Genomic DNA, 60,948 nt, shown 5'->3' on the forward strand with positions numbered 1-60,948 from the left:
CAGACAATTTAGAGCGTTGAGCGGATCTAGTGGCTTCATTTGGGATTTGGTTTCGAATACGTATTTTGATTGATTGGGACAGCTCATTGGATAGTTCTCGAAAAATTATGAATTTTGACTGGTCACACGAAAAGATCGGACATAGTTTGGGAATTTTGACTAGTCACACGAAAAGACCGGACATACTTTGAACTATTGTTTCATATTCGGCATATTTCTTTGTTATCGTATTAAGATGGCTCATATACTTTCTTTATGGTTAGTTGTGGAATGAAAGAAAAAAAGAAAATGTTAAATCGGGGGTCATAAGATAATTATTGAGGTTGAAATAGTGGGTCATAAATATGAGGAGACTTGTTCATTAAGTTTATAAGATTGAGGGACTTAAAATGAATTGAATAGCTTGGGCACTTTATAGACACATGGCACTATTATGTTTTTTAAAAGAAATCCAAACCCCCCTCACCCGTACACATTGGATCCATTAAACCCAATCCACCCATTTTCATTCTTTCAAACTCATTTGCCAAATAAAGATGTGGAGAAACCGAATGATATTTGAGGGTTATATTAGCTCGAATTTCTTCCGTCGATTTCTTCGCACTCGGTTGTCGGTTTAATGAAACTTCTTCCAGGTAATCTCATTCGATTTGTTTTACATATTTAGCGGTTCAGAATTTTCTATTACGTCTGAATATGGTGGTTATTTGATAGTTATATCGATAACTGTATAGTTGGGTCTAATTTCTTTTGAGTTCATAATTTGAAGTGGTTATTCTTTAGTTTCTTCGAATGATTTATGTCCAGGATCATGTTTAGGATATTACGGTCTATTATGGGGTGTCCATATATAGACGGGTTGCTGCCGAATTATTTTACGGATTAAAATTCATATTTAGATCAGTTTTATAACAAATTGGAATAGAGATGGTTACCCGAACTTTGTCATATTTCACATGAATGGACACTTTGAGTTATAGACTCATATTATTGGGTTTGTTATATGATTTGTCAGCTTATGGGTACTCGAAAATGTAAAATAGAGAGATTGCGAAGTTGGTTAGTAGGTTGATATGCATTTCAGGTGTATCAATTGTTCGGTGAAACGTCTCAGTGAACTGTATAGTGGCACTAGGACATTCCTAGTATAATTTCATTCATTTTATGCATTCTTCCTCTGCAAAAGGACTCTTACCAGTTATGTAACTGACGAATGACTGTTTTGCACTTTTATATTTTAGTAGAACTAATGCACTGCAATAGGGAGCTCGAGAAGAGGTGGAGCTTAGTCAGGAGCACAATTGGACGTGCAAGAAGAGGTAGGATCCTATGAATCTTACTTGGAGCACGGGTATTCCCCGTTTCGCCACCTTATATATATATATATATATATATATATATATATATATATATTTACTTATTATTTTCTTTTTATCGTTCTCTAGTTCAAATTATGGCATATGATATGATATGAATGTATGTGGTATGTTCTCTGTTATGGATGTTTATCTTTTCAAAACAAATTAGTTTTTTTGAAAAATAATCACATGGCTTGAGTTGTGTGATCATTTTGTGTGAATTGTGAACACGTGGTTGCGGAATCGCTTGATCTGTGTTACGTGTAGTGGTTGTTTTCCGACGGGCATTGGTTGGTCCCCTTGTTTATTTTATGTTATGAATTAGCCATGAATTATGTCCAAGGTTACACTCAGTGTGTGCGTAGCCGTTTGGTAACGACCATTCTAGTTTACCCAGAATGGGGTCCGTAGAGGATGGGAGTTGAGGTATTCCGACCCTTGGAGTGATTAGGTGATCGACCCAATGTCATGCTTGTTTATTTATTCTGCTAAGCACTGGTGTGTGTGGTTTGAATTCTGTTGTGATTGATACTTACAACGTTTTCACCGAACTAAAAGAGGGTGTTTAATTACCAGAGTTTTTTTAATAAGAAATATGCATGCCAAGATTTTGTTAAGAAAACTTGTTTAGTTTTCAATGTATCTTTCTTGTGATAGCCAAAGTTTTCCAGCTTATAAAAGGATACTGATCGGTCAAAAGCATATCTATATGTTGATTGTTGGTCAGGATGCTAATTTTCCATATAGATATGCAGTTTTTAATGTATCCTTCGTGTTTAGTATTTAATGTATCTATATGGAAAATTGGATACTGATCTGTCCAAAGCAGCCTATAAAAAGGCATCGCATCGCATCGCATCACCTTCAACAAGGTACGTTCCCCAAGGATCAATCAACACTCAATCTTTAAACTGCAATGGGCAATCTGACTGTCACTCAGACGCGATTCAGCATCGAGTATCATCCACTCAAACGCAATTCAACATCGAGTCTCTTATTCAGACTGATAACCAGATTTCCACTTTTTTACATCAACAATTGCCGCTAGAAGGAGGACAGACTCCAGCAAAATCTTTGACAATTCATCCTCTTGAATCTCGTTCTTCAATTTTGTTAACGAAATCAATCACTAAATCAAAGTTGCACACTTTCAACAAAAATAAAAAATCAAAGCTGCACAATCAAGGTTTCTTCTTAACCTTTTTTCTAAAAGGTGTTCGGTTGAGAGTAGCCCTCTTCTTGTCTAGATGGCTACTGTTGCAGGAAGTGAGTTTCCAAAACTAAGGTTGTTAAGAGAAGGGAGGATGAGAGGATTTTAGGGTTATCCTCTCCTTCTCTCTTAATGGTTGATGTGGCACATTCCTAAGAGTTTTGTTCAAATCAGTCTAAAGAAAAACACTCCTCTGTGGAAGTTCATCAAAGAACTATTCAATCGTGAAAGAGAATTTTTGGAGTTAGGGTTCTTTGGTTGTCTCTTCCCGTCAACAAATCTACTTGAAGCTTGGATTATGCGAGTGGATTTGTTGTCGAAGATTTTGTTGTTTAAATAAAAAATAGCAATAATAATAAATAAATAAATAAAAAGAGTTTCCGCTCCAGCGATAGAATAGAAGAGGGGAGGCCTTAGGTTTCTTCTCCGGTTTTCGTACTTGATAGCGGTTAAAGATGGAGAAATCTGTTTTCAAATCAAGTAATTGATGTCTCCGGTCTTGGTGCACATCACCTAGCTGTTGAGGTCGATTGAATGTTGTTATAATTTTTTGGTTTATAGTCCAAAAAACAACACATAATCCCACATTTAGTCCACCATAATATTAAGATAGGTTTTTAAGCCAAAACAAAAATTATTATGGAAATCTAGTCCAAATATTCCCATCTCCATAGAAAACAAAAATCTCTATGATTTCTATTTTATTATAGTACCTTTTTATAACCTTATATATAAGATAAAACCTTCTTTTAAAACAAATCCTAAAGATTCCTTTTCCTTTTCTGATATTTTCCCTCTCATATCTTCTATTATAACCGAAACCCTCTCTCACTTTCTCTCTCTAAAACGAAACTGAAACCCTCTCTTCAGAGAAGACCACTCACCATCATCTTCTTCCTTCAACATCTTCACCAAATACATGTCTTCATCTAATCATTTTTGTCTGAGTTCGAAGACTTTCTCCTTTTATTATCATATAGCAGTTTGTACAACATCATCGTTTTCATCATCTTTCAAACCCATCAGGTAAGTTTTCAGAATCTCTTTACATTTTTTACTTTTATTAATCTTATTACAATCATCTTCCAAACCGTTTTTAGAATCTTCTCACATTAAGCATACATTTTTTTTGATTAAAATCTCTAATTAATCTCCATTTTCGTCGTCATCTTCATGATCAGTTAATTTTCTTAGGAAATCTAGACACATGTCCGAATAGTTCTGATCTTGAGTCTATAGAACATGCTTTATTTCAATGTCCTTTTGCTAAAAGCGTGTGGTTCCACTTTAATATTTTATCCACCAATATCCCATCCATATCTCTGAATGGATACTTTCCTGGCAGGACCCATCACAAACCAGTTACACCTCAAATGATATTCACTTTGTTACTATAATGTGGAATATATGGAAGGCAAGATGTGATCACTGTTTCCAACACACGATAAACAGTACTAGCACAATTATTAAACTTATCATGGCTTTTCCAAAAATGAATAGTGTTCAGAAGAAACCTTTGACTACAACAATTGGAAAATGGCAACCCCCTAATCTACCTTTTGTAAAAATAAATGTGGATGTGTCTTTTACAGATATTAATACCAATATTGGAACCAGTATGATTATTCATAACTTTCAATCAAAATTCGTGGAAGCGAAAGAACATATAGCTCGAGCAAGAAATGGTGAAGAAAGTGAGGCTATAGCCACTCTAAAGGGCATCTCGTGGGCGGAGGATCATAATCACAAAGAAATCATCATCGAAAGTAACAATCTCAATCTGATACAGCATCTGAAAAACCCATGGCCTAAAATCCAATGGCAATTGATGGTTCATATGTGGGAAATTAAGGATATCAGGAACAAGCTAAATAGTGTCAAGTTCAACTATATAAATCGCAATCAGAACACTCAAGTGGACAAGCTGGCGAAATTGGCAAGGAGGAAAAATAGGTCAAAACTCTGGAAATATGTACCTCATTTTCCGTCTAATATGTATTGTAATGGTACCTTTGTGATTTAATGTTAGGAAACTTTCAACAACAAAAAATTCTTAACCCCTCTATCATCTTACCCCAAATCCTCATCTTTGTTAAGATATTTTTTTGGATGTATTAGGTACTAACAGATTCCAAATATTAGCATATGTGCTATACATAACGTGTTTTTTATACAACAAAACACACTTTATTCTATTAAGATATTCTTTAGTTGTTTTCGTTACTAATAGATTCTTAATATTATGTTATAAACTGTACATAACGTGTTTTGTATAAATGAAAACACACTTTGTTTTGTTAAAATATTTTACGATGTCAGAGTTACTAACCGTTTCTGAATATTAACAAATGTACTATACATATCGTGTTTTGTATACATCAAAACACATTTTGTTCCCTAATTTTCATTTTGTTTCATAAATAACCCTTTATTTTTCAGTATGATTTCTTATCTGACATACATTTGATTGTATGTTTGATACATAACACATTTTGTATTAACTATATTACATCTTTTGTCTCCATAAACCTTCTAATGCATATCATGAACACAACATATTTTGTACTCTCGAAAATATCTTATTTACTATAAACATTATACAAGCATTAAACATTTCGTATAATTTATGAAACAGTATTCATTTTACATTGTTCACAATGCATCATGTTCCCCACATAATTCATTTTTGTATTTGCAGTTAAGAAAGTAGTCATGGATTCCCAAACTGAAACATCAAGCGCAGTAAAAAAGACGACTATGAAATTCGATGGTTGGGATAAAATCTTCACTCACGTTGCTCAGCTGTTTCTTGGGGGTGCTAAAATATTTAGATTCTCCCTTCGTCAATATAGTATAAGCACAGGTCACAATTTCAAGTTTGTCAAAAACGATTAAAGCGTGTTGATGAGACATGAAAATGTCCCATCTGAATCTCTTTACTTGGTCTAGTTAGTCCATTACGAGTTGTTACTCTGATGAATTGTTTGTTTCTCTTACTCAGGGGTCTTCTAAGGAATTGAGCACGAAAAGCAGATAAAAATCAGAAAAAGACAACACAAGGTCATTTTTGTCATTTAAGTATTCTAGTAATTTAGGCCAATTACAATGCTCGGATGAAAAGAAGAGTTCGTGACGAACCCAGGGGCAAAGATAGAAGTCGAATCGAAACTCGGATGAGAGAGTTAGCTCAAGTCAAAGGTGGGCTCAAAGTTAGTTGACCAAGATCAGCACTAGGCTTCCTGATACACGTGGCGAACAATCCAACGACGATGGAGAATTTTCAATACAGTGGTGGTGAAACGCGGGGGCTATTCGGGATTTGCTCATGAGCCTGATTCCATGTGACGTGATGCAATATAAAAGGTAATCCGCGAAGATCAAAGCCGCACACGATGATTAGCTTCCATCCGACGGTCAGTTTATTGAGATGCACACTAACTCGGTGATCCATGTTACACTGGATCTTCTCAATTCTTAACAGAACCAATTGACGTGATAAATCCCAGAATTTTGGTAATTACAGATCTTTCCTTCTCTCATCTCTATCTATCAAAATCATCTTTCTCTTAATACAAAAAAAAAGATAACATAGAGAAGGAAGGAGAGAGATCAGAGGATATTTCGAATCAGAGAGGAAACGACAGAGAGAAAGAAACGTTAAAATTAACAAAGAAGCTAGAAAGAGAAAGTTGACAGAGCTATTAGGGCATCTCCAATGCAACACTCAAACTCTAAATCTTTGAGTGCCACACAAGATTTTTTAGAGCTTTTCTTTAAAATTCATCTCTAATGCAAAACTCAACATGAATCTCTGAAGTGATGTGTCAAGATTTACTTCAGAGATCCTTAAGAGGACACTCTAAGTTTAGATTGTCCACTTGAGTTTCTCTAAGTGCCACATAAGCAAATCAATTAGTTTTAAACTAAAATATAGGTCTTTAGAGTTTTTCTTGAGTGTTGCATTGGAGATGGTTTTGCAATAGAGTGTCTCTAAATGGCCAACTAGGAAAGAGGCCATTTAGAGATCCATTTTTCACACTTGACACATAGGATATTTAGAGTTTTTCTTGAGTCTTGTATTGGAGATGCTCTTATACAAGGAACCGTAGAGAGAGAAATGGTTAGGAAAGTTTCTTTAAAACATATTCAATTGAGTTGTTGATTGAGAAGGAGGAAGATAATTCTTTTCTTTCTTATCTCTTTGAACTCTTGAAATAGAAAGAATGAAGAGGAAATCATAGAGGGATTCTGTAATCGGAAGAAATATAGAAAGAAGAAGAGACTACAGTGGAGGAGGAGCAAACCGTTGGAGTATAAAACAGAGCTTCATCAACTGGTCAGGGCATCTCTCGAGGGGGCATCCTCTCTGGAACTCAAATAGAATAGAAATATTTGTGAGAGAGGGAGAGAGAAAGAAGGAGATAGAGGGAGAGTTCCGAATTGTATTATCATCTCCTCTTTTCAAAAACAGAGCATCATCTATCTTCACTTATTCTTCCTCTATGTTATTTTCTTTTTGTGAGAGAAAGTGAGAAACAAAGAGTGAGAAAAGTTGAAAGAGAAATAGAGAGAAAGAGTGTGTGTGATTTGTAAAGTGAGAAACAGAGAAAACAAAAGAGAGATTTGTAGAGAGAGGATTATCCATTTTTATCTAATATAATATCCTTCTTCAAAGTTTTGATTCTCTGGTTTGAAATAGAATAGAAAAGTAGAAAGAGAGAGAGTTGAGAAGAAGACTGTGTTTGGCTCAGAAAGTGTTGTTGGAAAATTATTTTCCACTGTTGCTGGAAAATAATTTTCTCCAGGGGAGCGTTTGGCTACCAGTGGAAATTTCAGTGAGAAAAGTCTAATTCTTCCTCCACTTTTCTCTCTCATTCGTCTTACTAGTTTAATCTTTAATCTAGGGTATTTTATGAAACTTATTTATGATCTTTTAGAAACATATTCTTATTTGATTAACTATTGATTATGCTTCAAAGTTTAATTTGTTTTAGTTTGTTATATTAATTTTATCTTCATTGTCTAAATTTTCAATTTGATACATCATACTTAGGTTAAATTCTTTGATGATGTATGCTTATGGAGTGATAACCAATGGTTTGGAGATTTGTTTTTCAAAATAAAATGATTACAAATTTATGATTATCAAACGAGTTTGAACGAAAACATCTTCTGGAATTCGAGTAGTTCATTATCTTGAATTCCGAGTTATAAAAAAAAGAGTGATTTAATTTGTCTAAGTATTTGTTCTTAAAAGTGATTTTATGTATGAATTCTAAAATCCTAGGTTTCTCCCCCATCGATTACTTGTATCCGTTATTCATTATAGTACTTTATTACTTTATGTTTCTATAACAAAATCAAATCTGAAAAGTGAGATAATTCTAGGTTAAGAATGAATTTACTTAGTCTCTGAGGATCGATCTCGATCTTACAGGGTTTATTACTTGACGCCCGTGTACTTGCAGGTGGAGACCTTTTAGGGTAACCTTTTAGACCCATCAAGTTTTTGACGCCATTGCAGGGGAAGAAGTTTAAATTTATTCTAATCTTAGAATGTTTTTATTTTTGGTAACTTTTGAATATTTTGACTTGCTTCTCTGTTTTTGGTGTGTAGAACACTAAGGAGCTGAAGAGGAGGCACCACAAGGAGGAGGGCCTCAAAAGAAGAAATTTACGATTTTTTTTTTGTATTTATTTTGGTGAGAGGGAGACTTTGAACTTTCTAGTACTTTTCCTATTTTAAGTTTTGACCCTAAACTCAAAGGGCTTAATTGTAATCGAAACCAAAGAAGCCTCAGGTTCGAACACTTGAGGGAAGAGTGGCCCGGGTCGTCTGAGGTAACTTTTCTTGATCACCCACGAATCCCCTGCTAGTGGGTACTTGTGTGTATTTTGTTTTCCACATTGATTTGACGAACTGTTTAGTTTAATCGTCTTTAGTAAGGGCACAAACCTCATTACAAGATAGGAGTCGTATTTCATCACCGATCTCTTGCCCATTTAGGAAACAATGTTACGAATCCCAAACCTCACATAAATTAAAATCTGGTTTAGACATTGGCCCTAGGGTATCGAGCTCATAGGATCTTTCAAAACAATTCTAGAACTCGATTTTTATTTAGGCATTCCTAAAGGGAACGTGTCGAGCATGCTTTTCAAAGGCCGCCTCGAGAGGAGGAAACGTTGCCAAAGGTTGGACGATTATTTACAGCTTTCATAGTTGGCTGTCTCTTGGAGAATTGCTTGACCGTTGTACTTTGACGAAGTAACCCTCATAAGAATCATATTTCAAGCTTTGTTACGAAGTAAGAGCTGTCTAGACTTTTAAGTAAAATTTGACTAACCTGTCTGTCGTCTAGGTATTGTTTAGGCTGCTTGGTTGAGTCGGCTTGATTGTGGTTGTATTCCTTCCATCTAGGATCTTCATAGTGCTTCCTCAGTTTTGAAAAAAAAAATTTAATTAAAAGAGAGATAGATAGATTTTAGTCCCAACATAATGACAGAAGAGACGAGAGTCATTCAAATCTACCATAGTGGTACTTAGCAAATGGTCAAAATAGTGTTCGTCAACCTAGCTATAACTTGCATGATGATGATCGTTGGGATTATTGTCAACCCCAAGAAGGTCATGAGTTATAGATATCCTGATAGATCATCTTACATTCATTATAATGGAGAGTCTTATGCTCCACACGTGTCTCAACCTCAATGGGATAATGGTGAAACTGTTGACTCATCATCTTTATTGCACGAAACTATTAGTATGCTAAGGAGGAGTAATGGAGAGTCTTATGCTCCAAACGTGTCCTTACCTCAATGGGATGACGGTGAAACTGGTGACTCTCCATCTTTAGCACCATCTTCATTAACCCAAACTATTAGTATGTTAGTAAAGAGTAATTTAGAGTTTGATTTGGTAAGTGAACGTATTAAAGAAAATGAAAAAACTCTAAATAAAATACTCAGTAGGAGAACTAGTATTATAGAAGAGGATTACCAGGGTAATATAGAGTACAGTACATAATACCTTGTGTATAATGATGACGAGGAAACAATTTTAGAGGAGTATAGTTATCTCGAAAACATCATTATTGATCCTAAAATCTCAGAAATGTTGGAGCCCAACATTGAGATATCCTCTCATAGTACCAAAGTTAAAATCCCTTCAGACCAAAATGAAGAGTTTCCTAGAGTTGAAGATGATGAGAAGTCTAAACTCCCAACTGAGGAAGATGAATCATGGTTGACCAATTTGTTAAATGAGAGCAGTGACTCGCCTGACTTAGGCGAAGATCTAGAATTTTTAGAGGACCCCGATTACATCGTGATAAAAGAGATTACAGAAGGTTTATCTAAACCGACTTCTAGGGAGTGTGGGTCTAATAACAGGGTTTCTACATTGAAGGAACATGAAGTACTTGTTTTAGATGCCCCTAGTTTAATTCCGGTTTACTTTGATACTCCTCTAGATTACTTTGCATTTTCTCCCTCAAAACCATGTGTAGATTTTGAAGCACTCTCTCCTTCTGTCTATCATCCATATAATGACCCCTTCTATCTAGCATATACTCACTTTGGTGCAGTACCAAACTTTACGACCTTATTGTCGTCTAAGTTTGGGGATTTCCCTTCTTTCTTGATAGCCTCACATGCACTATCAGTAATTTACACAAATGTGAGACTATCGTTCACTGAAAATTTTGTGTTTTGGGTAGACTCACAGATGTTTCGATTATTGGTTTACAGTTAGTCACACATCTGTAATCTAGTAGGTATAATTCTTTCTATTTTTCAAGTGATCTAATTGGTCTGGCTGAAGACGTTAATCTTAGCGCTTTCTGGGAGGCAACCACGCATAGGACTTCTGAATATGGTAATATCTTTCCCTCACCTTGTTATTTTTGCATAGTCTTCTAAACATTGAGGAAAATGTTCGGTTTAAGTTTGGGGTTAAGGGATTGAAATTTTTGCTAAGTCCTTATTCAAAAATTCAAAAGGGTTAAAATTTTTCGAAATTTTTCAGATTGAAAATGTGAGTTTAGTTGTTTTTGCTTGTTAATCGTTATAGAGTCTAGCTGGTCTTACTGTCCATTTGCTTAAAGTTTTTCCATGACTTTCGAGTCTTGAGGTTGTCTATGCACTAGCCATATGAGTGTTATTGATGATGCATAAAATGTCCAGACGTTGACTAACGTTTGAAGAGTCAAATATCAAGCCAGAAATCTCTTGGAACAGATCGGCTTGAGGCAGCAGGATAGCTAAAACCCCTGATGGTCCACCACACATTCCCACAACTGGGAGGTCGGCCAGAAGAAACCAGCTCTGCATAAAACGCCCTCGGCATGGACAGATCAGCCCTGGGATCTCTAAAGGAATAAAGGGGGTCTCCACAGGTTCGGACCATATCTTACGCCCAGAACTGGGGAGATATCAACGCTGCGCAACCTAATGACTTAATCCGGACTTTCCAGAAAGATCTTAGTCGACTACACATCTTGAAGTGTTTAAGCCCGATTGGACTCCACGTATCTAAAGGAGGAAACTTCTCCTTTAGAGTCTATCACTCCGGCAAGATATCAACGAAGTATCATTGAACTTAGGTACTTTCACTTATCAGAGATCCGGGATAGACTCGAAGAGAAACCCTAGATACGCAAAAGAGGTAACTCCTATTACGATTTGACGGCTACCGCCTCACCACCACCACTAAGGACAGTCGGCCTACCTTCGCCTATAAAAGGCCCCCCACATCGTCCTTCAAAAGGGACGGGCTCCAGAGAAAAAACAGACTCTTTCTCTAAGACACGATCTCTGGAGAAGAAACACACCATCTCTCCTAAACCTAAGATCTCTTCATACCAGAAGGATCGCCTCCCAAAAACAGAGTTCTCATAACTCGCCCTCTAAAAGGATCAATATTCATTCTTTTATTGCAAAGAGCACCTGACTGTCTTGAGCGTCGGAGCGATTTCGAACCCTTTGCTGGTTTTCCCCCCTTGGGAACAGACGAACAGGAGCAAGGAATCAGGAGCTGGAACAAGGAGTCAGGAGCTCAAGCAAGAAGCAGGGAGTAGAGAACCGGAGCAAAGAAGCAGAGCAGAGAAGTAGAGCTGAACAGAGGAATCTCACCTCTACAAACAGAATATTCCATCATAACGGAGGCTGTCATGCATCAACTCCTTTTTTCATGTTGATTTAACCAGGAGGCAATTTTCGACATCAGCAGTTATGTAGGTGAAGAGTGGACTTGATGTAGACGCAGCGGAATTAAAAGAGGAACAACAAAATAAACGAAGAACGGTAAAGAAAACGATAAATAAACTAAAACTTAATTAACTTCAATGGTTTTTCTCTTCAATGTGAATCATAAACAATGACTAGACCTCCTTTTATAGACTACTAAACTTTCCTAGATAGACACAAGCTGGACTTTCCTAAATAATAGAGATATTGAAATAATGAAACTTCCTAAACCTAGATTCATTATGAATCATACTTAAATTAGGACTCTTACTAAACTGCTAATCTTTGGTCGACTAGGCCATGGTCGTGTGGCCTTGTGAGGCCATCTTAGATGCGCCTGCATCAGCTCCCCTTTCCCCAGAAGGTTTGTCCTGAACCTTTTCGATGAAGAAAACCTTTTGATGCACCCGCATATGATGAACTTCGCCATACCGATCCTTAATTCCCACTTTTCACGAAATTTGCTGAAAATCCGTAGAAGACAAATCTTAGCCGATATATGAAAAAATTTCAGTTTTGTAGCGGAAATATTTCGTGTAGCACTAGAATTTGTCCTATTGACTTCTTTCTTGAATGGAAATAAACGAGTAGGTGAAAATCCCGTGAGGGACATTTGATCGAACACGTGATGTGCGTCTTCCACTTGGTTCCATGAAGAAAACCTAGAACTTGTAATTGATTCATGATTATTCCCAAGAAAAACCTTAGCCATTCATGGGAATTGAGTGTGCAAACATAGTTTTTTCAACCAGAATTCTTCAATTGCCTCTTCGATTTCCTGAATTTGGTGTAGTAGGGTCGGTTTGAGTTTTTCTCGGCATTGGAGTGGGTTGTGGTCACTAGCTGCTTTCTTTTCTACTTCCACTTCCATCTCATAGTCATCATCTTCTTCTTCCGTTTTTGATTTTATTGATTCTTTTTCTTCCATCTCTTCTTCATCTCTCTCATTATCAGCCAAATTCTTCTCAGTAATCCCTAATCTTTGTTGGTCACCTCTAATTTTAGCAACCAAAATAGCTTCTTCAGACTTCTTAATCAACGTATCAAACAATCTCTCCTCTGGCTTATCTCTACCCCTTCCACTTTGATCCTGAAACTCACCAATATACTCAGGATGCAAATAAGATTCTCTATCTCTCATCCCATGTTTTGAGAAGTAATTTCCCTCAATTACCAACTCGTCCAAATCGGCTCGTTTTTTTATTCCTCACTGCAACCGACCTAGATAGAACTTCATTAGTAGTCGGTTGTTTTAAGCTTCTGATATGATTTAAATGCCGATTGATTTCGTAATCCTCTTGTAATGCATCGAATTCAGAAAATTCATCGAGATTTAGTGGAGATTCGTACTGTTCCAAGACGACATCAGTGTCGCGGGAGAGAAGGTCGAGAGGAGTGGATTTTCTTTTAATTTCATTAATGGTTGTATCATGGAATGATTGAGGAAAGTAGAGATTATCGAGTTCCATTGTTGACCTACTTAGTTCCTTCGTCCTTGTCTCCTCAATCATCTCTTCTTCTGAGTTCTGGATGGTGACGAGAGGTCTCGTCGTTGCGGTATCCATTGAAGGGCCATGGGATATTCCACAGTCATCTTCTTCAGGAAAAACACTAGCAGCTTGGTCCAAATCGTCAACCCTAGTAGTCGTAGCAATTGAATTAATAATCACATCGTCTTCTTGGTGGAAAGAGAAAATAGGCGGTTGTGGTGGTAAGATTTCTGTTAGGAGTTCTCTTTCAATGTTCCCTCTTTCGGTTTCAAAAGTTGTAGTAACGGTTGTAGGTGTAGAATAATATGATGAATGAGGTGGTGGTGGTGAATAATAAGAGTACGGAGGTGGTGGTGAAGACGGTGGTGAATACGATGGTGAATACGGTGGTGAATACGGTGGTGAATACGATGGTGAATACGGTGGTGAATACGGTGATAAACACGGTGGTGGTGTATAATAAAAGTACGGTGGACCAGGTTGTGGTGGTGGTGGTTGGTATTGACAAGTAGTTGGTTGTGGTGTATAATTAGAAGATGGAGGTGATGGTGAATATGGCGAATTTTGCATTGAATATGGTGTAGGAAAAATTTTATGATTCGAAACAAGGATGTCTTCTCCCGGAATTGCATATGCATCAAATAATTCGTCCGAACATGGTTTCTTCACATCACGAATAGAAGTTAGGTTTGATGAAGAAAATTTACTTCTTTCTTCTTCCTCGGTCATTGGAGAATTTTGTTCCTTTTTCCTTGAACTTCTCCTTCAATATCATCGATCTTAGTGACTGAAGTAACTTCGGAGAACTGTCTTCTCAATTCAATTTTTGTTTCTACACATGACAAACATTCATCGAGAGGAAGAAAACCATACCTGAAAATACTTTTCAATGTATCCTAATCATCAATGATCGATTTTCCTTGATCAATAAGTCTCCATTGCATGGCATTGAATTGTTCATAGATTCTTTCGGACATATGTTGCTCAACCAAAAAAACCTTATCTTCGTCAGGAACGTCTTGATTTCTGAACCAATCTTCCATGTGTTGAATCTAGAAATTTATATGAAATTGACCTTCGGAGAGTGGAATTTTAGAAACTTGATGAATTTTTCTTTCATCTTCTCGATCAATATAAAATTGAATTGTATCTCGAATAGGATCCCAACATAAACGTGGAAAAAATTTCCAACATTCGATAGGAGATGTATCCATAGATATTTTTTTTTTTGTAAAAAAAAAAAATCCAGAATTTTGATGGCTCTGATACCACTTGATGTAGACGCAGCGGAATTAAAAGAGGAACAATAAAATAAATGAAGAACGGTAAAGAAAACGATAAATAAACTAAAACTTAATTAACTTCAATGGTTTTTCTCTTCAATGTGAATCATAAACAAAGACTGGAGCTCCTTTTATAGACTACTAAACTTTCCTAGATAGACACAAACTGGACTTTCCTAAATAATAGAGATATTGAAATAATGAAACTTCCTAAACCTAGATTCATTATGAATCATACTTAAATTAGGAATCTTACTAAACTACTAATCTTTGGTCGACTAGGCCATGGTCGTGTGGCCTTGTGAGGTCGTCTTAGATGTGCCTGCATCAGGACTTTTCTGTGAGCACTAGATTGCTCATTAGTGGAAACTTAACCTATGTGAGATTCTGAGCCTTTCTTTTTTGCTTTGACTGATTTCTTCTGCGCTAACTCCGAGTAGAGTGAAGAGCTACTCAACCTTGCAATATTCGAAAGAGCTAATTTGATCTCTTGAGTTCAAAATTTACCACCACTAGGGATGTCCTTAGGAATGAAAATCATTCTCTTGTACTCTGAGAAACTTGAAAACAGTGTCAACTAGAGGAAGATAAAATCAATTTACCATTTAGAACCATGAGAATAAGGCATGAAGCAAAGTGAAGAGAATTTTACCCATGGAAAGAATAATAAGTCCTTTTGGAATTATGATTGTTATTACTACAGTTTGTTTGTGAAAAAAAGATTAAAAAAATATATATAGAAAAATTGAAGAAAAAAAAGTGTTATTTTAGTTGTGTTAGAGTGTTTATCGCTTGAAGTAGTTCTTGAAGATCTGAAGAGGTCGAGTTCTCAGGAGTATTAGTTTACCTCATCATTAAAGCCTATTGACCTCTTGGAAACACTGTTAGATAGTTTACACCATCTCTCCTAAATCTAAGATCTCTTCATACCAGAAGGATCGCCCCCCCAAAAACAGAGTTCTCATAACTCGCCCCCCAAAAGGATCAATCAATATTCATTCTTTTACTGCAAAGAGCACCCTGACTATCTTGAGCGTCGGAGTGGTTTTCGAACCCTTTGCAAGTTTTCCCCCCTTGGGAACAGACGAACAGGAGCAAGGAATCAGGAGCTGGAACAAGGAATCAAGAGCTGGAGCAAGAAGCAGGGAGCAGAGAAGCGGAGCAGAGCAGAGAAGTAGAGCTGAATAGAGGAATCTCACCTCTCCAAACAGAACATTCCGTCATAACGGAGGTTGTCATGCATCAACTCCTTTTTTCATGTTGATTTAACCGGGAGCCAATTTTCGACATCAGCAATACTAGTTCCCGCATTAACATCGCATGCATTCATATAATATTCAAGGCTAACAATTATATATGCATGATTGTTCAGGAGATACTTTTGTCGACATCTCTATGTCACATATGGACCTTAAGTCTATATTAGAAGAATTTCGACTAATGGTGTGTTTCGGTTTTATCTTAATGAATTCCAAAATCAATTTTAAGAAAAAACTCCGCTTGAGCCTTCGGAGGCCAGGGTCAATTTCAGAAAAATGGCTTGACTTTTGATGATTTCCAAAATCAATTTTAAGAAAAACCCGTTACGGGCCTTCGGGTGGTCCGAGACAATTTCGGTAAAATTTGGGTGGAACTGGGCGAAAAATTGGACTTTGTCGAAAAAACTCCCACTCGGGTCAAGGCCCGTAAAATCTCGACCCATGGTCCTAGATCAAACTCGGAATGGCCCGGGACAATATTTGGTCAAGGCCCAACAAGTTAATCCCGACCATAGAAGCCTAGGTGGTGCATAGGTCTGGTCCGAGCTTGGTTCGGCTCTAGGCCAATAGCTTGGGTTGAGCATATGCACGGTCTGGCCGAGACCAGACGTGTCTAGGTAGGGCAGACGCATCTGAGTCTCGGTCTGGGCATAGGACGCATTCTGGCCCTAGGACAGGACGCTAGCCTATAGCCCAGGTGCATCCTAGACATGTCTGGACCAAGGCCGAGCCTTGTTGGACGTCTCAGTCAAAGACGAGACGTCCTAGGCCGTCCTAGACGCATCCTAGATGCGTCTGGCCCCATGGCCGAGGTCCTAGCCCATCTCGGTCAAAGACCGAGATGCTTAGGGTACTCCAGACGCGTCTGGTGAAGTTCCATTGTGTCTCGGACTAAGTACGAGACGTTCTTGGGTTTTTTGAGGCCCAACCTAGTCTGGCCGAGACGCGTCCGGCCAGAACTATGGCAACTTCTAAAATTTTGAAACCTTCCAAGTTTCCTTTTTCTTCCTTTTTGCTTTCAAAGTTGTTGTTCCATCTTTTTAGATATTCAAAAGACCCAAATTTTGATTTTCAAACTAGTCTAAAATCATTGAAAATCAATTCTTTTGAAAACACTTTTCAAAACCGAAATCAATCAAAATCGAATCTTTTGAAACTCTTTTCACTCATCAACTTTGAAAACTAGTTTGAATAACTTCAAATCACATTCAAACTAAACAAATCGATACCTAAAACACTTTTAGACACATCGATCTATCAAAACAAGCATAGATTGGTTTGAAACTTAGCCAAAATTAGCTATGGGCAATAGGCTCTGACGCCACTGTTGGGTTATGGCGTCTCCTAGTGGTGGTAGCGGAATCTCAGACATATAATATGTCTAACACTAGTATCCCCAGGATCTCATGCATAAGCTAATGATGAACCAAGAAGTTAGAGATTACCTTAATGGCTAAATTTTCCCTGAAACCTTTCCAATCGAATGTGAAGACCAAGAGCTCAAATTGTTTCTCCTCGACTCAAGTCACCCAAATGATCAACTTGATCTCCCACCTTGTTGCTTGCTAGAACACCACTAGTAGTTTGATGAAAAACTTCTTCTTTTGACTAGATAGATAGTTTGGGAATTATCTTTTTTTCTTTCTCTACTTGATGTTGTAGAGTAAGAAAGCTCCTTAAGAATTTTCCACGCCGTAAACAAGTCTTAAGAGACCTTATATAGAACCCTAAGTTAGAGTCCAACCCTAATTAGGTTTCCTAAAAGTCCCTTTTGAATAAGATTAAGGAAACCCTTGCAAATAGCAACTAGTTGCTATTTCCTTGTCTCTCATAGCTTGGCCGACCACATCATGCCCATCTTGGGCAGATCTAGGCGTCCCCTTTTGGGCCCCAAAATATCCCTTTTGGTGCCCGACCTAAATACCCTTCATTTGGGCCTTTTGTATTATCTTTGCCTAACTTCTTTTAGGCCCTTTGGACATATCTATGGGTCTTACCTATTTATATATGTCTCATCCCTCTAGTCATATCATCCTATCGAGTCGACATTCTTTGGTGTAACTCGATGTAGGATCTGGTCGAAGTTAGCCACGAATTACTTAGTAATTCGACGATCGTAGTTGGTTTCTAGCTAAACACTACGATCCCTAAATCGTCCAGACCTGATGATCTTCTTCATCAATTGTCCTATCTGATAAATTGCTCGTATTACATCTTTGGTCGAAGGGCATCTCCTTCATCACTATCTAGGGGGTATTTCCCTGCATGTCTACGGCTCTAGAGGAACACTCCAGTGTGCATGCACACCCAGAACTTGTGAAGAATAAAAAATTTAATGTTAAAAATACATTATTTATAATACATTACTTTTTTTGCACTATAAATTTCCTGAAGCTTTAATCGGGTCTTCGAAGTGTTTATCGATATAATAACTTACTGGCAATAGAATGAGGCATCCCGAAGCTTTGATTGGGTCTTCGAAGTGTTTATCGATACTCTCCATCATGTAGGAAAGTATAGTCCTTGGCCAGGAAACCTGATTGATGGATCGACGAGTCTGTAGGTTCTGGTAAATATTTGGCAACACCGTAAATCCAGACATCGTCACAAAAAGGAAAGTTGCCGACAAAAACATAATCATTAGTCCCACAAATTCAGTTGCAGGATCTTGATTCCTCACACATTTATCAACGACCTTTGATATGATAACGCTTGAAATCCCTTGATGTTTATTTTTGCCCTCTTGATGTGTCTTCCCAAAATACTTCATCAAAAAGTCACTCTTGAAAGGATCCTGGTCATTGTTCTTAGGGAAAGCCTCATACTCAGATCCCTCTATTGGCATCACAAGAAGCAAAGAACAATCTTCTTGTTTGAACTCCAACTCAATCCCTCCAATAACAAATTTCTTTGTCGATTTTTTGTAACGACAAAGAATGTCTAATATTGCCTTGTTGGGACGATTGATGTAGTTTTCCCTCATCATCAAACCTTCAGCCAGTGTCTCAAAAATTAAAGCAAATGGAGTTTGGTTGATCTCCTCTTTCATTTCTTCAGTCACATGGTTCCTAATGTTTAAGAGTGCAATCAGGAATGAATTTTGGCTCTCCAACCAAATCAATTGTTCTCCCTACAATTTGCTTTCCTTTCTATTTGATGTTCTTTACACTTGCTCCAACCTTATAGAGAAAAAAATCATTAAGCTATCGATAATTAATTAACAGTTTCCAACCAACATTTTGCATTATTTATAACATACAACTGGAAATGGACTATAAAAAATTCATTATTTCACAGACAATACCTATTTGGTTACCAGGTTATTATCTCTGTTATAACCAGGATTTTGCTCACACAAACATTTTATATCATGTATGATAAAACACAGGAGATGTGTTGTAAATAACATCTATTATATAAAACACAATGGTGTTTTTTGAGATGGACCGTTGATTTATCTCTCGGATATTCACGTCCGTTGGATTTACATCAAGAACTTTACGATCTAATGGTTGAATTTGGATTGAAAAAAAAAACTGCTCAAACTAAATTCAGTTTCAACTTCTCTACCCACCCACGATTCACATCTCTTTAATTGAACAATCTAGATTTAAAATTAATAACAAAATAACTACCCCAAAGCTACCTGTTTTCTACCCTAAAATTTCTCATTCTCTACGAAATTCCTACTATCTCTCGGTTAGGAGTGAGGAAATCACAACTCATCACACTCGGTTAAATATCTCTTTATCAATACTGATTCAATTGAATCTCTTTGGATGTTAAAATAGCCACATGATTTTCTTTTTTTAATCATCTTCTTGACTACTTATTTCTTTAACATTGGTTTTCTTTGTTTTAGTAGTTGAAGAGAGAAGGACCTGAACAAGAGAGAGCAGATAGACATGTTAGAGGCATGAGTGAAGGAAGAATTACTAATCTACATCAACAATTGACTTCTTAGTAATAATCTACGTCAACAATTGACTTCTTCTTCTTCTAAATTATGTAACAATGTTTACTTTCTTCTTCTTGTAAAGTTATAATTTTTTTTTAGTGTCATTCTTTTTAACTGTTTGATATTTTTTTTTTATTTTTGAGTTTCAATCTTTTCTATGTTAACTCTTCTTTTTATTTTTGCCAATTATTTTTTGTTTACTTTTACAGGTGGTAATAATCTTCTTTGACATTTTCTTCTTCTTTAGTGGATCTTCCCATAATTTTACTTATTGAGTCGATCTTTCTCTTAATTTTACTTAGTCACATCCTCAACTTTTCTTTGGTTTTCTCTGTTTTGATTCTAATGATCATTTTTTGCAGGTAATGTAAATTATTTTTGTTGCTTCTTCCGAGTAAATCTATCTTCCTAATACTCACTTTCTTTATACATTCTCTATTCCTCTGTTTTTATCACACTAATTAGTTCAATAAATATGATTTTGCAGGAAATTCAAGTTCTCTTGGAATTTTACTATTATTTATTTGTAGTTTTCTTTTGTCTTCCAATTACTCTAGATATGTAATTATTTTTTGTTCTTCTTTAGTACATGTACTCTAGATATGTAATTATTTTTTGTTCTTCTTTAGTACATGTATAATGTTCATGTTCTCTTCTTTTTCCAGATTTAGGTTTTTTTAATTATGTCATTTCCTTTATTTTTCAAAGTTATACGAATATGTTGATAAATTTTTAGGATTGAAGATGTTTGTTATAACAAGTCAAAGTTATGTTCACTAGATTATCGGATTAATGTAACCATTTGATTATCGGATTGATGTAAACTTCAATGATATTATTTGTTATTTTGTTTAGTTTTTGGTACATTAATGAACATTTTTTTCCTCCTCAACTAGGTGTCCACCGCGTCCTACGGACGCGGTAGATCCCTTTTAGCTAACGCTTTTGGTATTGTACCTGTCGTGGTCGACCATGTCTCAGTGGTGTATTATCTCGAGGTTGTGCATATCCAAATGTGAAATGCGTCACAAATTTGATTTCTATAACATCGAGGATGACACAAAGATCTGTGATTCGCATAGAATATGCGAATTACAAATCCTGTATGATGTTTGATGGTGTAGAAATGAAATTCGCGACGCATTTCACATTTGGATATGCACAACCTCGAGATACATACACCACTGAGACATGGACGACCACGACAGGTAAAATACCAAAAGCGTTAGCTAAAAGGGATCTACCGCGTCCGTAGGACGCGGTGGACACCTAGTTTATTGATATGTCAAAATAACTTACAACCAATTTTTTGTATTTTCCTTGTTAACAACGAATCATTTTCATTATGTAAAAAAAAAACAAGGAAATGTATTGTATATAACATATATTTATTTGCCCAAACATCTTTTAAAATCTAGTTTTTTGTATTTTTCTGGATAATAACGCATAATTTTAAGCAAAATTTTAAGCAAAAATTGAAATATTTCATACACATTACCTCTGTTATAACCAAGGTTTTACTCTGTTGTTTATTTCTTTACACTTCCTCATCCACATTGCTTATTCTTTTGATTGGATTTTTTCTTGTGGATGTCGCTTCTTTCGGACTTTTTGGGGTTTGTTTCGTCTTTGGGGCCACCATCTTTAATCTCCTGACACACATACAAAATTTTTTTGTTATCCATACTTCGAAGTTTTATATTACTAGTATTGCAATGACATCTATACTGTTTTAGGAACTAATATCCATTTTGGTTTATAAAATGTTACATTTCCATTGAATGTATATGGATTAGGTAAAAGAGAGATGAAAAATAAGAATAATTGCGGGGATATATATGATATTTGCTGCACATTTACGATTGTACAGTGCGTACTATAATTTTTTTTTTCTATACGTTGCCTTCTTAACATGCACATGAAATTTTGAAATGTACTTGACATTTGCGAATGTACTATAAATAAAATAATTTTTCTTTCACATAATCATTTAACCTCGAGGATACATGTGATATTTACTATACATGTGCGAATATACGGTGCATAATATATTATTTTTTCTATACTTGCCTTCTTAACATGCAAAGGTAATTTTGATTGTACAGGACATTTGCGAATGTACTATATATAAAATAATTTTTCTTTCACATAATCATCTACATCCGGAAATATATATGATATTTACTGGACATTTACAAATGTATGATGTGTAATGTAACTTTTTTCTATACTTTGCCTTCTTAACATGCACAGGTAACTTTGAAAATATATTGGACATTTGCGAATATACTATAAATGAAATAATTTTTCTTTCACATAATCATTTAACTGCGAGGAGATATGTGAATTTACTATACATGTGCGAATATACGGCGCATAATATATTATTTTTTCTATACTTGCCTTCTTAACATGCAAAGGTAATTTTGATTGTACTGGACATTTGCGAATGTACTATATATAAAATAATTTTTCTTTCACATAATCATCTACATCCGGAAAAATATATGATATTTACTGGACATTTACGAATGTATGATGTATAATATAACTTTTTTCTATACTTTGCCTTCTTAACATGCACAGGTAACTTTGAAATGTACTAGACATTTGCGAATATACTATAAATGAAATAATTTTTCTTTCACATAATCATCTACATACGGGAACATAAATATACATGCGGGAACATATATGATATTTACTGGACATTTACGAATGTACGATGCATAATATAATTTTTTTTCTATACTTTGCCTTCTTAACATGCATAGGAAATTTGAAATGTACTGGACATTTGTGAATGTACTATAAATAAAGTAATTTTTCTTTCACATACTCATCTAAATGCGTGAATATATATAATATTTACTAGACATTCACGAATGCACGGCGCATAATATAACTTTTTTTTCTAAATTTCTCTTTCTTAACATGCACAAGAAAGTTGAAACATTTCCGAATATACTATAAATAAAATAATTTCTTTCACATAATCATCAAAAGGACGTTGCAGCAGCAAAAGTATAAACAAAAAAGCTACAAGACATTAACTATTTCAAGTACACATAATTTTTTCCTTCTTCTCTCTCTTTATCTTTCTATTCATCACTTTCACTCCCTTTATCTTTGTAGATTGTACTAGTGTAGGTAGTAGGAAATCAGTCAATGTCTTATGGGGAAAGTAACTATAGATTATACAAGTGTACATAGTAAGTTAATTGGAGATTTCAACCTCAATTAATGTTTGTATTTTTTTTATCTCTTTTTCCCTTTATCTCAGTCAACTGGTCAATGCTATCTTATCTTGACTCTTTACAAACATTAGCTCAGGACAATCACTCTTTTTCTCTCTAGATTGATAGTAGGAACCATGAATAAATTAATTAAAGAAGACAAATAAAAAATAGTTCAATAACAATCACTGTTTATCTTTTTATCTCTCTAGGTTGGTAGTAAAAATCGTAAATCAATTAATTATAGAACACAAACAAAAAATAAGTATACTTGTTTATATACTTTATTTTATCTTTTATCAATCCAGCTACTGTTCACACCCTTTGTAGTAATAGATATTTGGTTAATTAAAACAAATATTTTTTATCTCTATTTCTTTCTAGATTGTTTGTATAGTTGTATATACAACTCTTTTGTTATATATATATATATATAACAACTACGAATATAATGCAAACATCACAATTAAGGTTACGTATTGTATGTACTATGATGATTATCATCATAGATGCCTATTTGAGTAATTGACGTAAAAGACATGCTACTATTGAAAGAAGAGCTTACATAAATCGGGACCAAGATAGAAACAACATATTGCAAAGAATTTATTCCGAGACCAATCGATATTTTCACGCACAACTTCGAAAGAAACGAGAGCTATTTCGACACTTATGTGTACGCTTACGAGGTTATGGTTTAGTCGATAATCGAAATGTGAAAGTAGAAGAACAAGTTGTTATATTTTTGTACACAATTGGGCACGATCAACGTAATCGCAGTTCAGTTCTTCAATTCATTTGATCATGTGAAACAGTGAGTAAGTATTTCGGCATAGTGTTGTCAACAGTACTTCCGCTTTACAAAGATGTTGTTAAACCAGCAACAAGTGCTAACTTTTCGATGGATGGAGGTCGTCGACAAACTTAGCATGAGTACTTCAAGGTTGGTCTAGATTAAAGAGTGTTTTGTTCTTTTACAACTAAGTACTTTAGTCAATCATAACACATATATTTTATAGGACGCAGTCGGTGCAACTGATGGTACACATGTTAGAGCAACTGTTCCTATCAAAGACCAACATAGATATCGCAATTAAAAAGCTTACATTTCTCATAATGTTCTTGTAGCATGTGGGTTTGATATGAAATTTCATAACTTACTTGCTGGGTGGGAAGGGTCTGCTCATGATGGTCGTCTTTTGAGATGTGCAGTATCTCGTTCTGGACGCAAATTAATAGTTCCAATTGGTATGTGATTTTAAAATATATATCAAATTCAAAAATTAGTTATGTATAAATTTATTATTCAAGTGGAATTATAATAAATTACTAGGTATAACCCGTGCCTCCGGCACGGAAAAATCAAATGTAAGCATAGATAGAGAATTTAACCATGTCATTGACGAATGTTTTTAAGTTGATATTGATCATTATTGTTTTTGGTACATCCTCGTTCTCTCCTTACAACTTTTTCTTTTTCATTTTTAATTATTTTTTCATATATCACATACACTTATTTTGACAGAAGAACAGAAAGTTTAAAATCATTTCATATTTTCAAGGATGCAAAGGATTTAGGTGATGTGATTGTTCATTGTTGCCTCCTTCTTGTGACCAAACATTAATCATCTTAAAGACTCATATGTTTTTTTAAATCATTAAAGACTCGTGTGTGCTCAATCAACTTTGGAGGTCGTAAAAAAAAATATGTGTTTTTATCAAATGATGTATAAACCTATAACATTAACAATACGTAATGTTACAACGCTAGTAGAGGCAAATAAATGTGTTGGTTGAAATTTTTTTCATGTTGCCTGAATTTGTGGAGTTTTAATTTCATTTCATGGTCTATCCAAATTACATGAGAACCTATGAAATATATTCGAGTAACAATGTTGGCTACCTGATACGTACTTAACCGATATATCACTTCAGCTTGTGTTCAGTGGCAATAGCACAAAGAAGAATAATTCCTCTTGTTCCACTCCGCAACTTCGTCGACCTTACGGTCTGCACTAAACGAGTTCTTTGCCTTCAAGAATGGTTTGCATTCTCCACTATGGATTTGAAAATATACAAGATAAAAAATTCCCATGAACATAATTCTGAAGACAAAACAACTACTTAATTTACAACAATAAGGAAACAATATTGATTGAAACAAAATTTCTGGTACTTCTCGCACAAACCAAATGAATAAATAAAAGAACCAAGTTTTATAGACTTAAGTAGTAGCACTGCTCTTTCTTATTCAAACAAATTGAGAAACTGAATGTATTTAACAGGTAAATTGCAATCCATTGATGAGGACAATAATGTTTTTCCTTTGGCCCTTTGATTCTTAGTGACAATGATCGTATTCAAGTCAATATTTCTGTACGTGGTTCTTGTAAACATAAGTTCCCTATACCGATCAAATGAAGGACATGAATGAGAATAACTTAAAGTCAAGGTTGATGGGGGGCTCAAGTTATCAACTATTACAAACACTTGTTTAACACTATACATCATTCCAGTACTTACAATTTCTCAATTCCCAATTACTCAAATGAAAATAATTGAAGTCAAGGTTGATGGCAGGCTGAAGTTAATTTAACATTGTTTAATTCTATAGCCTACCCACCAAGTTTTAGTGCCTGGTAATATAATTCCCGGGAACAAAAAACAAATGTAATCTCTGCTACAAATCCCATGGCTTCAGGGCCACCTCTTTCAAGCAAAGAAATGGTCAGATTCCATTCATTCCTAGTGATGAGACATGAAAATGTCCCATCTTAGTCTCTTAATTTGGACAAGTTAGTCTATCTAGGGCAAGTTACTCTCATGAATTACTCCTTTTTCTACTCAGGTACCTTTTTCAGAGTTAAGTGTGCAAAACGGATAAAAGTCGGAGAAATGCAGACTGAGGGTATTTTGGTCATTTTGTGATTCTGATTTCATGATCAGTATTAGTGCTCGGATGGAAAGTAGAGTCTTAGACGAACTCGTAGGCGAAAACGGAAGTCAAATCGGAGTTCGGATGAGCAAATTATAGCGAGTCAAAGTTGGGGTCAATTTCAATGGACCAAGAGTCAAGAGGGACACATGGCGCGCATCCAGCAAAGTAATCGGAGGGAAAAGAAACAAAGTGGGCTACTTTCGGTCAAGCAAAGGAGTACACCGAGCTTTAAATCACCTCGGATGACGCCATCTGACGTCATCGTCATCATCTTCTTCTTCCTTATAACCGAGAGCTGTTTCTAAATTTCAAACGATGGCCGACTTCCTCTTTTCCGACCGACTGAAGAGAAAATAGAAAGAGAGAAAGAAAAGGAAAGATTGAAATGAAGCAACCGACCCTTTTGATTCTATAAAAGAGAAGAAAACCGGGTGGAAAAAATCATCCTCCATTAAACGATCAAATCCGAGGGTAGAGAGAGAAAGGGAGAAAGAGAGTTTTCTTTTTCTGTTTCTTCTTCTTCTTCTTATTATTCTCTTTGTGAGAGAGAGAATGATAGATTAAAAGAGTTAAGAGAGAGAGAGATACTGTAGAGAGAGAGAGATTTTGAATTAATTATAAAACCACCATTAAAATCTCTTTTCTTCTTCTTTCTTTTCTGTTCCGGTTATAAATATAAAGAGTGTTCATAGTTTGCTTAGAGAGAGAAAGATAGAAGTTTGGAAAGAGAAATAAAGAGAAAACAGAGAAGGAAGAGAAAAACCAGGGAAGGAAAATTATTTTCTCACTTGGAAATCGTTTCCGGGAAGACGAGAAAATAATTTTCCCTAAGGTTCTGTTTGGCTGCGCAGAAGGAAAAAAAAGGCGAAAAAAGGTGTTTTCTATCCGATTCTTTTCCTCTTATCATTAATCCAACCATGTCTTTGATATTCATGGGTTTCTAACTCTCCCACTAGGATAACGGATGAAACCCTAACATGAGTATTTAGATTTTAATATCGTATTTATTTTATTATCTCTTTTAATGTGCTTTAATGTTTTGAATTAGCCGTACTTCGGTTAGCCTAAGAAACTAACAACTTGGTTCCTAATTGCATGATATTTTAAGTGAAGTGGGTTATGGGTTTAGTTAATTACAAAAGGTTCTTTATCGTTTTATCTTCCGAAAATTGAAGATTGAGTTCTAACAATTTTTGAGTTATAAAAGAGAGATAATAATTTGAATTAGATATTAGATTTGAATATGATTGTTAGTGGTGAATTCCAATATCCTAGATTTACCAACTTATAGATTTTCATCACAACTTTATTTTGTTTTCTAAATTTCAACTCTTAGTTTCTCAAATTATTCCAAAAATCAATTGTTTATTTTCCTAGTTTATTAGTTAATTTTAGGTTTAGGTTTAATTCCAAACAAATCTTCGTGGGATCGACCTCGTAATTCTTGCCATATTTACATACGGTTCGTACACTTGCGAGTTTTAATTTGATCTAATTAGCCTAGTATTTAGGTTAACTAGATTTCACATCAAGTTTTTGGCGCCGCTGCCAGGGATTTGTTTTTAGGAATTGTTTCTAAATTTGGAATTGACTTTTAGACTAGTTAACTTAGGAATTTATTTGCTTTCTAATATATATATATATATATATATATATATATATATATATATATATCAATAAAAATACACAAAAATATTTTATTTCTAAATTTTTTTTTTTTTTTTTTTTAGGAACTTTCTAAATTCTGCTTTTTTGTTATTGTTTCAGAATTAGCAAAAAAAAAAAAAAAAAAAAAAAAAAAAGAAGAAGAAGCCTCGGATTCGAACACTTAAGGGAATAGTGGTCCGGGTCGTCTGCAAAGGTCATCGCCCGTCTAGAACGGGAGGTAATTTTTCTGATCACCCACGAATCTCCTGTAAGTAGGTAATTGTGTGAATTTGTTTGCCTCATTGTGTTGCCGAACTGTTTAGTGTAAGCATTCTAGTAAGGGCACAAACCCAGTTACAAGATAGGAGTTCGGATTTCATCACCGTTCTCTTGCCCATTTAGGAAACAACATTCACGATCCTAAGCCTCGTTAATAATTAAAATCTAATTTAGACAGTGACCCTAGGGTATCGAGCTCATAGGACCTTCATTAACAACTCGGAAACTTGATTGTTATCTAGGCATTCTTAGAGGAAAGTGTGAGCAATTCTTGTCAAAAAGGCCGCCTCGAGAAGAGGAAACGTTTGCCGAAGGAAGACGGTTATCACAACGTTCATCGTTGGCTGTCTTCCTGGAGAATTGTTTACCGACTACTCTGATCGAGTAACCTTTATAACAATCAAAGTTCAAGTGTTATGGCGAAGTAGGAGCTGTCTAGATTACTAGGCAAATCTGACAAGCCATTCACTAAATCTACGTTCAATAACTTGTTGCTAGATTCTGTTTAGGTTGCTTGGGGGAGTCAGCTTGATTGTGCTTGTTTCGTTAGGATCTTCGTGGTGAACCCTTGGTTTTCGAAAAATAAAAAAAATAAAAAATAAAAAAAATAAAAAATAAAAAAATAAATCATTAATGGAGGAGTTCTATCCAGATTGCTTCAGAGAATTGGAAGAGAGATTGACAATAGTAGAGTTGCGGGAAAGACTCTCACGGTTGGAATCGTCTTATGGAGAAAATATCACAAGTCAAAATAATTTTGATCGATCCCGTTATGAAAGTCATAACGTTGATAATCATTGGAATTTTCATCAACCGCAACAAGGTTGTGTCCCTCAGTTAAGAGATGTCAATAATTATCAACGTTTTAGCAGTCAAAATTATTTTGAGAGTCCGATGACTGATGTCTACGGTGTTGAAAATTATTGGGATCATTATCAACCTCAAGGAGGTTGCAGACCACAGTTCGAGTATCCCAATAATTATTCACACATGCAGTATAATCCAGAGTTTAGTGATCCATATATGTGTCAGCCGCTTCATCGAAATTTTGAGCAAGCCAATGGTTTTTCATCCAAAATTTCATCTTCATTGCAACAAAGTCTTAGGGACTTGGTTAAGAGCACAGAAAAGTTTACTCAGTTCGCAAACGCATACTTAGCAAGTAGGGCATCTAGTGAGTCAAGTTCCTCACCACATTATGAAAATGACCTACTGATTTCTAAATCGTCATCCCATATTTTACTAGAACAGAGTGGTAGAGTTATTCCTCAAGGCACAATAGAGTATAATCAACACATGGAAGAGAACCCCAAGAGTATAATCAAATAGAATTTAGGAAAATGACGGATAGAAATCCACATGACTGGAATACAATAGATGAAGAATGTCATGACAATATAGTGTATGCCACACAATGTGATAATAATTATAGTGTTTCAAGTCCCACTCTGCACCAAATAACGGAATGTTCACCCATTCTAAAGGAGGAAAAAGAGTTGATTAGAGAGACTATAATTAGAAATCATGTGACATACCCAATTATTTTAGATGATGAAGAGTCGATGTACGAGGAAGACATTTCTCTTGATAACACCAAAGTTGGAACCGAAGTCTCACAGACGGAGGATACTGACATTGAGAGTTCTTCTCATCCTAGTCATGGTGATATCCCTTCAGGTCATAATGAAAGTCTAGCAGAAGATGAAGATGATGAATTGTGGCTTGCTAAAATCTTAAATGAGAGTGATGACTCACTAGACTTAGGCGAAACTTTAGAGTTCTTTAAGGACACTGATGACCCGATAATGAAAGAAATTTTAGAAGGTTTGTCCACATCCATACCTAAGTCAGAAATTAAGGATCTTGGACCTAACTTGGAGGAAATTTCAATGCAACATCCTGATGAACCTACTTTAAAACCTCCTAGTTTGAGTGTGGGTCTAGGTGAACCTGAAAATCTCTTCGATTATTTTGCACCACGTCTTTCGGAAACTCGTGTCCCTCCCATGGAAATACCTGTCAATTCCAACACGAACTCTCAATCCATTTCTCAAGTTTATGAGGATCCATTGTATCCAATGTCAGTCATCTTTAGTGTATTGCCAAACTTAGTGATCTTAGCATCATCTAAGTTTGGGGATCGCTCATTCACTCTGAGAGTCTCACTTAAACTGTTATATCATTACATAGACGTGAGACTAGACCTCATTGGATATTTCACATTCTGGGTTGACCCTCAAATTTTCCGATTACTATTTTATGGGGAGTCACTAAACCAAAATCCAGTAGGTCTATAGTAAATTTTTCTTTTCTTCAAGTCATCTGTTTCGTCTGGCTGAAGACGTTAAACTTAGCGTTTTTTGGGAGGCAACCCGAATATAGGACATTCGAATCTGGTAATATCTTTCCCTCATTCCATTATTTTTTTTCATAGTCTTCAGAACATTGAGGACAATGTTCAGTTTAAGTTTGGGGATGGGGATTGGATTTTTGTCCTTCATTTCAAAAATTAAAAAGGGTCAAAATTTTTAATTTTTTAGATTTGTGAATCTAGTTATTTTTGCTTGTTAATAGTTATAAAGTCTAGTTGGTTAGACTGCCTGCTTGCTAAGGGTTTGTTCATGAAAGTTGAGTCTTGAAATTGTGTGTGCACCAGCCATGTGAGTGTTAGATAGGTGAAGAGTAGACACTTCTGAGAGAACCTGAGTAATCATTAGTGGAGACTTAACCCGTGTGAGAATCTGAGCCTTTTTTTAGCTTTGAGTGATCTCTTCTGCATTAATTCCGAGTAGATTGAAGAGCTACTCAACCTCGCAATACTAAAAAGAACTCAAATGATCTCCTGAGTTTAAATTTCACAACCACTAGGGGTGTCATCAGGAATGCAAACCTTTCTCTTGTACTCTGAGAAGCTTGATAACTGTGTCAACTAGAGGAAAATAGGAACTTCATCTACCAGTTAGAATCCTGAGAATAAGGCATGAAAGTGAAAATAAAGAGAATTGAACTCAAGGAAAAAAAGAAAAAGAAAAAAGAAAAAGAAAAAGAAAAAAAAAAAGAAAAAGAAAAAGAAAGAAAAAAAGAGAGTTCTTGAAGTGACTAGCCCTTGAAAAAGAAAGAAAAAAAAATATAGAAAGAAAAAAAAAAAAAAAATTGGCTATCCCTTGAAGAAAGAAAAAGAAGGGAAAAGTGTTTGTTTGATTTAAGTAATTATCCCTTGAAAAAATTCTTGAAGATTTGAAGAAGTCGAGTTCTCGGGAGTTCTAGTTCATCTTTAGTGTCTATTGACCTCTAGAAAACATGGTTAGAAAGTAGATCAGGTGAGAAGAGTAGGTTAGCTTCTCCATCCCATATTAGTGGTTGTTTCCTTTCTATGAGATCAGTCGTTCGTAAAAAATTTCTAGTCCAGCTTTTGTTATGTGTTGAGTTTTCTTTCATACTCATACTCACACATTGAGTGAACCAATTCTGAGTGATTTGAATTTTTGAGTGTATGACCGGTGAGGCAGCAGTCGAGGCGAAATGTATTAAGACGGTAATCGAGGTCTTGTCTGTTACAAACTGAAATGATATTCACAATGGCTGGTCACATGCACTTAGAGTCTTGATTACTAGTGAGTGGATTTTTAGCTTTTGGATGGTTTGATTAACTTAGATTGCATTTCTATTAGCCTTCAAAAATCTCTTGGATAAACAAGTCTGGATCATGTATTTTTACACCCTTCTTGATTTTTGAAATGTTGAATTTTGTGGGTAGATTCACTGCAAACCCTCACGAGACAAAACTCGTCCACTAGGGGAAACCTAGGGGTTTAACGGCTTGTTGCACGTGCTAAGTGCAATCGTGATTCCCTACGAAAGTGGTGAATTAGGTTTAGTTTTATTTTTCTGTTTTGCTCGAGGACTAGCGAAATCTAAGTTTGGGGATGTTTGATGAGACATGAAAATGTCCCATCTTAGTCTCTTAATTTGGACAAGTTAGTCTATCTAGGGCAAGTTACTCTCATGAATTACTCCTTTTTCTACTCAGGTACCTTTTTCAGAGTTAAGTGTGCAAAACGGATAAAAGTCGGAGAAATGCAGACTGAGGGTATTTTGGTCATTTTGTGATTCTGATTTCATGATCAGTATTAGTGCTCGGATGGAAAGTAGAGTCTTAGACGAACTCGTAGGCGAAAACGGAAGTCAAATCGGAGTTCGGATGAGCAAATTATAGCGAGTCAAAGTTCGGGTCAATTTCAATGGACCAAGAGTCAAGAGGGACACATGGCGCGCATCCAGCAAAGTAATCGGAGGGACAAGAAACAAAGTGGGCTACTTTCGGTCAAGCAAGGGGTAGACCGAGCTTTAAATCACCTCGGATGACGCCATCTGACGTCATCGTCATCATCTTCTTCTTCCTTATAACCGAGAGCTGTTTCTAAAGGGGGAGTAGTGGTTGGGGACATTGGGGGACATTTTCATGTCCCCCAATGTCTGTGTTATTGGTTGGGGACATTTGAAATGTCCCCAAATGTCTGTGTTATTGGTTGGGGACATTTCAAATGTCCCCAAATGTCCGTGTTATTGGTTGGGGACATTTGAAATGTCCCCAAATGTCTGTGTTATTCGTTCGGGACACGAAATTAGGGACATTTCAAGACAAATTGATTTTGGGGACATTTGGAGACATTTTAGTGTAAATTTGAAGAGCTTTTGGAGAAAAAATGTCTCTCAAAATATGGAAGACACTTGTAGATACTTGGGGACATTTGAGTAAGGAAGATAATAAAAATAATTATTATTATCAAATCATATTATAATAATATTATCTTATTATTATATTACTACATTATTGTATTATTATTATTATTATTATTATTATTATTATTATTATTATATATTTGAGTAAGGAAGGTAATAAAAATAATTATTATTATCAAATCATATTATTATAATATTATCTTATTACTATATTAGTGTATTATTATTATATTATATTATATTATATTATATTATATTACATTATATTGTATTATATTATATTATATTATATTATATTATATTGTATTATATTATATTATATTATATTATATTATATTACTATACTATTATATTATTATTATTATATTATAATATAAATATTATATTATATTATATTATATTATATTATATTATATTATATTATATTATATTATATTATATTATATTATATTATATTATATTATATTATATTATATTATATTATATTATATTATATTATATTATATTATTATTATATTATATTATATTATATTATTATTATATTAATATTTAACTATATTAAATAATAAATATTTACCAATTGACCATCAATGTCCACAGATATCTACATATGTCTACGAAAGTCGAAAAATATATATTTGGAAATATTAATTAATTGTTTTTTATTTCATATGGTAAGACAGTAATAATATTAAAAATAATAAATATCAATTAAATATCTATCAATGTCCACAGATATTACGGATGTCTACGAAAGTCGAAAAATATATTTTGAAAGTAGTAGGGCAAATTTATTTCGTATGATTAGACAATAATGATTACATTAAAATAAAAAATGTCTACAAATTGCCATCAATGTCCACAAATATTCACGGATGTCTACGAAAGTCGAAAAATATATTTTCAAAGTAGTAGGGCAAATTTATTTCGTATGATTAGACAATAATGATTACATTAAAATAATAAATGTCTACCAACTGCCTTCAATGTCCTCAGATATGCACAGATGTCCACAAAAGTCGAAAAATATATTATTGAAATATGTGTACAAATATATTATATCATATGGTTTGACAATAATGATAATATTAAAATAATAAATGTCTACCAATTATCCTTCAGTGATGAGATAATAATAATAATAATAATAATAATAATAATAATAATAATAATAATAATAATAATAATAATAATAATATCCACTACACATTTTGTCCATGGATTCAATATGTTGAAATGTCCCCAGGACATTTTGTCCATTAACCAAATGTCTTGAAATGTCTCTGAGACATTTTTTCTATGAATCAAATGTCTTGAAATGTCCACAAAGACATTTTGTCTACGGACAAATGTCCCGAAATGTCTTGAAATGTCTCTGAAACATTTTGTCTCTGAGTGTCCTCCAATGTCCTGAACCACTACCCCCCTCTAAATTTCAAACGATGGCCGACTTCCTCTTTTCCGACCGACTGAAGAGAAAATAGAAAGAGAGAAAGAAAAGGAAAGATTGAAATGAAGCAACCGACCCTTTTGATTCTATAAAAGAGAAGAAAACCGGGTGGAAAAAATCATCCTCCATTAAACGATCAAATCCGAGGGTAGAGAGAGAAAGGGAGAAAGAGAGTTTTCTTTTTCTGTTTCTTCTTCTTCTTATTATTCTCTTTGTGAGAGAGAGAATGATAGATTAAAAGAGTTAAGAGAGAGAGAGATACTGTAGAGAGAGAGATTTTGAATTAATTATAAAACCACCATTAAAATCTCTTTTCTTCTTCTTTCTTTTCTGTTCCGGTTATAAATATAAAGAGTGTTCATAGTTTGTTTAGAGAGAGAAAGAGAGAAGTTTGGAAAGAGAAATAAAGAGAAAACAGAGAAGGAAGAGAAAAACCAGGGAAGGAAAATTATTTTCTCACCTGGAAATCGTTTCCGGGAAGACGAGAAAATAATTTTCCCTAAGGTTCTGTTTGGCTGCGCAGAAGGAAAAAAAGGCGAAAAAAGGTGTTTTCTATCCGATTCTTTTTCTCTTATCATTAATCCAACCATGTCTTTGATATTCATGGGTTTCTAACTCTCCCACTAGGATAACGGATGAAACCCTAACATGAGTATTTAGATTTTAATATCGTATTTATTTTATTATCTCTTTTAATGTGCTTTAATGTTTTGAATTAGCCGTACTTCGGTTAGCCTAAGAAACTAACAACTTGGTTCCTAACTGCATGATATTTTAAGTGAAGTGGGTTATGGGTTTAGTTAATTACAAAAGGTTCTTTATCGTTTTATCTTCCGAAAATTGAAGATTGAGTTCTAACAATTTTTGAGTTATAAAAGAGAGATAATAATTTGAATTAGATATTAGATTTGAATATGATTGTTAGTCGTGAATTCCAATATCCTAGATTTACCAACTTATAGATTTTCATCACAACTTTATTTTGTTTTCTAAATTTCAACTCTTAGTTTCTCAAATTATTCCAAAAATCAATTGTTTACTTTCCTAGTTTATTAGTTAATTTTAGGTTTAGGTTTAATTCCAAACAAATCTTCGTGGGATCGACCTCGTAATTCTTGCCATATTTACATACGGTTCGTACACTTGCGAGTTTTAATTTGATCTAATTAGCCTAGTATTTAGGTTCACTAGATTTCACATCACCTAGCTTCTTAATCCTTTACCAAATTTCTTTCAAGGCTCTGACTTGACCTCCTGAATCGACGCTGGCACAAAAATCTGACTACCGAACCAAGCGACATATTAACTTCGAGTGCTGCTGCTAGGAAATCTGTGTTGACCCTGACGATACTGGCCCATCTAGAGCACGAACCGTATTGAGAGGTGGACTCGACTCCCAAGATAAACGATCCCCATAGGAATAAAAAGTATGTCATCGAATAGCCTTTCAAGATACACGATAACAAAACTTACTTCTCGGTTTTCTCCTTCTTTTGCAGAAGGAAACCGAGTAGGTATCGGTTTCTTAAATAGCAACTGCACCAATGACCCTCCACCTGATACGGATAATAAACTTGCACCAAGCGTACCAGCCTCGTTTGCTTTCGAAGCAGCAAATCCCAATGATGGGCACATATCAAGTTATCCCCATAGATAAATTACTTTTGAAGAATGAAATAGAAACGAAGAAGAAAGTACAGAATTGCATAAAATACTTCACTGCACCTTAGCAATTTAGTAGTAAAAAATAAAACTTGAAAAATCTTACATACTAACCTTGTTATTCACTGTTCTAGCATCTCCTACATCAGCAAGTAATTTTTATTTTAAAAAATCCTGCAAATAGAAAATGAATGAGAGGTAGATGGTGAGAGAAGGCGAAAGAAGTTTAAATAGGTCTAAATAGCTCCGTAATTTCAACAAAAGGTTCTGCGGCAAAGTTAAACACCATGATAAGATTTGATAAGCTTCAATCACAGAGAGCAACCTCAATGAAGAACAAACTATTAGTGAAGAACACCATGAGAATGAGAAAAAAAAACAATAAAATAAATTCATTCGGGCATTGCATCAAACACCTCAAACTCGCAAATGAAGATTAACCGAAGATGCATTCTTTGTCATCTTCTTCCTATTACTCCTGAAACACAATTCAAAGGAAAAAAAGAAGAACCCATATAACTTACACAAAAAATAATATGAACTTTTGAACTAAAACCAAATTTTACTTTTGTAATTTTACTTATACGAGAAAGGCGTGAAACTGGATAAGACGAATGCGATGCATCCAGTTCCAGAAAACATCATAAAATCAGGTTGAGGGATCCAATTTTCAGCCCATTTTCGTTTTACTTATTTTCGCTTTTGCAATCTTCAAATAGAAACTTAGATAGTAAACGAATAGCACTTTAAGTATCTAATAACAATTTGTCATGCAGAATTTGGAATTGATTCAATAATCTAAAACAACTCCAAAAGATTTCAAATAAGCCAATAATATATTTCAAATAGGATAGAGATGTTAAAGCTTATGATTTCTTATTAATATTAGGGCATGATGCGAAATAATTGAAATTAGATTTTAAAGTATAATAGTAATTCACTCAGATGCTCTCAAGGTCTCAACTACAACAATCATTTTTCCTGCCAAAAACAAATAAAGAAGGAAATTAACAAGAAAGTTAGGGCTAAAGAAGAAACTGAAATAGAAAATGATTAACAGTGCTTGACATAAAAGGTTAAAGAATAAGAAGGATTAGGGTTTTGACAGGTAACAAATCAGCAGTCAGCCTCACCATTGGTTAAGTGAGCCTCACCAATTGTTCTTCTTTCATAATTTATCTTCCTACTGAAATAATTGTTATGGAAACAGAGGAAAATGGTTAAAACCCTAATGATTCCAAACAAATTTCTACATGAAATAATTGTTATGAAAACAGAGAAAAATGGTTAAGACCCTAATCATTCCAAACAAATTTCTACATGAAAAAAAATCCTTTCATAAGTTGTAGTAGAATAAATTCATAATCAACTTAATGAAATTCATCATCAATAAGACAACACAAATCAAATTAAATTACCTATGATAAAATTTGTAGAGAGACAGAGTGTGTGTGTCGAGAAAATACCTGGAAAGATGAAGATGAGGATGAAAGATGGAGAACCATTTTATGGAGATAAAAAGGATTAATGAGAGTAACCGAAGAATTGAAAATGGAGGAGTAGAAGAGGTCCGTTACAAAATGGAGAGTAACCACCATTTACTCACGTCATTAATAATAAACCAGTGAGAATAAAATCTCATTAAGGAGTTTGGACGTTTTAGAGAGAGTCAATGGGACAACTTTTTTACTTTAATGAGGATGAAATCTCTAGTTAATTGAAACAGTCCGGGCAGTTTAGACGGTCCTGATTCATCCTCTTGTTTACTTTCCCTCTAGTGGGTGATTAAGTTTCTTATTTTTAGGGTGGGTAATAGATCAGAAGGTGCGGATCTTATCAAAATCGCAACCAACGATCAGATTTGTCTTTCGACTTGTCCCAGTCAGCACAAAACATTGTGTTTTGTTATATAGATGTTAATGTAGGTAATTGATAGGCCGAAAAGGTTACCCTAAAAGGTCACACCCCGCAAGTATACGGGCTTTAAGTAATAACCCAGTAAAACCGGGATCGATCCACAAAGATAGGGAGGTAATTTGGATACCGAAAGAGTCTAGCCCACCGGTCTAGGTGTCACCGACTAACTTAGACTAAAAACGAAAAATGATGATTTGGGTTTTCAGATTGGTTTATAATAAAGAAACAATAAAACTAACTTAACTAAAGGTGAGAGCTGAGAGAAGAGTCGAGTAATAATTGAGTTGAGAGGGATACTTCGATCCACACGATCGATATGACTTAATACTACTTATCTAGAATATGAAAGTTTAGCTAACTTCACCAACATTGACAATTCTAAGTATAATGTGTAAAACTAAGCATAGTCGATCAAAAGTTATTAAACATCGACTATCAAACTAATGACACACGATCAAATAAGTTGTCAATGAATACATATGACACTCCTAAGCGTAGTACACAAAACTAAGTATAACCGATCAAAAGTCACTAAGCATCGATTATCAAATTAAGTACGAACTATCAAATGATATGTCAACAGACGAATAAGATCAAGGTTTCTAATTTATAAAATTAGAAAAGTTAACCAAACTAACATATAACAAATAATGAGTCTTTCATCACAAGTAAATTCATGCTTCACGAGTATCTGAATACAAAAGCTAGTTAGACATGGTGGAACACATAATAAACGAGAAGAAAATAAAAAAAGACAAAAGTTAAGGTTGAAATCCCCCTTTTTCGATGATGGCGCAAGGCTAGGATCGTCGGAAAATATGAACACGTATTTGCTGCCGATTTCCCCTTAGCAATGTTCTGATTTCCCCTCAACAGTGGAACAAAGGTGTCCCTTTAGCAAAACCAGAGTTCCCCTTAGTAACGAGACTCATCTTCTTCCTCTCAAGAACAATCCACCATGGAAGCTCACCCAAGCTTTCTCTCTCTAGAAAATCACACCAAAACTCAATCAAACAACAAGAGAATCGAGGCAATGATAATGAGAGCAAAACCCCTAAACTTTCCAATCAAAAGATTGGACGGAACTAGCCCAAATTGCTCCCGAAAGGTCTGGTATTTCCGACCAAAACAAGGTGGAGCTGCTACTGTCCCGTGAAGAACCGAGCTGGTTGTTAAAGTTCCGTTCCGAGCTAGGGCTTAGGTGTCCCGAGTTGTTGTTGTGTGTCGTTTGTTACACTCGATTTGCTGCAGCCGAGCTGCTGTAATGGAGGAGACCTCTCTGTCCCGTGTTGTTGAAGAGTCCCGAGCAGCTTCCTCTGTCCCGTACCGTGCCGGCCGAGCTCTAGCCAGCCAAGCTTTGGCCGGCAACCTCTTTTCCTTCTCTCTCTAACTTTAAACTCTCCAAACACTAACTCTCTCAATGTAGAAGATGATAAAAACCCTAGATGTTGAAAATAATCGAGAAGGTCCTATAAGTCTGACTCCTCTTCTCTTTTGTTCAAAGACTAAAAATATTAGGCCCACTTAGTTTGACTTGGACTCTTGGAGTGCTCATAAACTTTTTTTTTTGTTCTTCATCTTTTGGCCTCTTGGATTTTAGACATGGTCTTTGGTTTTTAATTTAGAACTCAAGGGAGTGCCTTTAACTTTGTCTCTACTTTCAGAAAGACGAAAATGACCCTCGGCTTCTTTCTTCCATAACTTTTCCTTCCAAACTCCGATTTGACTTCCGTCTTCGCCGTTGGACTCACCATAGACTCCACTTGCCATTTAACCTCTGATTTTTTTCAAAATAACCAAAATATCCCTTGTGCTCTTTCCTTCCGGTCTCTTCCGCATAAGCTGAAAATGTGATAAATGTTCTGTTTTATTCCAAATTAAGCGTCACACTCCAAATAAGGTACCTACCAAGAAAAACACATAAATGATTAGAAATAAAACCCGAAAGGAGCTGACTCATCGAAGTTAAGTGATCCAAATGTGGCATTTAAACGCCACATCTATAATATTATCTTGTTGGTGCGGATTTTCGCTAGTGTCTGGGTTTCTCATACGATATCATCTGCAAGATCATATTGCTCATCGACCTTGAAATTCTAAAGAACTATATAATTATCGTCATTCATCTTTACGTAATGTTATTGTTAAAGTAAAGATTTGCATATTTGAGAAATGCACTATTCCACTATATTGATACATAAGCTAAGATTGTGATCGAAAGTTGTGTTTTGCATAACTTCTTACGAGATGGAAATACTGATGATATAAGTAGTGACGAAGATAATAAGAGTGACAATGATGAAGTAGGCAAACTTGAGCATGTAGACCAGCTCGTGTAAGATGACGAAATTAATATTGTCCCATCACATGTTTGACAGCAAATAGGGACATAATTAGCAGCGGAAATCTGGACTAATTTTTCGAATTTATAGTTATATTAATTTTTTCATTCGTGTTTCATTATATTGAATATTTTTTCTAATGTCTAAAAATATTTATCATATTATTCTCTACATTAGGTTTTTTCGCACAATTTATATAGGTTTAGAATATGAAAATAAATCACATTGTGATTCTTTATATGTTGATAAAGATGACTGTTGAGTCTGGTCCTGCCAATCCAAACAGAAAGTGTAAGAAGCCTACTGTGACGTGGAGCACTATAATGGATGATATTCTAGTAAATACGTTTTATGATTACAATTTGGCTGGAAAAAAATAGAAACGAACGAGTACTTGATGAAATATATAAGAAGACCAGAATCTGTATTACTGTTGAAAATATCAAAGCTCGTATGAAAGCATTCGGAAACCATCATACTACCACGAAACATGCAATCGACGCTAGCAGGTTTGTCTTTAACTCTGTAACTTGTCGCATTGAGGCGGATGGCGATGCATGGAGAGACTACGTGGACGTACGTTTTCAATTTATACTATCTTAAAAAATTTACAAATAAAGTTTGACTTTGTCCTTCACATTGCTTATTGTCAGGCACACCCGACTGCAAAAAATTTGCGTACAAAGAGTTTTTCGTATAAGGAAAAATTAGGAGTCATCATTGGGACATAACAAGTGATGGGCCTAAAAAGTTTCCTAAATAGGTCTACACCCGCAAGTGCACGGGTGTCAAGTTGTAAATTCCGGTAAGACCGGTTCGTTCCTCAGAGACTAAGTCAAACTCAAATTCTAACTTTAAAACTATTGAGATTTAAAAAGTGAATTGATGATGGTAAGATGATTCAAATAAAAATAGCACATAAAACTCAAAAAGAAAACAAATAAGTTGATATTCAGAAAAGGGGAACCTAGGGTTTTCGAATCCGTCCACGTGACAATCCTAAAGACGATGTATTTGCCTTAGTCAACTAAGTTCTTTGTTTTACTCGGGTTCTATCACATGAACGCTCTAGAATCCGGAAGATGTTGTCATTAAAAGCAATAAGGACTTTAAAAGATATGAGGATTTAATCTAAAAATTTACTTGCATATAAATTGAATTGATAAAATTCTCGTTATGGACTTCATCTAAACCCTAGATGGAAAAATTAGTTTCTCGTGATGACAGATGAAAGGTTAACTATATAAAATGTGGGAGAAAAGTAGAAAAAATTAGATTTCTTACTGATTTTGCAACCAAACAGAGCCTTAGGAAAGTGATTTCCTTCTGTTTTTCCCAGATTCTGCCAAACGCACCCTCAGGGAAAACGATTTTCTCGTCTTCCCGGAAATGGATTCTCAGTGGGAAAATAATTTTCACCCAACTTTTCTCGTCTTCCCAACTCTGTTCCTTACTCTAACCTCCTGTTTCTCTCTTTCTCTTTAAGTATTATATCTCTCTCTCTCACCAAGAAAACAGAAAACAAAAAGTAATATAAAAAACAAGATGAAAAATAATTAAAACCGAATCTCTCTGTTATTGTTTTCTCTCTCTCTACAATCTCTTTCTCTTTCTCTGCTAGCTCTCTATCTCTCTGTAATCTCTCTATCTCTCACAAATGAAGAGAATACAATTAAATAGATAAAAGTAAAACAAAGAAAACGAGTAATGGTGATAGATGAAGATGGTGGCTCTCGGTTCTGTTTCTCTCTCTCTCTACAATCTCTGTTCTCAACCGTCAACTGATGCCACTTCTCTCTGCTTCTTCTTTTGATTTATAGACCGAAAACAAATCGAATCTCTCCTCTAACCATATCCGAGATAAACTCGCCAGAGCTCTCTATCCCCTCCTCCTCCGGTTTGGATTTTGAATTTAAACAATATTCTCCCCTGATTTGCTGAATCAAATGGAATCGATTCTCTCTGTTTAAACTGCCCATGAGAGAAAGAAGAGGAGAAAATCTGCTTGCACGTTCCAAGATCCATCTCTCTCGGTTCTCTCTCTAAACTGTTTTGTAAACAGTTCCTAACACTACAAAAACAGGGACTTTTGGCGACGGTATTTAACGACGGTTTTCTAAAAACTGTCGGCAAAAGTTACTAATTACTGCGGGGACTCGTTTTCCTAAGGTGGGTCGTCTTTCCCGTTTGCCCTAGTTTTTCCTCGTCTGCCTAGTTCGAGAGAAGAGAGAGAGAGAGAGAGAGAGAAATCTCAGAGATTACGAGGAAAGAGAAATACAGAGGGAGGGAGGGAGAGAGAGAGAGATGAAGCTACTGAAGTGTAAACCCTAGAAAAGTCTAACGAAGCTGCTGATGCCGAGGTTTGTTGTTTCTCACTCTAGATCATTTGTTCCTCTTTGTATTACTATGAAGTAAGATTAAACCAAAAGAAAAATTTGATGAAATTCATAGAAACTTGTTCATGAAAAGTGAAATCGATTTGATTGTGTCTGAACAAATTAGTTCTCCCTAATCAGACCAAACCTAGGTTTTCTTAGAACAGAAAGAATCCCTCTTCTGCTCAAACAAGAGAGGAATTTTAGGGATTAAAACCCTAAAAATAGGAGAGCAACAAGAGAGGAATTTTGAAATTTCAACTTCAAAATCAATGAAGGTGAGTGATATTTTAGTTTTTTGTTAACTTGAATCATATTGTTTATATGAAATCATCTTCTTTATTTGAAATTATCTTGTTTATTTGAAATCATCTTGTTTGAAACCCTAAATGTCATGAAAGTATCTTCTATATTTAGTTCTTTTGATGTTCAATAATACAAAGTTTGAAACCCTAAATGTCAAAGTTTGATACCCTAAATTGTTGTTTAGGCACATTGATCATCATCTGTCTTAATTTATTTGATTTTGGTTTACTAATACAAAGTGCTTCGAATGAAACTTTTATTCGTATTAGTCTGAACTCTAAACTACATCTGGGCTTTGGTTATAATCTTCTCCGTGTTCCAATTTTCGCGAGGGCTCTTTTCCCAACCACTAGTTTCCGTTTACCACAATTGGTAGCTAAAGGAGCAAAGGTAGATTCTTCTGTCAATGTTGTACTTGGTTCAGTCTTGTTGAAACTATAAGAGACCAAACAACTTGAAAACACTAGTTTCCGTTTACCACAATTGCATTCATCACTTATTACTATATATTCTCTTGACTCAACAAAGTTTGGGCATTGTAATTGCAGGGTAATGGATGAAGATAACCAAGTGCCTAGAAAGAAAGGAAGGGGGTCAACTAAGCTTACATGGATAGATCAACTACCAGTTGAGGGAAAATTCAAAATAGAACTTGATAATAAATTGCAGCCTTTAGGGGTCAATGCAACCCACTTATCGAGCTATATCGGATATTTAGCGAAAGATGGAAATATGTTTCCACTTACTATATATAATTGGAAGGATATGGAGAAGTTGCATAGGAATCTTATAGATAATGCAATAACCCAAATCAAGGTGTATATATATGAATACCTTCTAGCTAAGTTTACATGATATAAATTCTAATTGATCTTTTTTTTTTGTGCAAGGAAATATTCGAGACTCCTCCTAAGTTCGACGAATGGTTATCTGAGAGGCTAAGTTCTAGATGGAGAGATTTTAAATGTAAGATTAAAAGAGAAGGGTTCACTCCATTTGATAAAATAGAAGATCAATACGCTAATCGACCTGACGGAGTTGTCCTAAGTCAATGGGTGGAGATGGTCAATTACTGGAACAAAGATAAAGTGAAGGTACTGATGCTAAGAACTTACATACTATATCTATCATTAAATTAGATTTTGTAAAAGATTTGATACTTATAATGTAGGAACAAAGCCTTAAAAATGCACGAAATAGGGCATGTAACCAGATTCCACACACAGGTGGTTCAAAGTCGTTTGCTAACCATGCGGAAGAGGTTACTTTTGTCTTTTCCCATATCTAATACGAATGATTAAATTTTCTATGTGCTTAGACCTTACTGTATTTTTCTTTCATAGTTGAGGAAAGAGCATAACAAGTCCCCCTCTCGTACGGTGCTGTATAGAAAGACTTATACACGCAAAAATCTTTCTCCGGTGAATCCATTAGCTGGAGAAAAGATGGTATATATTTAACTTATCAGTTTCTTTTATGTTTTCCATACTGTATTTTTTATGGTGATTGTGTTGTTGGTGATTGAAGTGGATAGAGAAGTTTGAAGGAGGTTAGGTTTGATTGGTATAAACTGTTTTGCGAACTGTTTGAGGTCTTAATATGTATTGAACTCAATTTAATGGTATTTGACAGGATCAAATGGAAAAATTGGAAAGACAAATGACTCAAGATATTCAACCCGATGAAGAATTTATCGATTTAGGTCCAAACGATATTTTCTCCCAAGTAATGGGACCTGATCGAGCAGGTAGAGTGCGAGGTTATGGTCCGGTAAAGCCAAAACGATGTTGGGTCGGAGAGACATCAAATTCTGGTCAGAAAACTAAAGCTGAGGTTGTTGAACTAAGACAAGAGGTCGTTCAATTGAAGAATCAACTCAAACAACAAAATGATTTATTGAAGATGCTAGCTGAGAAGTTCGCACACATAGAAAATGACTGTTTTGTCGGCGAAAATGCTTTAAAGGTATGGATTTTTTACATCAAAATTACTAGTAACAACTACTTCGCTAATTTTACATGTTAACTATTGAATATCTTTGTAGGACTCTCGAGATTCATCACAAGCACCAACTTCACTCAACTGAAATGGAACAACAAATTGTCGATTACAGGTAAACTCATTTCTCTCTCTCTCTCTCCACTTTCTTACTTGCCTTCTCAAACTGAAATGAAACAACAAAGGAACTATTTTTCATATTTAATGCCATTACCAGCATGTATATCTTTTGGAGTAGATAAATTAATAAATGGGCATCAACTATTGACAACCAGCATGTATAATATGAGATACCTCTTTTCAGATTATGTTTATGGATATGGATGATTATCTCACTGAATTCTTTAAGCTACATATTATTATAGGACAATACTTGTTCATACTTGTTTATGGATACAGATCTATCACTTATATTAGCTTATGCCTGTTAGTCTCACTACGAAAAGAAAAACAAAAGAGTCAATAAGATCAAATTGATTTGTCTAATGGTTTAGATTCCTCCCTTTGTCCTTAATTTTTAAGAACATAAGGAGGTAACTTCATTTTAGCTTTGCTATCCTAGTTTTCTTAAGTTGTTTAGGCTTAATCCTTGACCTTCTTGTTTTTCCTCATCCGTAAACCTCCTGTTCCTATTTATTCAATTTCGTATAACAGTTCATATTCCAGTTATAGAGTGATAACTGGATTGTTTTTGTCTTCTTTTCCAGTTATAGAGTGATAACTGCATTGCTTTCATGATGACATTCTTCATCGGGTTTGACGTACCCATCTTTTGGCCAATACTGCACATGATCAAATACAGATATGTTCCTTTTTCACTAGGCAAACAGGTAAGATCTTTGTCTCTCTAATATGATTAAAAATTGCTACAAGATTGTGCCTCTGTCGTTCAGATTGTAATCTTGTCTGCAGTGGTTCGTTTAAACTCTATCTGATTTTGTGATTGAATCTGATACTCCATGCCTCGACCTATTACTCAATGCTGAGAACTATAATTATATTATTTCTCATAGTTAATAATGTTGTAGTGGCGAGTCATTTCATTACAGTTATTATATATCGTTAAATGTCAGAATCATAATAGGTTGTTACTGCTCACTCTTTTGTAATTGATTTTATTGTTCGAATACTGCAACTCCTTGCTGTTTCTACCTGTATAGGAACTAGAATTCTATGGATGATTCTAATGTTTATCTTGTTTTATCATCTTAGGTATAAGCTTGACAACAGAACAATGTTCTTCCGGTAAAGATAAAGAAGATGGAGACAAGGTAAAGATAAAGATAAAGATATTGGACGTTGGTGGAATTCTATTATGATAAACCTTTTGTATGAAACTTAGGACTTCTTTCGTGTTTGTTTTCGCTATCGAAACTAGAAGAAATGTTGTAATGTTTTGTGGCTGATATTATAGTATTTTGACAGATTTGTAAATGTTTTAGATTCCAAATCGGAGGGTCAATTTATTGTTTCTAAATACAATTTTTTTTTTAGAAAATCAAAACTTATCACCGACGGTTTTCTGCCGTCGCAACTTTGTAGAAGCGACTGTTTTTTCGGTACACAAACCGTCCCTAATAATCACGTTTAGCGGCGGATTTACAACCCGTCGCTACCAACTGTCGCGAAAAGTATCCCCGACGGAGGCTTCCACGACGGTTTGTGTTTCGTCACTAAAGAGTTTCGGCGACGGTTTTCTTACATTACCGACGGTTTTAAGTCGTCGCTAAAAGTCTCCATTTTTGTAGTGTAAAGAAGCCGAGAGAGAAGGAGAATTCGAATTTTGTTGCATGGTTGTTAGGTGAGCCGGGTCTCGTGCAACGGGGCCTATTGGAGCAGGTACGACGGTGGCCTCTGGATCGCGAGATCAAATTTGACGAGCACCTGCCGTTAGGTGAAAAATCTCGTGTACGGAAGCACCCAAGTAACGCAGAGCGCAATGCACTGAATCAGAGCCTATATCTCGTCCCGAAAACACCCGAGAGACCCACCAAACTTCCCGACACTATACCACGAACTCCGGTTACCGTCAGATTGCGTCGTGCCCTCCTAATAGATCTGCTCCATGTGGCTCTAGGTGTTTTGGTCAAATGATTTTGACCCCAATCTTTGACCTCCTCTATTTCTCTAACCCGAACTCCGATTTCACTTCCGTTTTCGCCTACGGACTCGTCATGGACCCCACTTCTCATCTGATCATCAATGTTGGTCAAAATACTAGAATCAACAAATGACCATAATGCCCCTCGTGTGTGTCTTTCTCCCAATCTTAACTGTTTTTCTCGCCGAACTCCGTAAAAGACACCTGGGAAAAGAAAATCAAACAAATTATTAGAGTAACCGCTCGAACTGGACTAACTAACCTGAATTAAGAGATTCAGATGGGACATTTTCATGTCTCATCAAACATCCCCAAACTTATATTTTGCTAGTCCTCGAGAAAAACAGAGAATAAAACTAAACCTACTTCACCATTTTCGTAGGGAATCACGATTGCACTTAGCCCGTGCAACAAGCCGTTAAACCTCTAGGTTACCCAAGAGGACGAGTTTTGTCTCGTGAGGGTTTGCAGTGAATATACCCACAAAATTCAAAGATCAAAAATGCAAAAGGGTCTAAATATGATGTGGACTAAAAATGTTCATCCGGTAGATTTTCGAAAGTTGATAGAAATGAAATCCAAATCAATCAAACCATACAAACGCTAAAAATCTTTTCTCTAATAATCAAGACTCGAAGTGCACATGACCAGCCACTATGAGTATCATTTCGGTTCTGAAAAGACAAGACCTTGATTACCGTCTCGATACATTTCGCCTCGACTGCTGCCTCACGGTCATACACTCAAAAATCAAAGTCACTCAAGAATGGTTCACTCTATGTGTTAGTATGAATATGAAGGAAAACTCAACACATGAAAAAGACTGACAATAATTTTGTGGACTACTGATCTCAAAGAAGGAAACAACCACTAATATGGAATGGGGAAGCTAACCAACTCTTCTCACCTGATCTACTATCTAACAATGCTTCCTAGAGGTAGATAGACACTAATGAGGATGTGACTAGAACTCATGAGAACTCAACGTCTTCAAATCTTCAAGAACTACTTCAAGGCATAAACACCTAAACAAAACTACACAAACACTTTTTTTTCCATCTTCTTTTTTTTTAAAGATGAAGCTACTGACTCTGGTAATAAAACTCAAAATACATAACATACTTTGTTCACGTTATTCTTTCCTCGGGTAAAATTCTATTCACTTTGCTTCATGTCTTATGCTTAGGGTTCTAAATAATGATGGCGTTCCTATCTTCCTCTAGTTGACACTGTTTTCAAGTTTCTCAGACTACAAGAGAAAGTTTGCATTCCTGATGACATCCCTAGTAGTTGTAAAATTTGAACTCAAGAGATCAACTGAGTTCTGATGAATATTGCGAGGTTGAGTAGCTCTTCATTCTACTCAGAATTAGCTCAGAAGAGATCACTCAAAACAAAAAGAAAGGCTCAGAATCTCACATGGGTTAAGTCTCCACTAATGATCGATTAAGTTCTCTTAGAAAAGTCTATTCTTCACCTATCTAATACTCGCATGGCTAGTGCACAGACAACTTCAAGACTCGAAATTCGTGGAAAAACCTTTAGCAAAAGCATAGTACAACCAACTAGACTCTATAACTATTAACAAGCAAAAACAACTAGACTCACGTTTCCAATCCAAAAATTAAAAATTTTGAACCCTTTTGAATTTTTGAAATAAGGACTAAAAATTCAATCCCCCATCCCCAAACTTAAACCGAACATTGTCCTCAATGTTCTGAAGACTATGCAAAATAACAGGATTAGGGAAAGATGTTACCAGATTCAGAAGTCCTATGCATGGGTTGCCTCCCAGAAAGCGCTAAGTTTAACGTCTTCAGCCAGACGAAACTGATCATAGCGGATCAGTTTGGATAGACAGGATCTTCGATAGGAACGTCCTCTGTATCGGTCAACATCTCTAAAAATGGTTTTAGCCGTTGTCCATTCACTTTGGACACACTACCATTTCTGTCTTCAATGTCGACCGCACCATAAGGATACACAAACTTGACCGTGAAAGGCCCTGACCATCTAGAACGGAGTTTACCAGGAAATAAATGCAAACGTGTGTTATATAATAAAACTTTCTGACCCGGTGAAAATGTTTTTCTTAAAATAATTTTATCATGCAACATTTTCATCTTATGTTTATATAACCTAGCACTCTCATATGCATCATTTCTCAACTCCTCCAACTCACTGAGTTGCAACTTTCTCTCTCTACCCGCCTTGTCAAGTGAAAAATTCAATTGCTTGATAACCCAATATGCCCTATGCTCTAACTCAACGGGTAAGTGGCATGCTCTGCCATACACTAGTCTATATGGAGACATTCCAATAGGGGTCTTAGACGCTGTACGGTAGGCCCATAGTGCATCGGTTAGTCGTAAAGACCAATCCTTCCTATTGGTGTTAACCATTTTCTCCAGAATGCGTTTAATCTCCCTATTCGACACCTCGACTTGACCACTAGTCTCTGGATGATATGGGGTAGACACTTTATGGGTAATACCATATTTATTCATTAAAAGCTCGAATTGCCTATTACAAAAGTGTGTGCCCCCGTCACTAATAATTGCCCGCGGTGTACCAAAACGTGAAAGTATGTTTTCCTTCAAGAAAGTGATCACAACTTTGTGATCATTCGTTTTGCAAGAAACCGCCTCTATCCACTTAGACACATAGTCAACTGCCACTAGGATTGATGAGACATGAAAATGTCCCATCTGAATCTCTTAACTCGGGTTAGTTAGTCCATTTCGAGCAGTTACTCTCATGAATTACTTGTTTCTCTTGTCAGGTGTCTTCCATGGAATTGAGCGCGAAAAACGGTTAAAATCGGGAGATTGACACATTAGGGGCACTTCGGTAATTTGGTGTTAATGGTGCACTGGTAGTTTGGTCTACTTTGATAGTCGGATGTAAGTAGAGTCAAAGACAGATCCGTAGGTGAAAACGGGAGTCCAATCGGAGTTCGGATGGGAGAATTATAGCTAGTCAAAGTTTGGGCCAAAATTAGTTGACAAAAGGTCAACATGGATATCTATGTGACACATGGCGTACAATATGAATCAGATTGGACGGCTGCAACGTTATTCCATAAGATGCGATGTACCGTATCAGTTTCTCATGACAGCTACCACTCACGGGTTGTTTTCTAAGATCTTTGATTGCCTGTAACCCGACGCAACATAACACCGTACACCAACATGCATCTAACGGTTTCAGCTCTTCCGGAACAAATGGCGTGATCCGGATGGATTATTTGACCTTATTCCGCTACTACGCGAAGCACGGTAACATATGAGAATGGCCAGCTGTTCCCACGTGATTTATGTCAACAATTCACAAACATTTCTTTTAGTGGGCCATGACTGCACATGTCTATACTCCCTCTCTCTCCTCTATCTTTGGGAATATATATTCTCATCCTATAACTGTTTCTCCTAAACAGTAAAGAAAAAAAGAGAAAGAGTATATCTTTTAAAGGAAAGAGAAATCAAGATATGTGGTTAGAGAGTTGTAGAAGGAAAGAGATGAACCAAGATTCATTCAAATTAAAGAAAGAAAATAGATGGAGACAGAGAAGGATTAATGGAAACATAAAATCAAGAGAGAAAGAAATCTTTTTATAAATGGAAGGAGATAATTGGGTATAGTCTTGAAAACAGAATTGAAGAAAGAATGGATTGAAGAGAGAATCATTGCAGAATTCTAGAGAGATAAAGGTTAATTATTTTCTTATCTCTTTAATATCTTGAAATCAAAACAGATATTTGATTGGAGGAGATTTCTTTCATAAGGTTGACTGAAGATTTAAACAAAGAAATCAGAGATGATTTCTAGAGAGAGAGTATATTCCAAAGAGTTGTCCAGAGCTATTACAGGAAGATGATTTTCTTTTTAATGAAACAAAGAGAAAGAAGGAAAGATTAATAATCTTGTTAGTGAGAGAAACAGATTCTAGGAGAGAGGGTTGAAGATTATTTAGCAAGAGATAGCTGGAGGTATATAGCTTTCTTTATCTTGTTACTGAGAAAAGAATTTCGTACCAAAAGGGATTGAATGAAGAGATTTTATTCTTAGAGAAAGAGAGTTGGATTCGGTTTCTTCATCTCTCTATATAATCAAAGCTCAGAAAACAGAGAAGACATCTCATCTTGGGAGGAGCCTCTCTAAAGCTCAACCAAAATATAAATCAGAGTAGAGAGAGAACCAGAGACATCTACCATTTTTGAGTTTTCTTCTTCTGTAAATCTCTTCTTTTTGTGAGAGAAAGGGAGATTAATAGAGAGAGAGAGAGAGAGAGAGTAACTGTAATAAGAAACAGAGAGAGAGAGAGAGAGAGATATTTTTGAGAAAGAATTGTATTTCAATTTCTGGCTATTTAATATATCATCTTTTTCAATTTTGGTGGTTGAAGTTCTGAATTGAAATAAAGAAAAAGAAGTGAAAAAATCAGAGGAGGAAGAAGACCACGTTTGGGTCAATAATCTCTCTGGAAAATAGTTTTCCCAGAGAGAAAATACTTCCGAGAAGACGAGAAATTTATTTTCTCCAGGGGAGTGTTTGGCTGCAACAGGGAAAATTCAGCGAGAAAAGTTTAGTTCTTTCTTTTCCCTCTTATTATTCATACTTGTTAGTTTTATCTCTTCCATCATGAGTAACTAATCTCCCAATCTAGGAATTTCGATGAAGTTTTGACATATGATTTTGATAATTTTCTCATGGCTTAATATCTTAAATGCTTTAACCGTTATAATATTGAATTCGTAGAATTGGTGTAGGAAGATTTCTTCATTAGCTATGCTTTTTATTTGATGGTTCATGTTTAGGTTAAGTCCTTTAATGAGTCATGCTTATAGATTGATAGTTAATAGTTGCGACTTCGGTATTTCAAAACTTCGAGTTTAGACTTTAGTTTTGTTCGGCTTTAATTAGAATATTTTCCGGGGATTTGGTACATTCGGTTACCAAAACTTGAGTGATAAAAAGATATGCATGATTAGATTATCATTGATAAATGTTAAGATGGATTCTAAAACCCTAGGCTTTCTCCCCCATTTGAGTTCATTTTCATTTTCGTAATTTTATTTTAATATTTTATTCATTTTATTTTATCACCAAAACCACTTTTAAAAACCAAAAACCGTGTTATTTCCAAGACTTAGAATAGGTTTCACTTAGTCTCTGAGGAACGAACCGGAATTATCTCCAGAATGCGTTTAATCTCCCTATTCGACACCTCGACTTGACCACTAGTCTCTTGATGATATGGGGTAGACACTTTATGGGTAATACCATATTTATTCATTAAAAGCTCGAATTGCCTATTACAAAAGTGTGTGCCCCCGTCACTAATAATTGCCCGCGGTGTACCAAAACGTGAAAGTATGTTTTCCTTCAAGAAAGTGATCACAACTTTGTGATCATTCGTTTTGCAAGAAACCGCCTCTATCCACTTAGACACATAGTCAACTGCCACTAGGATGTACAGATTTCCAAATGAATTTGGGAAGGGACCCATGAAATCGATGCCCCACACATCGAATACCTCAACTGCCAAAATAGGAGGGGCATCATGTTCCTACGTGAAATGCTTCCCAACTTTTGGCATCGTTCACATGCCAAACAATATGCATGGGCATCCTTAAATATAGACGACCAGTAAAAACCACATTGTAGAACTTTGGCAGCCGTCTTTTTACTACTAAAATGCCCTCCACATGCATGATCATGACAAAAGGAAATGATTTTCGATTGTTCCTCATCAGGAACACATCTCCTAATGATCTGGTCGGGATAATACTTGAATAAGTATGGGTCGTCCCAGAAGAACCGTTTTACCTCGGATAAAAATTTATCACGATCTTGCTTGGTCCAGTGCTTGGGTATTTGACCAGTAGCAAGATAGTTCACTATATCAGCAAACCAAGGTAATTGGGAGACACTATAGAGTTGCTCATCAGGAAAGCTCTCTCTCATGGGTAACTTGTCTTTTACAGACTCAACCACAAGTCTAGACAAGTGGTCTGCTACTAAATTTTCGGAACCCTTTTTGTCCTGAATCTCTATGTCAAATTCCTGTAGCAGTAGTATCCATCTAATCAGCCTAGGTTTTGCATCCTTTTTAGAAAGGAGATATTTTAATGCAACATGATCAGAGAATATGATGACCTTAGACCCAACGAGATATGATCTAAACTTCTCTAGGGCATACACTACAGCTAACAACTCTTTTTCAGTGGTAGAGTAGTTTAGCTGTGCATCATTCAACGTCTTACTAGCATAGTATATAACGTCAAAAAGTTTATTCTCACGTTGACCTAACACGACTCCAATGGCATAATCAGATGCATCACACATGATCTCAAATGGAGTACTCCAGTTGGGAGGTTGAACAATAGGGGTGGAAGTAAGCATAAGTTTAAGTTTCTCAAAGGCTTCTAAGCAAGGACCATCAAAGACAAATTTGTTCTCTTTTGCCAAAAGATTACAAAGAGGTCTAGATATCTTGCTGAAATCTTTGATAAACCGTTCGATAAAATCCAGCATGTCCTAAGAACGATCGAATATCTTTGACCGTTTTAGGGACTGGGAGGCTTTTTATCAACTCAACTTTTGCTTTATCTACTTCAATGCCCTTTTCAGAAATGACATGCCTTAAGACTATTCCTGATCGAACCATAAAGTGACATTTCTCCTAATTGAGAACTAGGTTCTTCTCTTTACATCGAACCAACACAAGTGTGAGGTGATGCTGACACTGATCGAATGATGAGCCAAAGACTGAAAAATCATCCATAAAGACCTCGAGAAACCTCTTTACCATAGCTGAAAATATGCTCATCATACATCTTTGAAAAGTGGCGGGTGCATTACACAACCCAAAAGGCATCCGATGATAAGCATAAGTTCCAAATGGACAGGTAAAAGTGGTTTTCTCTTGGTCTTCCGGGGCTATTGGAATCTGATTATAGCCAGAATAGCCATCTAAGAAACAGTAGTAGCTATGCCCAACTAGTCTCTCTAACATCTGATCAATGAAAGGAAGAGGACTTTCCTCGTAATCGTGTTCAATTTCCTGTAGTCAACACAAACACGCCACCCAGTGGTCATCCTGGTGGGTATTAACTCATTTGACTCGTTCTTGACTACAGTAATGCCTGATTTCTTGGGTACAGTTTGAACAGGACTGACCCAAGTACTATCTGAAATAGGGTATATAATACCCGCACCTAATAATTTTAGGACTTCAACTCTAATAACCTCCTTCATGTGAGGGTTAAGTCTACGTTGCATTTCCCTTGACGGTTTAGCATCTTCCTCTAGGTAGATATGGTGCATGCAAACAGAAGGACTTATACCCTTTAAATCAGATATTGACCACCCTAAGGCCTCTTTGTGGTTTCTAACGACATCTAGCAGTCTACTCTCCTGTTCTTTTTCTAACTCAGAAGCAATAATGACAGGTAGAGTTTTAGACGGGTCTAAAAACGAATGCTTTAAGTTATCAGGCAAGGGTTTCAATTCCAAGGAAGGTGGTTTTTCCGTGGATGGAGACAACTCTGGGATAGAAGGACCACTGGACTCATTGGCAGATGATAGTTGATTTGTCTCTAAAGTTGGCAAGTCAATTGGCTCCGACAAAATGAGGGGTTCAACTTTCGTTTTCCTCTTATCAGTATCCAGTAATGGGGTAGAATCCAACAAAGCATTTACCTCATTGATACTTCCCTCCTCATCAAAGTCTAAGCCAAAATGAGCCAACAATGTTTCTAAGGGATCCTCGGATAAAGTTTCAGGTAAAGAATCCTGAACGAACATATCTATCAGATTCAACTTGCTAAAATCATCAACATCATCTGGGAAAAGTCCAGCTTTATAGATGTTCATCTCTACAGTCATGTTTCCAAAAGACAATTTTAAGAGTCCACTCCTACAATATATAACAGCATCAGATGTAGCTAAGAATGGTCGTCCTAAAATGACGGGAATTTGACTTTGGGTATCACGAACTGGTTCGGTATCCAAGATGATGAAATCCATAGGAAAGATGAATTCACCAACTTTTATCAAAACATCTTCCACTATTCCACGTGGTCGCCTAATAGACCGATCCGCCAACTGGAGAACTACAGGAGTGGGTTTTATTTCTCCTAAACCTAACTGTAAGTACACCGAGTAAGGTTAACACTAACACCTAACACCTAGATCTAATAATGCTCGTTCGTTCTCATGTTCCCCTATGGTGCATGGTAATGTAGGACTTCCTGGGTCTTTGTACTTAGATGGAAGGGTTTGTTGGATAATAGAGCTCACTTGATTAGTCAAGAAGACTTTCTTATGCACGTTCATCTTACGCTTTCTAGTAGATATGTCTTTAAGGAACTTAGCGTAAGCTGGGATCTGTTTAATAGCATCTAATAATGGAATGTTAATACTAACCTGTTTGAACATTTCCATTATCTCCTTAAACTGAGACTTCTTCTTAGGTTCTACCAGACGCTGAGGATAAGGGGCTCTAGGGACATATGACTCAGGCACAATGGGTAGGTTTTCAGACTCAGGAGCCTTCACAGGCTCTTTACTAGGGGTACTAGTTGGTAAGGTTGGTGGTTCAGAGTTTGGTTCACTATCTCCTGGAACTCCTACCTTATTGTCAATTGCCCTACCACTTCTAAGGGTGGTTACTGCATTGGCCTGGTCCATCGACATTTTACCCTTCGGGTTTGGCTCTGGTTGACTAGGAAATATACCCTGTTCTCTCTGCCTAAGGGCTTCTGTAAGTTGACCTACCTCGGTTCTTAGACTAGATATAGTCTGGTTGGTCTGTTGTGCAAACTCCATTTGGGCCTTAGCTAGCTGCTTCATGGTTTCCTCTAAAGACTCTTTGTTCTGAGAAGGATATTGGGTACTAGATTGATCCTGGTTTTGAGCATAAGGATTCCTAGGAGCATTAAACCCAGGAGGATTCATTGATCAACTACTAATCTGACCTGACCCTGACCCTTTGACCAAGAAAAATTGGGGTGATTTCTCCAACCCGGATTATAAGTGTTCAAATAAGGATCATATTTCTGACGGTTATCTTGCCTAGAGTTTTGATAAAGAGCATTAGCATGCTCTTTTTCGTCAGGAACAAATAATAGGGTACACTTATTTCCAGTATGAGATGGGTCTCCACAGACCGAGCACGGAGAAGAGATGGATTCATTTCCAACACTCATGGCTTGAGTGGGATCCTCCCTGAATGCTTTAGGCTGACCAAGTTCTAGGGCTTCTATCCTTCTCGTCATGGCGGCGAGTTTAAGATCTGACTCATCAACTCTATAGATGCCACCTTTATTCGGAGTAGGATTAGCCCTAGTAGGAGGTCCTCTAGAAGTTTCCCATTGCTGGTATTTCTCAGCCAACTCTTCTAGAAATGCCATACACTCATCGGCGGTTTTACTGATGAACCCGCCACTACAGAATGATTCTACCATGGATGTAGTTGGGTAATCTAGTCCGTCATAGAGAATCTAGACTAGTCTTATTTTTCAAAACCATGGTGTGAACACTGTAGTAAGATTTCTTTAAATCTCTCAAGATATTTATAGAGACTCTCCTTCTTGCTGCAAAAAACTGTTAAGACTTTGCCTTAAGGAGGTAGTTTTGTGTTTCGGGAAGAATTTCAGAAGGATTGAACTGCTCAATTCTTCCCATGTAGTAATGGAATGAGGTTGTAAGGCATACAACCAAGATTTTGCTTTCTCCTTCAGTGAGAAAGGGAACAACCTAAGTCTCAATATTTCGTCAGGCATATTGCGGAAATTCATAGTCCCACAAATTTCTTCGAAATCCCTAACATGGTAGTAGGGATTCTCGTTCTCAACCCCACGGAAAACAGGGAGCATTTGAATAGTGCTCGACTTCGACTCAAATTGAGTCGTGCAGTGGGGTAACTGTATGCATGACGGTTGACACGTTCTAGTGGGATTCATGTAATCTCTGGTGTCATAGGCTGATTTCCATCCCTGGCTTGGTTTAGATTTTCACCCATAGTGTCATTCAAAGAGAGATTCGCTAAAAGATTACTTAAATGTGCTTCTCTACTGATGAAATGACCTCTCTTATCACGATATCTATTGGGCATAAACTAGAGCCCAATGACCAAGGATATTCGAACCAAAGAATCACTACGAGGAACCTATAGGAAAGCAAACACAATCAGGCTGACTCCACCAAGCAACCTAAACAAAATCTAGACAATAGACAGGTTTGTCAGATTCACCCTACAAATCTAGACAGCTCCTACTTCGTAACAAAGCTTGAACTATAATGTTTATGAGGGTTACTCCGTCCAAGTACTACGGTCAAACAACTCCTGGAGACGACCAACGATGAACGTTGTGATAGCCGTCCAACACGGTAACGTTTCCTCTTCTCGAGGCGACCTTATAAAGAGTTGAGTGAACTTTCCCTTTAGGAATGCCCAAATAAATATTAAGTCCCTGAATCGTTTCAAAGATCCTATGAGCTCGAGACCTTAGGGGCTAATGTCTAAATCAGATTTTAGCTTTTTAGGTGAGGTTTAGGATCGTGAATGTTGTTACCTACGTGGGCAAGAGAACGGTGATGAAATCCGTCTCCTATCTTGTAACTGGGTTAGTGCCCTTACTAGAATGATTACACTAAACAGTCCGGTCACAGTAATTAAGCACACGAATTCACACAAATACCCACTGACAGGAGATTCGTGGGTGTTCAAGAAATTTACCTCCCGTTCAAGACGGGCGATGACCTTTGTAGACGACCCGGGCCACTCTCCCGGCGAGTGTTCCAACCCGAGGCTTCGTTTTGGTTTTCGGTTACAATTATGCCCTTTAAATTAGGGTCAAAACTTAAATCCAAAAATAAAATCTAGAAAGTCTAAAGTCTCTCTCTCACAAAAAAAACTAAAAACAACAAAAAAAATAATATGCAAATTCTTCTTCTTGAGCTCCTCTCCTTGTTGCGCCTTCTCCTTTGCTCCTTAGTGTTTTTTTCTACACTAAAAACGGAAAAGCAAGTAAAAGTGTCCAAAAATAAAAACTTACCAAAAATAGAAATAAAATTAGATTAAATTTAAACTAAGTCCCCGGCAGCGGCGCCAAAATCTTGATGGGCCTAAAAAGTTTCCTAAATAGGTCTACACCCGCAAGTGCACGGGTGTCAAGTTGTAAATTCCGGTAAGACCGGTTCGTTCCTCAGAGACTAAGTCAAACTCAAATTCTAACTTTAAAACTATTGAGATTTAAAAAGTGAATCGATGATGGTAAGATGATTCAAATAAAAATAGCACATAAAACTCAAAAAGAAAACAAATAAGTTGATATTCAGAAAAGGGGAACCTAGGGTTTTCGAATCCGTCCACGTGACAATCCTAAAGACGATGTATTTGCCTTAGTCAACTAAGTTCTTTGTTTTACTCGGTTCTATCACATGAACGCTCTAGAATCCGGAAGATGTTGTCAATAAAGCAATAAGGACTTTAAAAGATATGAAGATTTAATCTAAAAATTGACTTGCATATAAATTGAATTGATAAAATTCTCGTTATGGACTTCATCTAAACCCTAGATGGAAAAATTAGTTTCTCATGATGACAGATGAAAGGTTAACTATATAAAATGTGGGAGAAAAGTAGAAAAAATTAGATTTCTTACTGATTTTGCAGCCAAACAGAGCCTTAGGGAAGTGGTTTCCTTCTGTTTTCCCAGAATTCTGCCAAACGCACCCTCAGGGAAAACGATTTTCTCGTCTTCCCGGAAATGGATTCTCAGTGGGAAAATAATTTTCACCCAACTTTTCTCGTCTTCCCCAACTCTGTTTCTCACTCTAACCTCTTGTTTCTCTCTTTCTCTTTAAGTATTATATCTCTCTCTCTCACCAAGAAAACAGAAAATAAAAAGTAAAATAAAAAACAAGATGAAAAATAATTAAAACCGAATCTCTCTGTTATTGTTTTCTCTCTCTCTCTCTCTCTACAATCTCTTTCTCTTTCTCTGCTAACTCTCTATCTCTCTGTAATCTCTCTATCTCTCACAAATGAAGAGAATACAATTAAATAGATAAAAGTAAAACAAAGAAAACGAGTAATGGTGATAGATGAAGATGGTGGTTCTCGGTTCTGTTTCTCTCTCTCTCTACAATCTTTGTTCTCAACCGTCAACTGATGCCACTTCTCTCTGCTTCTTCTTTTGATTTATAGACCGAAAACAAATCGAATCTCTCCTCTAACCATATCCGAGATAAACTCGCCAGAGCTCTCTATCCCCTCCTCCTCTCGGTTTTGATTTTGAATTTAAACAATATTCTCCCCTGATTTGCTGAAGCGAATGGAATCGATTCTCTCTGTTTAAACTGCCCATGAGAGAAAGAAGAGGAAAGAATCTGCTTGCCCGTTCCAAGATCAATCTCTCTCGGTTCTCTCTCTAAACTGTTTTTTAAACAGTTCCTAAAGAAGTCGGGAGAGAAGGAGAATTCGAATTTGGTTGCATGGTTGTTAGGTGAGCCGGGTCTCGTGCAACGCGGCCTATTGGAGCAGGTACGACGGTGGCCTCTGGATCGCGAGATCAAATTTGACGAGCACCTGCCGTTAGATGAAAAATCCCGTGTACGGAAGCACCCAAGTAACGCAGAGCGCAATGCACTGAATCAGAGCCTATATCTCATCCCGAAAACACCCGAGAGGCCCACCAAACTTCCCGACAGTATACCACGAACTTCTGTTACCGTCAGATTGCGTCGTGCCCTCCTGATAGATCTGCGCCACGTGGCTCTAGGTGTTTTGGTAAAATGATTTTGACCCCAATCTTTGACTTCCTCTATTTCTCTAACCCGAACTCCGATTTCACTTCCGTTTTCGCCTACGGACTCGTTATGGACCCCACTTCTCATCTGATCATCAATGTTGGTCAAAATACCAGAATCGAGAAATGACCATAATGCCCCTCGTGTGTGTCTTTCTCCCAATCTTAACTGTTTTTCTCGCCGAACTCCGTAAAAGACACCTGGAAAAAGAAAATCAAACAAATTATCAGAGTAACCGCTCGAACTGGACTAACTAACCTGAATTAAGAGATTCAGATGGGACATTTTTATGTCTCATCAACAAGCCACTGACAATAGACAAGTGGAGGTTGATGATATTTCTTACGAACTACCTAGTTAGTCAATCATTCGAAATTATCAGTTCTAAAAATTTTAATCATTTTCATAACACACTTATCTTATTTTTGTTATATGTGAAAATGTTAATATGACGTCCATCAATCTGGATGAAGATGAAGGTCTATGCTCTCCAAACTTCCGTTAATCGAGATCAATTTATATCGCCACAACGTAGTCGACGGTCTGAATCCGATGAAACATCTATTTTACTTGCGCAAGCTGCAAACAAACTTGCCGAAACAATTTCAAGCTCCTTCCATTTGTAGTATGGAAGATGCGTTGATGGTCATTCCAAACTTAAGCGAGCAAGAGGTTGAAGCCCGAACTTACACGTATATTCCTTAACTTTCCATAATCAAGAAGAGCGTCATGGTTAAGGAGAAGGTTAACCAGCGGTTAATCAAGGGTCAAGTATTTGCACTTTTTCATGAATTGATAAACTTTAGTATGATTCAATGATGGGCCTAGAAAGTTTCCTAAATAGGTCTACACCCGCAAGTGCACGGTGGTCAAGTAATAAAATCCCGGTAAGACCGGGGTCGATCCGCAGGGACTAGTCAAACTTGTTCTAAAACTTAGATATCATACAGTTTTGTTTGAAAATTGGTTTTGTGGTTTTGGTGATAAAATAATAAAGAACAAAATAATAAAAAAAAATAATGATACAAGGAACTCAAATGGGGGGAGCCTAGGATTTTAGAATCCACTCTATAAAATCACTTTTTGGAACAAATACTTAAAATGATTAATTCTCTTTTCCTATAACTCAGAATTTCGGATAATGAACTAACCTAATTCCAGGAGATGTTTTCGTTAGACCGATAAATCATAACAATGTAATTGTGTTTATTTTGAAAAACAAACCTCTAAACTATTATCTATCAAGTGATAAGTATACACCATCAAAGGATTTAACCTAAGCATGATGTATCAAACCTAAAAGTAAAGATAATGAATAGAAAAGATATTTC

General features: G+C 36.0%; 1 protein-coding gene and 1 long non-coding RNA gene across 2 annotated transcripts; one reads left to right on the forward strand and one right to left on the reverse strand.

The window, feature by feature from the left end:
- Nucleotides 1–36,008: 36,008 nt before the first annotated feature.
- LOC147530923 (uncharacterized) lies at nucleotides 36,009–37,018 on the reverse strand. The gene is made up of 3 exons (XR_015227749.1): nucleotides 36,893–37,018; nucleotides 36,701–36,740; nucleotides 36,009–36,237 (listed from the first exon to the last, which is right to left on the reverse strand). It is a non-coding gene; the product is annotated as an uncharacterized LOC147530923 (long non-coding RNA).
- Nucleotides 37,019–43,249: 6,231 nt separating this feature from the next.
- Nucleotides 43,250–46,140, forward strand: LOC147530924 (uncharacterized). Its single transcript, XM_086647945.1, has 7 exons — nucleotides 43,250–43,515; nucleotides 43,590–43,793; nucleotides 43,871–43,960; nucleotides 44,043–44,147; nucleotides 44,332–44,664; nucleotides 44,744–44,812; nucleotides 45,865–46,140. The coding sequence occupies exons 1-6, from the start codon at nucleotides 43,252–43,254 to the stop codon at nucleotides 44,783–44,785; spliced, it is 1,038 nt and encodes a 345-aa protein (XP_086504071.1). The 5' UTR covers nucleotides 43,250–43,251; the 3' UTR covers nucleotides 44,786–44,812; nucleotides 45,865–46,140.
- The last annotated feature ends 14,808 nt before the right edge of the window (nucleotides 46,141–60,948 follow it).

This window comes from Eschscholzia californica, unplaced genomic scaffold (assembly GCF_041429995.1).
Source record: "Eschscholzia californica isolate CP2 unplaced genomic scaffold, dmEscCali1.0.p SCAF_6, whole genome shotgun sequence".
Classification (NCBI taxonomy): domain Eukaryota; kingdom Viridiplantae; phylum Streptophyta; class Magnoliopsida; order Ranunculales; family Papaveraceae; genus Eschscholzia; species Eschscholzia californica.

Excerpts from the sequence above, each read along its gene's own strand:
- LOC147530924 (XM_086647945.1), top strand. The coding sequence starts at position 43,252 with ATGGATGAAGATAACCAAGTGCCTAGAAAGAAAGGAAGGGGGTCAACT. Across the intron at positions 43,516-43,589 it reads ATGCAATAACCCAAATCAAG|GAAATATTCGAGACTCCTCC; the intron begins GTGTATATATAT and ends TTTTTGTGCAAG. Across the intron at positions 44,148-44,331 it reads CATTAGCTGGAGAAAAGATG|GATCAAATGGAAAAATTGGA; the intron begins GTATATATTTAA and ends GGTATTTGACAG.